The sequence below is a fragment of the Mixophyes fleayi genome, chromosome 5, assembly GCF_038048845.1.
Source record: "Mixophyes fleayi isolate aMixFle1 chromosome 5, aMixFle1.hap1, whole genome shotgun sequence".
Lineage (NCBI taxonomy): Eukaryota > Metazoa > Chordata > Amphibia > Anura > Limnodynastidae > Mixophyes > Mixophyes fleayi.
The window spans coordinates 158905129-158977217 of record NC_134406.1 but is presented as its reverse complement, the minus strand read 5'-3'; positions in this window follow the sequence as shown (position 1 = coordinate 158977217).

The window sequence follows — 72089 nt, the reverse complement described above, 5'->3', positions numbered from 1 at the left end:
CCTCAATCTATCACTGTTTATATCCCTATACCGACAGTTTAGTGGTGATGATGCATTTTATATGGGAACACATTTTTATACACATACACTCAGAGGCCTTTTTTGATACACCTTTATAGCTTCTGATCCATGTTGATATTGTAGTATCATGCAATTGCTGCATATAAGTGGGTTACTGTTACTCACTTCCGGGTACTGGGCAGCGTCCCGGCCGTCGTCATGATGACCGGGACGTCATTTCCTCCAGCGTCGGGACGCTCATTGCCCTCAGCGCCGCGTCCCGGCATCTAGGGCAGCCGTGCGCATGCGCACATCATATGGTTTATAGCCCAGCTGAGCTAGATTACCGGGGTATAGGAGGAATTCTGATTGGTGGACACCTGTTTATTAGGCAGGACGGGACAAGCCCTCCCTGCCGATTATAGTTCCTGCTTGCTGCTGACTAGCCTGCTCTGTTCCTGGTTGCTGTACCTTTTGGATTGATTTCTTGTTGCCGACCTCTTCCCTGATTCCTGACTTCATTTGTTTGCCTGTGCCCTTTTGACCTTTCTGCCTGGACTTCTACGCTGCTGATTTGCCTGTGACCCCTGACCCCGGTCTGTGTACTGGATATTCTGTTTGCTGCCGGCCTGGACCTCACTCTGCTTTTGCTCCTATCCTCTATCTCTGGGTTCTTCCCAGTCAGCGCACAATTCACGACCCTCAGCTGCCTGCGGCCAAGTCTGTCCCTACCACTAGGGGCTCCAGCAAAAACCAGGCTTCTGAGTAGACTCCGGGTTTTGTGTTGCTGGCTGTGGGGGTTACTAACAGTTACATATTCATGTTGGGAATCTCCAGTTCCACCACATCTCAAAGTTGCTCTATAAGATTGATATCTGGTGACTGTGGAGGCCATTGGAATACACTGACTTTATTGTCATGTTTGTGGAACCAACTTGATATGTAGTATGCTTTGAGACAGTGCACATTATCCTGATGAAATAATTAAAATATAGGTGGACGGTGGCTATAAAGGAATGCACATTTTCGCCAACAATGCTTAAATGGTATGGTAAGACAAGAAGGAACCATGGATTCATGTTATTTGCACCAAATTGTGCCTGTACTATTTACATATTGGAGTGGAAATCAATAGTTGTCAGATCAGGTGCCATTTTTACCTTCAGCCTGTGTCCACTGTAGCTTCAGTTTCCTGTTCTTAGCTGACAGGAGTGGAACCCAGTGTTGTCTTCAGTTGCTGCAGCCCATCCACTTCAAAGTTTGACTTGCTGTGCATTCAAATATGCTCTTCTGCATACCACTGTGTGGAGCACGTTTTATCCCATTATTTATTTGCATTAACAAGCAGGTGTACGGTTGTACCAAATAAAATGGCTACTAAGTGTACATAATAATGTTATTAAACACAATCAAATGTAAGTCACTTTGCCAATGTGTATGCGCCCAATTTTGGACAAAACAACTTGTATAAAGAATTCTTCTCCACACTAGATAAAGTGTGTAGAGAACTGACCCTTAAAGGTGAAGACTTCAAAGCTGTGCCGGACCCCCTCTAAAAGAGATCTAGCACGTCAAATACCAGGACTCCTTAAACCCTTAATAAACACATGAAAGAGTTGGGTATTTTTGAAAACTGGCTTGCTCTTTACCCTACCAATGTTGGGGTTCCCAGTATGAAGACCAGGGAGAGTAGTTGTGAATGCAGAGTGTCTTTATTTTGAACACAGGTAATAACTAAATGCAGTCTATGGTAATACAGCTTTTGCAAGTCCATAGGCACAACAGGTAATGCTGGTAAAATATATTGCAGACAGGAACAAAACACTTGGTAATGCTGGTAAGATATATCGAAGACAGGAGCAAGGCAATTGGTAACGCTGGTAAGATATATTGCCTATAGGAACAAGGCACTTGGTAATTCTGGCAGGAGATATTGCAGTATGCACAGAGGAACAGTCTGCATGAGAACTGTAGGTTTACTGTCTTGCTGTCTTTTAGCAGAGACTGGACGATACATTGAAGGAGCCGACAGGAGGAAGGTCAGATAAGCCAAGGGCAGATGACGAAAGATCCACAACAGTACCAGGGAGTAAACAGGAAGGTCAAATGAAGCTGGTGTCTGGGTCACAAGAAAAGGTGCAAAATGATGGAACAAACCGGAGTCAGATATCAGGGAAGTATCAGAGAGAGACCAGCAGCAGAGACATTTAAACTGGCACAGTTTGCTGGAACAGGAAGTATTATGAAAGCCAGACACAGGTGATTAATCAGGGCAGTGAGATTAACTCCTGCATGTGAGCATAAAATGAGTATAAAATCAGCACTTATGGTGGCACAGAGCTACTGCAGGCATGATTCAAAATAAGGCCAGTTTAACATAGCCCATCACTTTAAGGAGCAGATTCTAGAATCTCCACAGACTCAAATTTCAGGCTATTTTCGTCTTTTTCTTTTTATGATAACTCCTAGAAGACACAATTGAGATGCTTTCCATAGGAGTGCAGACAGGACCAAGTTCTTGAAGAGCATAAAAAGACAAAAGATTGTCAACTGGACGGAGTCTTAACACACAATTAGACCTCTATTGCCAACAAAAGTCTTATTAAAAAAAGAGACATGCTCATGATCAGCAACACCATCTCCAAACTATTGCAGGATTCCAAGATACAAATCCCTGGTCATATCCCTCCTTAGTCACAGCCACATTTAGCCTTCTTGAAAGCCCAGGTAGAAGAGTTTTTGGAGGCTAAATTAAACCTTACTAAAAGTCCCACAATTTCAGTCGACAGTTACCAAGACCATGAAGACCTTGGGCTTCTACTCGCTGGGCAAGCACTCCACACCATGATGTCTTGAAGTAAAAGCAGCAATTTTGGAAAAAAATGCTTTCTCATTTGCTGACTTAAAAACACAGATATTGTGTGATGTCTAGCTCACCTGCACCATATAAGTCTGCCTTTAGTCTACTATTTTTTTATAGGGATTTCAAGAGTTGGTGCTAGGAGATAGAGTGTGGAGGATGGTATATTTTGTTGCAACTGTGATTTGGTGAGTAGATTTTGATTACAGAGTTATGAGTCTTGTTCATTTGTATAGTATAGCTTATTTTTGCAGTTTGTTCAAGTTATTTGTCCTTGTGGTTTTCACTATTATTGTTAAGTGTCTTATTTGTTTGTTTTGTACTTATGAATGTTTCTTTTATTTCTGATATCTCAGTGTTTTGCATATCTTGTGTGTGTTAGTTTGTAAGATGGCTAGTGTGAAGAGAGACGCTGAGGATATTAGGGATAGTGCGGAGGAGGTTGAGGTTGGGGATCCTAGCTGGTAGAGCTGGAGGGAAGTCGCAAGGAGACTGCCCCCTCAGGCAAGACAAAGTTGGGCGCATGATGAAATATATGCCCTCATCACTAGCATTGTGCCTGTATATGACCAGATTCTGGGCAGCAAAGCTGCCAAAACATCTGTGCCTCATGAAAGACAAATGTGGGAGTGTGTACAGATTTAAATGTTGTTTGTATAGTTAGGAGCAGTGTGGAAAAGAGAAAATAGGCGAGAAGAGGACAGAAGCACTGGCAACAGAAGAGGGTCCATTTATGGTTATGGAGTACACCTCACAATTAAGAGTTGAACCAAATAATGCCATCTGAAATCCTGCACAAGGACCACGTGCAGGACGGTGGTAGTCACTTCAGCGGCTCCACAAAATCCTACATCAGTATCCCTGATAGGACAAGTCCAATTTTGATGTTTCCTACCTTCAGCTCACTTCGACAGCTTGCTATACCTCCTGCAAACAATTACGGCCAATGAACATGCCGCCATGTCAAAATGACGTAATCTTAAACTGCGAAGGTGGTCATTTAAGGTAGCGCTGCGTGTACAATGTAGAATAAACATTGGTGGCATCAAGGAGTGCGTATTTGATGTTATTTTGCTTACAATTGATCTTTTCCTGAATGCTACATTTCTTTGATGTGACATAAGCGAAATTTGTTGTTGTAGTTCTGTTACAAAGATATGTTTAGACTTCACAAAAGTGTTATTTTGAAAAGATTGTATGAAATATTGTCCCATATTTCCATCTTTCATTTCTTCTGAACACAGTTACTAGATCACAAGAGGATGATGGCGAAGTAGCAGGTGAGTCTCGCTAAAAAAACAAAACATTAATGCTGTTTTACTTACCTCTTTCATCCACAAGCTTCAACATACACAAGCAGCAGATACTCACAAATTACCTTACTTAACAATGCTGATTTGAAGGTCCTTCCCTCCAGATGATCCTCATTTGCAATTACAAACAACAAGTGCAGAAGATGGGATAGCACTATTTGCTTCATCTTGATGCAGGCACCTGCTGTGTTATGAAGCAATTAGCAGAATCTTATATAAGAAAGTGGGGGGAAGGGGAGCGCTCTCAAATAAATACTGCAGCACCTCTAAAAATAAACTTGGTATAATTTAACGAAGGAGGGCGCAAAAATGATTTACACAGACTAATGATGTAATGTTTGATTAAGTTTATAGCTCTTTCCAGATAATTAAAAGTTGCCAAATCGATTAGGAAATTCCAAAAAAACCATCAGCATAAAGGAGAAAAAAACGATCTTACCCTATATGACCCTGATCACTGGTCCCGGGACTCGATCCAATTTATTTTCTTCCTTAACTCTCACAGTCAGCACTGGATGGACTTGTTGTGAGATTTAAAGTTACTCCAGACGCAATCCGGACAGGTTGTTGTGGTAAAATCCTATTATTATTTTCAGCGTTCTGATAGCCAAAACGTCCCGCCGTAGTCTGCATTACATCATCCTGCCTGCTGTGTGCGGCGGGACGTTTTGGCTATCAGAACGCTGAAAATAATAATAGTGATCAGGGTCATATAGGGTAAGATCGTTTTTTTCTCCTTTATGCTGATGGTTTTTTTGGAATTTCCTAATCGATTTGGCAACTTTTAATTATCTGGAAAGAGCTATAAACTTAATCAAACATTACATCATTAGTCTGTGTAAATCATTTTTGCGCCCTCCTTCGTTAAATTATAGCAGAATCTTATAGTGGAGGATGGGCCAATAATAGGGTGGAAAAGCATGACGCATTTTATCCAGGAAAGCCACTTAATTTAAGGATATACTAGGGGTTGGGAATGGTACTCTGCTGTCTAGACGTAGTCCAGAAGGTTAAAAAAATGTAATCACCCTGCCATTTCAGGGTAGTATGCAAGTCTACAGTAATCATATACATATGCCAATGTTTCTCACTTCAGGACCACCATACCTTTGTTTTCTAAAGACAAAATGGAGATGCAGAAGTCCTCAGCACATCCCCAGGAGTCATCCTCCATTTTTGTGGGCAACACCATGCTTGTGGAAGACACGCAATCTAAGCCAGAGGCAATGCCACCACCTCAGCCATCCCTCCAAAATGCATACTGCCCTGAAGGAATTTCGTAATCTACAAGCTAATTTCATGTTTGAACAAAGGGAACCAATGTGCAACATATCTAATCATATGCGCAAACATTTGTAAAATGTGTATGTATCCCAGGATACATGAATGAGTATTTCAAAATCCTTGGCACAGATGGATATTCAAATGGTTGAGATGACATCTACCATTAACAATTTCTCCTATGCTATACGGGAGTTTATTTCACAAATTTGTACAGCTGTTCGACCAGCTACAAGAAATATTCTTACATAATTGCTCAGGTACCCCTAAACTTGTATTCTAATTAAAGAAGCACACCACCTATTTTTGCCCCAAAACCCCACTCCCCTAGAAATGTGTGTACCAGGGGTGGCCATAGGAGAGCAGTGTTTAGGGATATCCTATGAAGAGGGTCCTGCAAAAAAAATAATTGATTAACATTCGGACAACAAACAGAAAAATAATCCCTTACATAAATAAATGCATATTGATAAATATTTTCAGTGTGTGTTTTTTCTTCAACTAAGCATAGAAGTGTTTCTGCCTTTCTCGGTTTACACTAGTTATCAACATTATTTTAATGGTTGGTGTGTTAATTAAATGCTTTTATGCAATTATAACATGTATCAACTGATATACCATTAGTGTGGAATGCTGTAAGGTTGTTTAAGTCATGGATGAGTATAGGTGGCAATTTAATGTTCATTATACTACCAGGATTTTGGTAACACAGGTTTAGGCTACAGAGTACTGCCACAGTACATGACAATGTTCTAAATATTGGGAAATAACAAGGTGAGTAGTTGAAGTAAGAAGGGGGTACACACATATAAATATACTGAATTACCTTTTCCTATTATAACTTGCATGCAAGGTAGTTCTGTATGAGTCTCTTTCAGACCTGCTTACCCCTCTGTATTCTCTACATGAAGAGATGGTAATTGGATCTCTGCTTCCTCATTGTATGTTTCAATGGTGTCTAACCATGGTCTATCTTGAAGTAACGCAATATTGTGCAGCAAACAGCAAGTTTTCAGAATATCTGCCACCTTTGCAGGGGTATAGTTGAGCACCCATTTTGCGTTGTCAAGATGCCTCAACTAGTCTTTAATAGTCCAAAGATGTGTTCTATCCCATTCTGAGTGGCTATGTGTGCCTCCTTATATTTGTGATGAGCAGGAGTCTGTGGATTCAACCGAGGTGTCAGTAACCAGGAGATACACCCATATCCTGAGTCACCTGAAATGACACAAAGACAGACATGAAAACATCAGTCAATTTATATTGCATTCAGTATATGTGAAACACAGAGCAAAGTAAATAAATTAAAAACATATCTAGTAGTCACCCCTCTGTCATTTCTCTGCTCTGGAAGAGAGACGACTGGCACAGAATGTAAGCATCATTGCATGACCAAAGAAAGACTGTCACCACACTAGTCATTTTCATGTTTACATCACAGACTAACTGCACATTGGGGAATGGTAATGATGTCTGTTGACAAAAAACCTCTGCCCTCAAGTGATGTGCTCTCAGTCCAATATGAACACAATTAATGGCTCCTAGGACATTAGGTATCTCCAAGACCCAATAAAAGTTAACCTAAAGTCATGCCACTCAGACTCCTGGCAGGGAATGCATATACATGTTCACCACCATTATCTTAGTCCACTTAATACATGGCTTAAGTGTGTGGAAAATGCTGCGCAATCCTAAACACTTTCGAGCTCACAGACTGGAAAGAGCATGTGGAGATAAAGATTAGGGCACATAAATGGAGAGAGAGGACAGGAAATAAATCAATAATGGTTGCCAAGATTTTTAAAAAATGTCCTAAGAAACTTTACTGCTCAGTATGTGAATCTAGGCATGTTACATCCTGTGCACACTCTGCAACTTTCATGTCTTAACCTACGGGGTCCAGACATTGCCATTTTAAATTAACATTAATGTAGGGTGCACTGATGTCAAACTGAAGTGCCAGACAGCTGGGTCTTTGGAATGACTGGCTGTCAGCATGCCGCTGCCATCAGAAATCTGGATCTTCTGTTTTCAGGTAAGTCTGTCTATATTGTATTCGTTTTTTGGTCAAATCAAAATTTATTTGTAAGTGTCAAGCGTGTCGGGGTTCTCGTCACCGTTAAGACCACAATCCTCATGAAAATATGGTCATTATTTAATCTTTATTACATTTTAAAGCTTACAAAGTAGTGAATATTGCATATTTTATATAGAATAGCAGGAACAGTACAATACATTTGATCTACATTGGAAGAAATAGGGCATGTCCAAAGGCAATTACATTAGTTAGAAGTCTTTAAAAGCAGAGACTGACCCTAGCAACTATAATAAAGTTTTGTGTGTGAAATGACACTTGTTTAAAAGTTCGATAGATTATCGATGCACTGGTGAAAACAGGAAGCTAAGAGGAGTCAGGGACAGCTTTTCAATATAGGTAAAATATAAACTTTCTTAAATTTTTTCTGAACACCAAATGCATTTTAAAACACTGCCAGAGACTGGTGTAAAGGTAGAGAGTTCTAGAGATGAGATAAATCTCTAGAAGATTCCATAAGCCCAGAAATATGTAACAATAGTGGTTAGCGAGCATCTAAATAGTAAATGAAAAGGACAGACTGCTGAAAGAAAGGCATATTGCCAAATTTATTCACATGGCATTTTGCATAAGTGAAAACAGCAATATATAGTGATTGGATTTAGGTATGTTATTGTCCAATATTACACCTAGTAACTTAGTTTGAAATGTGAGTGTGATGACAGAATTGTTAACAATGATGCAGAAGGGGGGAAATATAACCAACAGATAGGGTAAATATATCAAGCTGAGAGTTTCCAGCAGTTTTGAATAGTGGATATGCTGCATATAGCAACCAATCAGATTCTAGATATAATTTTGTAGAATGTACTAAATGGAATAACTACAATCTGATTGGTTGCTATAGGCAACATTTCCACTTTCAAACCCATCGGAAGCTCTCAGGTTGAGATATTTACTCCTAAGTGTGGGATTGAAAATGTATTGACTACCATCAATGCCCAATATATTTCTTCCCACTTCAAAGAGAAGATTAAAACAAATTGACATTAAATTGTACTCTCTTGCCAAACAACAACCTTTTTTTTTTTAAAAAAATAATTTTTCAACATACCAACAGTAATGTCATTAAAGCAGAAAACAGAAAGGGAACAAGAAAAGGGGGAAGCATCAGGAAAAAAGAATAAGTTCCACAATGTGTTGTTCGCCACAAAACAATCAAAAGAAATGTAAAGTTATAACAAAATACTGACATTGTAATTAAGCAAGGAAACGTTGTCAAGGCTAGGTGTCCAGTATAGTAGATACTCCAATTAGATTATTTGACAAAAAAGCTTTTCATTTACAGGTGTGCACATGGTGAAGATACGGATATGAGTGGTTTGTCTTTCATTTGTGTTCTGGACTTCCCGGCCCCCTATGGCCAATGAGTGGTCATTGTTCCCCCACATGTTGAGATTCATTGGTTGGGTAAGAGGTGTTTGTGTTGGCCGGATCTTATGGCCATGATGATCTCAGAGGTTGGGAATTGAGGCCCTCCCGACATACTTGTTGTATTTCTTGGAGGGAAAGATTTTATTAAGAGCGGATCCATCAAGTTGCTGTTCAAAATCATGTAGGGTTTTAGAGGGATCAAGAATAGAGGGCCAGCAGTACGTTGTGGTGGTTGCATATATCCCTAGGATCTGCTGTGGAGTTAGATTAGTGAATCCATTATGAGGTGGATTCTGCAAAAACCGAACAGGCCTACTGGCACTTTGATTGAGGAGCTTTGGGGGAGTGATAATTAAATACCCCTTATTTGTTCAGTCACTATGGGGTTCACCTTCCAGATAAGTGGTTCTGGCTTTTCATTGATTAGATTTAATGAAATTAGGGGGTTTAGTTAGGTCACTTGGTGGCAGGCTATGTGTCTGTTAAAGAAACACAACTTTGGCAGGAAAGCATTCCAGTCAGTAGCTAATACAGGATGCTTTGATTAACTGGCAACAGGTTTCTTCCCCCTTCATTGTAATGATGCCAGGATAAGCACTGCCCACTAAATTAAAGGAAGAAATGTTTGGCTTTAGTGGATTCTGGGCCAGTTTGCCATCCATTTGTTTTGGTTTAGTATTTGTCTGTTTAGATGAATTTGCATTTTGCTTTCTCCGCCACTCTTATAATTATAAGTAAAGCTGTGACCTTTTTGTCAAATTTATATTGGTGTCCTTGTATTTATTTGATTATTAGACTGATAAGTTTAACATGAGATGAGAGGTTTATTGTGCATTGGATAGAGGCATCAACTTTATGGAGTTTAAGGTGTATATTTATCAATCGACGGTTTGCTGTCATTATTGAAAACAGCAATTTTATTAAAGGCAAAGCCCATACAATTTCCTGTTATTACAATTGCCTTATTAAATATTGATGGCAAACAACCGAGAACTTGCATTTTTACATAACCGCCAATTTATAAATTTACCCCTAAGTGTTCATCCTACAAAGTGTAAGAAAGTACACTAAACAACTCAGTTGAATAAACACTGAACAGCTTTTGAAGACATCCAATTTAATCTTCATCTACTACAACCTGACCCTGCATTTTCCTCTAACTGTACTGAATATAGCAACTAGGCTTTTTTTTTTTAATTTCCATTTCTCTTAAATACAATGTTTACAAAAATGTTTAACAAACTTTTCTTTGATTTTGTTACTATCCTTTCTTTGCATTATCTTATCTGACTTTATTACTCTTTACCCTCACTGAAACACATACATTTGTCCACATTGCCTCATAGCTACACCACTACCCTTTGATTAACACTCATAATTTTTTTTCCCTATTTGCATTCATTAACTGTCACATCCTCAATCTGTTGCCAGAAAGTAAAAGGTAACAAATTTACAATCATCTTATTATAGCTCTATCAGTTTGCTTATATGATCTGTGATGTATCACAAAATCCAGGTCCCCATTACATTCCCATTCTTGTATATCTTGTTTAAAACACTACAGAAATCCAGCAAACCTCAAACACATCAGCTGTCTCACATCTCTTCCAAAATCCTTTAAATGTGCAATTTGAAATGCAAGCTCTGTTTATAACAAACTTAACTACATACACAACCTATTCATCTCAAACATCCTCAATCATTTGGCATTAACAGAAACACAGTCAGACACTGCCTCAACTACAGCTCGTTCTCATGGTGGTCTCCATTTCACCCATACCTCCAGACCTGGAAGCAGACAGGGAGGTGAGTTTGGACTTATTCTTTCTCTACATTGCTCATTTATAGTTCTACCAAATGTCCCATCACTTACTGACACATCTTTTGAAGTACATGCTATTTGGATTTTTAATCCAGTCTCTGTGATCTATCACCCACCTGGACCACACCAACAGTTTTTTGAACATTTCTCTTATCCACTGGCATTCCCACTATCATCATGGGTGATTTCAACATCCCCATTGATAAAACACATTCTTCTTGTGCCTCCAAATATTTCTCTCTAACTTCTTCCATTCTTTACTCCCTTGATCACGGCCTTGATATTGTTTTTTCAAGATTATTCTCAACTTCTGATTTCCTTCACCTTCCTTTCCCCCTCTCAGATCATCACAAATCAGCTACAAGCTATCTGCCAGTACTTTAACCTCTCTGTTGTCAAACTTTACCAAGCCTTCTCCTACCCACAGAACTATAATCTCTATTAATTCTCAACAGCTTTCCACCTCTCTGCAATACCTTTTATACCCAAATCTACGTTTTCCTTACCTGATACGGCAGTATCATACTTTCACCAAAGCCTAGCAATAACCCTTGGTCAAGTGGCTCCAATATTTCTCACACTATGTGTCAACCTCAATAATAGCTGTGGTGAAGTAAAGTAACACGACATCATCATCATCATCATCACCATTTATTTATATACCCCACCACTAATTCCGCAGCGCTATACAGAGAACTCACTCACATCAGTCCCTGCCCCACTGGGGCTTACAGTCTAAATTCCCTAACATACACACACAGAGAGACACACAGACTAAGGTCAATTTGTTAGCAGCCAATTAACCTACCAGTATGTTTTTGGAGTTTCGGAGGAAACCGGAGAACTCGGAGGAAACCCACGCAAACACGGGGAGAACATACAAACTCCTCACAGATAAGGCCATGGTCGGGAATTGAACTCATGACCCCAGTGCTGTAAGGCAGAAGTGCTAACCACTTAGCCACCGTGCTGCCATCATCAAAAATCTCTTGCAAAGTAGAATGTTATTGGTGTAAATCTCATACTGCTATCACTCCTATTCTATGGACTATGCCAAAGAAACATACTTCCAATCTCTCATCTCTCCACAGGCTTTTATCCCCAAATGCCTTTTTATCACATTTAAATATCTTCTCAAACACTCTGACTACTTTTAGTGCCCAACATTTTGCTTCCTACTTTGAGAACAAGATTTACAAGATCCAACATGAAATGATATCCTCTACCTTAATAACCAGCTCAATTTCTTCTCGGCGCCCTTTAGCTCTCTAAAATGAAGGTGAAGGGCCTGATTCATATAAATAAATGATGATGAGGATGATGATTAAGGCACACAAAACAAATGTAAATTATATATTTTTTTCCAATGCGCGCAAGTCTGTATTCAACAGGGGCTGGATCTGAAGAAATGTCTATTGTTGAATATGGTTCTAAGTAAGCTCTGGTCCAACAGACAATACGATGCAGGATACATCCAATACATATGGATAATATAAAATGCCAAATAAATACACAGAAAAAAAATTCAACTAATGTCACCTGTTAATAATATAGTCATTAATGACAAAACATTAAAATATAAGGTTTCTTTTTCATTTTTTTTTTATTAAATACATTTATTAGGATGTTATGAAAGTCTACTGTACATAAAATGCAGTTTTATAGTTGCTCCTGTGTACAAACACTTGTTTTAGCTTGCATATGTGACCGTCATCACTAGTAGCTGGTTCAAGTGATGCGACAGAAAAACTTGTACTTTTGAGATGCCAAAAACTTGAATGGAATGTTGCTGCATACACTTGGGCTTGGCATGCTCTTACTGTACACTAACTATGAGCAGATGCTCAATCCCCTCACCGTTCTGCCCAAGAAATATTAGACTGTAGTTAGGGTCCATTGCACTTGAAGATGAATTGTATATTTATGTGTTCACTGCAGGCACGAGCTGGGAGAGGGATGGCCGGGGGGCACACAGACGGCCGCATACCCTGTCATGTGATGCGGCCGCCTGTGCGCTGACGCGGCCGCATCTCATGTCATCAGATGCGTCCGCGGGTAAAAAGGAGATATATTGTATCCGGGGGGCGGCCGGCCGGCCTACCCCCCGCACCTGATAGCAGTCTGACAGAGCGGCCTGGGGGGGCGCTGCCCCCCTGCCCCCCGGGCCAGCCCGCCCCCGGTTCACTGGCATATAGTTCAGTTCTGGGCATGTGCAAAGCGATTTTACACAAAATATGGTGCATATCAGCGTTTACGTTCCTTAATGCATCAGGCCAAAGCTATTTACTCTCATCTTCTACTCTACAACCTGTCCTCTTGATCCTATGCGTTACAAATCTGTCACTACCAGGAGGTGCTCATCCCAACCTTAATTTAAATATGTAATCACTCTCTCTACTGGTATTTCTCTCTAAGCCAAAACAATCTCTGAAATTATTGTCCCATCTCTCTGCTCTCATACTCCTCCAATCTTCTTGTGGGAATTTCCTACACTCGCCTCATATGATTTCTTTCTTTATACAACCTTTTCGACCCTCTTCAATCGGGTTTTTGTCCCTAATACTCCACAATGACTGCACAGACTCTCCCAATAATTGGATCACTGCTAAATATAAAGTATTATTCCGTGTTTTTTTATTCGGCAACTTTGCAGGGAAAATTTAAAATGCATTTACCCCAATCTCTCACTATATGTTTTGACCTGCATTACTGAATATCTTTCTGCCATTTCATCTTAGATGCCCTCTCGTCACCTCAAACTCAATCTTTCAAAAACAGCTAATAATATTTCCACCAATCAACAATAGTTACTTACCTGACATTTCTGTTGACAACATGACAATAAATCCTACCCCACAAGCTTGCTGCCTAGGTGTGATCCTTGACGCAGTACTATTCTTTGTTCCCCACATCCAATCTATATGTAAATACTGTTACATGCTTCTAAGAAACATTTCCAGATTATGCGCATATCTCACACAATATACTGCAAAAACTTTAATTCATCCGTCCATCTCCCGCATTGACTATTTCAATACCATCCGTACTGATCTTCTTTGAACCAGACTCTCAAGCCTACAATAAATTTTGCCTGTAGTGGCTAGATTATGTTTTCTTTCAATTTATTCTTACACTGCTCCACTCTGTTAGTCTCCACATTGGTTGCTTGTTTTTTAGTGAATTCAATATAAAATATTTATATTTACATACAAAACCATTAACAAAACTGCATCAACCTACGTCTCTTCACTTGTCTCAAAATATCTCCTAACTTTTCACTTCCAATCTGCACAAGATCTATGTCTCTCATTCACACTGATTACCTGCTCCCATTTATGGTTACTTTTTTCAGGCTGCACCCACTTTGTAGAAATCCCTTATTCGCACAATAAGACTTTCCTCTAGTCTTCAAAACTTCAAGTGTTCTCTGAAAACCCACCCCTACAGGAAAGCTTATCAAATGCTTCAACCAACCTCTTAACCCCCTAGGGTACCCAAATACCACCCCTTTACACAGTTGACCCACAATGACAAATACCCTCTGACCGACTGAACAACATTGCTTTAATATGTACTACTTAACCTCTTGTATCAAATTCCCATTGTCCTATAGGTTGTAAGCTTGTGAGCAGGGTACTCTTACCTCTCTGCCTGTCTTGTTTTATTACTGAGTTTTTCCTAATTGTAAAGTGCTACAGAATAAATGTTGATGATGATGATGATGATGATAATAATGTTATTTGTGATGTATTTATTTGTTTACTGTATATTATGTACAGATATTTGTATATACACTTGCGCTAACAGTAAAATCCATGTTTAATATTTAAATATAAATATACACATTCTTCGTAATTTTGTCTTTTTGTTCTATCATACAGAAAATTGTAATGCTTGATTTTTGAAAAAAATAAACATGAAAGATATTTATTAGTTTGCCCTGATATTGTACTTGCATCACTACAATTTTATTTCCTTAGTGCAGTAATGTTAAAATATAATGATAATATTCTTTAGGTTACTGACAAAAACTTTACATGATTGCAGTGTTTAATATACTGTGAATTGATCAGCGTTTACATTTCCTATAATTGTTTTTCATCATACATAATAAAACTTAAAAATGTAAGACATTTAGTTGCTTCTTTTTTGTTTTTGTAGGGGTATTTTTACTTATCACTAATGCAAAATGTGCTAGTGCTGTATGTTTTCAAGTATTACAACAAACTAGGTTTTCTAAATTACCACCAGAGGGAGATAGAAGCCAACATTTAGAAAGGTGATGTTATGCAGCAAAATAAAAATCCACTTATATATTCTATTTTTGTTATATGCTTGTAAAAAATGTATAATATAATGATACTTTTTGATACTGATAAAATAATATAAAATCAACACAATTAATATAAATATAAATACATAAAAACATTTTTTAAACCTCGTTGTCTTGTTCAGTGTCTTCAATTCTGTTTTTATAATATTCTAATGACTGTAAAAAGGCTATTATTTATTTCATGGGTCTATTAGAAAATTACAGCCTTACTTAATTAGAATTCTGTCTAAGAGAATTACAAAAATTATGCAAATCACATAATTATATTGATTTATAAATATTATTGCATATTTCAAGATTAATGTGTTATACATTATTTCTAAATCTAAATTTACATTCTGCTTTGGACCAGTTATTTTGTCATAAGAGCAAACTATTATACTATTATTTCTACAATGAAATTAGAGATGCTCGGGCTGGGTTCTTCGAGAACCGAGCCCACCTGAACTTCGCAGATCTGAGTACAGAGCCAGGACTGCTTGGTACTTTTGCGTGCCATCGGAGTGAAAACGAGGCAAAATGTCATCATTGCGTTGTCGGATCTTGTGAGTTTTGGATTCTATAAGTACCACCCTCCACGGAGATCCGACGCCATTTCACAGAGAGACACAGAAGGGGTAGAACAATTCTTGGCAGTCTCTAATGCAGTTGGGAAATGTCGTATCTAAAACAGAAAGAGGATGGGTGGCAGTTTTCTTAAAAGTTTACAGTAACATTCTACTGAGTCATAGCTCATGCAGAAACAGGATAGGTCCAAGTGTTGATGCCAGTCTACAGTCTATGTGCCATTGCTCCATTGCTAATTGTCATTGCTGAAATAGAAATAATAGGGCTGTCAGTGTTCTTCATTATCTACAGTCACATTGTACTGTGTTATTATAGCTCACACAGAAACAGGAGAGGCGGCAGTGTATAGTGCTGAAACAAATATTGTAATAAATGGGCTGTCGGTGTTCTTAAAAGTCTACACTGACATTCTAATGTGCCATAGCTCATACAGAAACAGGATGGGTGGCAGTGTTCTTGTCACTCTCCGGTCTCAGTCATAATGATACTAATCCCTCCACATTGTGTGCTAAAGGCTATGTTCAAGTGCATACTGGTTTTAAGTCAGTGAAGCCAAATTGTAAAAAAAATGCTTTTACCTTTTTAAAGAAAAAAACACCTCTCTAATAAAGTTGAAAGTTTACTGTAGAAAAACATAAAATTGCCAAAATGCCATTCTACCCAAAATATTAACAAGCATATTAGCATCAGCTAGCTATCTTCTCTCCAGCACCTGCAATCTACACTGTCATCATCCTCACTCTCATCAGTTTGTACTTCATCCTCACACAATACTAATTCATCCCCGCTGGAATCCCCCATTACGGAAGTCTCTGTACTTTGATGTAATTGTCGGTAGTGGCCTTCCCCGTGGAATTTGTAGTTCATTTTAAGACAGAGCTGTCACGATTTTTGGGCAATACTTTTACACCAGACCAAATGTCAAAATGTTGTGCTGACTCATCTGCATCACCACTGGGTGTCTTGGGAAAGCTAAGTTTTTTCCTAGCAGTAGTTGCCAAAGAAACTGAGGGAGGATGAGTCATTGTGTCATGTACCACTTGAGCTGTCATCTTGCTGACCAGGAGCTCATTGCATCTCTTGAGATCTGGGTCAGCTGGAAAGAAAGAGAAGACATAGCTCTTAAACATAGGATAGTGCACATTTGCCAATATGTAGTGATACGATTTCCAGAACTTGTTAACTCTTCGATCCTGGCGAAGCAATTAAAGTACTTCATCTACAAGTCCGACATACCTAGCATAATTTCTTTGTTTCATCTCCTCCTTCAATTTTTTAAGGTGCTTTTTCAAAAGTCTAATTAAAGGAATCTCTTTGCTCAAGCAATCAGTGTCTGAACTTACTTCACGGGTGACTACTTCAAATCGTTTCAGCACCTTGCACAACACGGAAAGTATTCTGTGCTGGACTACTAAACAATACAGAACCAAAACCAAAACATGAGAGGGAGGTTTTGCCAAAACCAAAACACGAACTTAATACAGATCCAAAACCAAAACCAAAACACAGGGGTCAGTGAACATTGTAAATGAAATTAACATTTAACATTTACTGAATTACATTATTCCACAGTATTAATACTAAATTTATGCTTTAAATAACATAGTTGCATCATTATTTTAAACATTTTTAGTCAATCATACACCACACTTATTATTAGTTGTTGTTATTATTATATTTATAATTGAAAATTGCATGCACTTCATTATGTGGTTATTTATCAAAACATTTTAATAAAGGGCCTTTGACATATTGGCTATTCATGGCTTTGACAGAAGATTGCCCTTATTGGAGATTGTAATTCAACCTTTATCAATTGAAACATTACTGGTCTGATTCATTAAGGAAAGTAAAGCAAAAAAAAAGTGGTAACTTTGTACCTGGGCAAAACCATGTTACATTGGATGAGGGGGATATAAAATGTGAGGACTGATGTATAGTTGGGGTTGGACTTGTCCTAGATCAACTTTAAATGTCAGTGTAAAAATAAAGCTATCATGTATTTGTGTGCTGCATGAAAAAGTATTTAACTTAAGTGCAAAATAATAAACTAATTTGCACCCCTTGCATTGTATCATGCTTTGTCCAGGAGAAAATGTATTCCTTTTTTTACCTTACTTTCCCTATATGTTAATATTTCTCCTTAACACATTTTGAATAAATGACTGGTCCTTTTTTAGAACACTAACTCAGACACATAAGTTATTGGTTCATAGGTAACAACAATAATGGCATAATACAAGGAGTTATTGGAAATAACTTCTGCAAGGATAATTTGTTCTGGGGCTAGGCCATGAGCAGCTCCCTTTCATTTTTTGCCTTTATAAATTATTCTGAGATATTGTGTATCATGCTTTGTTATATTTGTATACATTACTTTTTTATACCATGCACATAAGTTCAGGAGGTAACAATTTGTATTTTATTTTATTTTGAATCACTTACAGGTTGAGTTGTTCATTGCAATCAAAAGATAAACACTATTGTAGGCCATTGACAAATATTATCTTTCAACATGATATTTTGGAGTTAACAATGTTGCTTCCAGGGCAACCTTTGAAAGCATAAAAACAATCCCAAATCATGTTTACCAAGCAAAAAAGAAACAAAGAACAGTATACACACTGTACAAAAATAACATATTCACATGAACAGCATAGAACAGTACTGTCCTCTTCAAAGAATATCCTTACTTTATGGAACCTACATAATGAAGGCCGAAATAGCAAGGAGGGTCTAGTATGGGAAAAGAGAGAGATGTGCGCAGAGCTCCCTGTTTTTGTTTTGATCTTGGGCAAAAATCTTCATGTCTTTTGGTTTTGGATCTGGATTACATTAAAAATTGTGAAAAACAAGTAAAATCATGTCCTTTTGAGCTGTTTTTGTTCCTACACGAGTATTTAAATAATTAACATTAATTTATAGTCATTTAGAGTCTGTTTTCTAATGTCTTCTTCAAAACTGTCAAAATTTTCCCAAATATTGCCCAAAGGCTGCAGCAAGCTGGCTGGTTATAGTCAGTGACAGAGGAGTAGCACAAATGCATGTCAGTTTAATAAAATATAAAATCCTTATGAAGCATAGTGGCACAGCAGTGTGCATATTGAGTGAATTCCACCTCATTGCTACCTCTTTTTCTTTCTCTTTTTGGTAGCATGGCAGATCATTTTTTTTTAAGCTGCTGCAATGATCTACATGCAGCGGCTGAATGCCAAAAATGGGCAGAAAATGTATGGGCCATAGACAGTGTCTCCTGCACTGACATATTATTTTTTTTAAAAATTCAGAACCACCAAGTTTTGTGTGCAAAGCATGGAACATGTTGAAATTCACCCAGTCGTAATATCACACTGGGCCTTATGTAGAGTTGAATGCAATTTACACTGAAATATTAAGTGTAAATGGAATCTCGTAATTTACACAGTATTCCAAATCCTTATGGGCCGGTGTGCATTATACACTTGTGTCTAAGTGACTGCGGCATTGTAAAGCAGATAAATGAATACTAAATTAATGTAAAAAGAACAAAATATATGCTCCCCCCTAAACAGCACTAGGGTTGGTTAAGCTGTTTGGGAGGGGGTGCACACCTTTTCTTTAAATTTAATTATTTTTTTACTTCTTTTTTTTTAAATACAGGTCTGTTGCACCAGGAGATAGCAGCGGCAAAATATACGTCTTCTAGAAAGCTATCAGTGACTACTTTTAACTCAGAATAGCATGTAAAGTGCGTGAACATGCATTTAGGTTGCTAGGGTCACCCATTACCTTCCCCGTTCCACCTCTCTAAGTGCAAAGATGTCCAAGGGAGAGATCAATCTCAGTCAGAGAGTAAACTGAGATGGACCTTTTTCCAAAAGTGCTTTTTGCGGCCAACTCTACATGAGGCCCACTATATTCACTCCATTATCGGCAATGAGGAATCCTGGGGAGAGTCTCAGTCTGTGAACCATTTTGCTATGACATTCCTAAGTTTTTCAAAAAGGTTGACACCAGTATGCTTCTTAGTGAAGCCGGCAAAACAAAAAAGCTTGCCTTTGTTTGACTTTGTCAGCTCACCCAAAAGCAAAACATTTTCTTTAACAAACCAATTGTATTAATTATGGCATTCATGTGGTGTGGTGGCAGCTACAAGTATATCCAACCTCAAATAACTTTACTCTTGGTGTCAATCATAGATCAGTCTATAGAACTGTACTCCCAGTACTAGTACTGTCAGTAGTAATAACTTTTCAACCTCTATTAGTAAAAAAAGGCATTGTGGTAAGCAAATGTTAGAAAGGGCAATCCAAATCTAAACAATAAAAATAAAACACGCTAGTTAGTGCGCTCTAACACAATTCTGTTTCAACACCGATCCAGGTGTAAAAGTAAGAAAGTACTTGATATTGTCCGTAGCTGATGTTCTTTCATACACAGCACACACACGAACAGTGTCAGCACTAGCAGTCACTAGTCTGCGAGTCTTCCCCTTCAACAGCCGGTCTCTCCAATCAATTCCTAAAGTATCAAACAGATGGGGGCGCTTCCATAGTGCATTATTCAAGTAAAAATATTTTATTAAACACAGAATATACACGTACCAGATGGACAAAAAGTCAAGCATTGAACCAGCAATCAAATTACTCCTCTATTAGCGGACATCATAAATGAACCTGGATCCACAACCACCTCTACGCATTTCATCTAAACAGACTTCATCAGGAGGGGTGGATCTTCATCCAGGTGAAAAACCCTTTACAGTGTTATACAGATTCATTCACAGCTGAACTTCCTTGATCGCTAGATCGATCACCAGTATATTTAACAAAAAATATATATAAATGTTCATGCACAAATACATATAAAACATATATAAAAGATGTATAAAAAGTGAAACATGCTTACAATAAAGCACATAGAGAATCTATACCAACAACCACATATCATACAGTAATCGGACAGACCTTCAATGTACAAGCTAAAGAAACAGTATAATTTCACAACCTTCATTTAACCCCACAGGAGCAAAGGTATTTAAAGTGTAAACCCAAAAGGTTTCTCTTTGAGACAATTTTAGTAATCGATCTCCTCCCCTAATATTCAATTCAACATGTTCTATTGCTATACAGGGGTATACAGGGATCCAAGGCTGCAAGGATATTGAACATTGGATTATTTTTAATGCTTTTATCAAGTTATCATTCTTGTAATAAAGAATGTGTGTTTATTTTTTAGCTAATAAAGTAGATGAATTTAAACATGCCTGGGATAGACATAAAGCTCTTTTAGATATGAAAAAAAGTTAAGGATCAAGTAGGGTCTTGTGACTAAAAAGTGCAGGCTAAAAAGAAAATGTGTGTCATATCTACTGTCAAATTCTATGTTTATATTTGTCAGGAAATATCTTAGAAAAAATAATCCAATACTTAAATACAATACTTGGTTAATGTAATGTTTGGAATGTTAGTTATTTTTATTTTTCTTCACATTCATCAGTAACTTTTCCTTGATCCTTTCAGCAAGAGCTAATTTTTTCTTTGAGATTGACAAACATTCTTTGGATTTGTAAAGTATCAAACAGATGGGGGCGATTCCATAGTGCATTAGCCAAGTAAAAATATTTTATTAAAAACAGAATATACACATAACAGATGGACAAAGTGTCAAGCATTGAACCAGCAATCGAATGACTCCTCTATCATACAGTAATTTTTCTTTAATTACGGCAAACTTCATACTCTCTTGGTATGAATATCAAAACACATACATTATTATCTTATGAGTATTAAAAGTCACTCACGTAATCAGTGTGGCCCTATTAAACATTCAGACCTGCAGCTAAAACCAAATGCCTTCATCAATTGTTTGTTTAAACACCATCTACCCATATTGTCTAGACAGAAAGTAGGGTATGTAATTTATATCTGGGAAAGGGGGCATGACAAAAGCCATAAACACACATTGCAATCATGGGGCAGGACAACATTTTTTTAAAGTTAGTATTTGTATTATACTTTGTCCATTTTTAGACTCCTCCATTTTTTTTTTAATAGCAGGTTCAGTCTTTTTATGGTCATTACTAAAACCTGAAATCAAATTATACCCCAAATGAGTATTGACCTGACTATTGGGTTATCCAATATTAAAAATGATTAAGAAATACTAGTAGATAATAAGATGAATATGAACTCAATGTTGCCAGACAACTGAAGCAAATGCTAATAAAATCCTTAGATATCAATTTCTACAGCGCTCAAATGCCAAACTGTGACGTAAACACACATCACAAAAAATGACCTTCTGTACAGCAAAAAAGACCAATGATTTAGTTTTCTACTATATCATCTAATTACTTTCCATAATCATATACTACTTATTGTCCACAGTAAACCCACATATACCACACATCACTTTGATTATCTACATATAAATTGCTAGTCTAGCGATAAATACTGATAGTAACAGTGTTCCAATTATTGTACACAGATGTTTAGTCTGTGACCTCTCACTGTCAATGATGAATCCAGTATTGTGAAAATAAATGGATAACAGTACCGTTATAAGTTCAGCCTTGTGATTGACGTTGTTATTATAGATTGTATTCCTTCGATGATTAGAAGTCTTATACCAATTGGTCAGAACTTCCCTCCTGGGATTCAGATATGACACCTGATATAACGTGGATGTGTAACCTCCAGCGGGACTCAGGACCAATGCTGTATCGTTTTCCGGTGCTTGTATATCTCAGGATTCCGGCTGCTAGACTCCTAAATCCAGCATTTGCAGGTGCATTCTGATAGATAACAAGTGCAAGCAGCAAGGAACAGGTTGTTCCTTGCTGCTTGCACTTGTTATTTATCAGAATGCACCTGCAAATGCTGGATTTAGGAGTCTAGCAGCCGGAATCCCGAGATCTACCTCAATACTTCTACGCAATGACCTATTGGGCATTACAGAGCACACTGATGTGGACACGTGGGATTGAGAGCACCGCCAGTGAGGGGAGCTTGTAACTTCGCAACATCAAGCTGAGAAGTGGACAGACGCAACCTCACGGGAGATTTAATATACAAGCACCGGAAAACGATACAGCGTTGGTCCTGAGTCCCGCTGGAGGTTACACATCCACGTTATATCAGGTGTCATATCTGAATCCCGGGAGGGAAGTTCTGACCAATTGGTATAAGACTTCTAATCATCGGAGAAATACAATCTATAATAACAAGAACAATCACAAGGCTGAACTTATAACGGTACTGTTATCCATTTATTTTCACAATACTGGATTCATCATTGACAGTGAGAGGTCACAGACTAAACATCTGTGTACAATAATTGGAACACTGTTACTATCAGTATTTATCGCTAGACTAGCAATTTATATGTAGATAATCATAGTGATGTGTGGTATATGTGGGTTTACTGTGGACAATAAGTAGTATATGATTATGGAAAGTAATTCGATGATATAGCAGAACACTAAATCATTGGTCTTTTTTGCTGTACAGAAGGTCATTTTTTGTGATGTGTGTTTACGTCACACTTTGGCATTTGAGCGCTATAGAAATTGATATCTAGATATAATATTGAAGATTTGGGGGAGTCTGCTCTACAAGCTGCTTATGTTAGAGTGGTTGTGTTTACTAGATTTGAGCGCTTATCCATAATATAATCTATAATAAAATCCTTAGATGCATAAAAGGGGATAGTTGCATATAATTTAACTGTAGTTTTATTGCCGTATATGTCATTTATCAAACCATACATTGAATATAGGGTACAGTGTTGGGCACCTGCCTGTAATGAGAAACAAGGAGAACTGTATAATCAAACTTTTCCATTTATTTATTAGATATTACATCATTCGCATTTAATTCACATTTATTACATAATTAGCATTTAATAATAATTACACCATCAATACATCATAGGCTTGAGTCATTAAGGAATGAAAGTAAGGCAAGAAAGGAGTACATTTTCTCTTAAATAAATCATGTTACAATGCAAGGGGTGCAAATTAGTGTATTATTTTGCACATAAGCTAAATCCTGGATGCTTTTTTATGAAGCACACAAATACCTAATAGCTTTATGTTTACACTGAAATGTAATGGAGATCTAGAACATGCCCTACCACAATTATAAATCTGTCATCATGATTTAAAATTACCTTACTCTCCAATGCAACTTGGTTTTGCCAAAGAGCAAAGTTGCTTCTTTTTTTTTTGCTTTACTTTCGTTAATGAATCAGGCCCCATATGTCTTACAACATATTGGACTTGATGGACTTTTTTTCAACCTTGCTAACATTGTATGTAAGTAAGCATGTAATTAAGTATGTTAGTATATATTTAGGTATGTATGTATCTGTATGTATTAATGTCTTTACCACCATGTGCAATGTGAGCTAATGTATGTAATAATGCCCAAAAAACATTTAGCTACAAGTTCTCTGCTGATGGACAATGTACAAATCAGACTATTAAATGAGACAACCTTCCAATTCTGACTGAAGTAACCAAACAATCCAAAGTCTGTAACTACACCCAAATGCCTTCCTACCCAATTATTTTAATTTCATAAAAAAAGAAGCATGGCAAACTTGAATAAGGTTGTTTAGGCTGTATCCGAGTTTAGCAGTGAAGAGGGGAATCGAAATCAAATTTCCTCCTATGAAACTCTCATTGTCTGATTATCAAACATGGAACAGAGGTTTTATTAGTTGGTTGTATAGTTGAATATTTATTTAACACTTTGCAGGTCTACTCAGACAATGTCATTGTTAAGTGCGTATTGTCGCTAACCAATAACGATTGTCGAATCTCAAATTGTGTTTCCAACGCACAAAGATTTATTCTCTTAAAGTAGCAAAATATATTCAAGTGAAATAATAATAAGTACAGCCGTTACTTATCGCAGGCGCTCTGGATCCAGTGTACAGTCATTCAATCCTGAAGTCTGGGGACAAGATGTCTGAACACTAGATGAGAAGCTGCTGCTTATATGCACACAGGAATACAGTAAAACAATGAAGATGGTATAGCTTGCTTCTATTGGTCCAGGTTTCAGAAAGGTCCAAGGGCTTGTCAATCATTGGCTAGTTCATTCTAAAGAATCCAAAGGAGGGGGTCATCTCTCCAGGGGGTATGCTCTGCTCTTCCCGCCAAGATTCCTTAGTCTTAAGTAGTTCATAATTCCCTATCATTCATAACTTGTGTATGCACTCTGCGATTCCTTCGCAGAGTGAACTGAACAGTAGAATATGATAAGAGGTTTATTATGATACCACACATGATATGATTCCTTCATCCTGTTCCATATATTTCACTAATGTGCCTATAACTTATAATATAAAACATAAATACTACTATATTTCGACATAAATGACTATGTGTCGCAACTACCATTAATGTGTACTATTTTACAAGTGTGCATGTTTGTGCGATTGTATGTAAAAGACTAAATGCTGTTGTGCCACGTGTTCCAGCTGCGTACGCCCTTTCACACCGTAGCGTGCCCTTTTACGCCTTAGCGTACCGTACGCATCTTTTTAGACAAAGACAACCAAGTTTGCTTGATTTTAATTGAAATGACCTTATCCAATTTGCTGACTTCGACATCATGTATTTGTTTAAATGTTTTAATGTACTCTTTTCTTCAACAATATGAAGATGGGAATTTAGAGCTTCACTTGAGTTAACGTGTTTATTTTTATTGACAACACATCAGTAGCCACTCCTTTTAACTGTATAAAGTAAGTACATCTTTCAGTATTTCCTTTTATATCTCTGAAATACATTTTTTCACCTAAACAGTTCAGCATCTGTGATTCAAATTCTTGTAATTTTGTCTGATTCTGCCAGAAAAATGTCTTTCTTTTAAACATGTTTTTCACTCAAAAAATACAGCAGTAGCTATGATTCAGGTTAAATCACAGATTATAGCAATATACTGCTGAATCTACCTAATAAATAACACCCACTGGAGAATTAAGTCTATTATAGTGTATAAAACATAAAGAAGAGAGCAAGCATCAGTGAATGTCACATGTTTATAGCATTATAAAATCCTTAGAAAGCTCATTTTTCCTGGGTTGTGCTAGAAGAAAACATCCATAGATGCACTCTGTGACTGTGGCTCATAATAGCCCAAAAAAACTAATAAAATCATGTATGCACTGCGTCTTGCTAATTTATCTTTTCCTTTTATTACTAATAGGATTTACACCCTCAGTACAATGTACTTATCGCTGTAAAATAGGCAATAAATACTTTTCATTATTAGCGAGATTGCATATCTAAGGTTTTTTTTAAATATATAGTTGTAAAACCTCATTGACTTGTACAAAACACATTTGTTTTGTGATTATCACTATTAGCAACATTAGCAACGTGGTATAGAAGTACATAGCAAACTTATTGTAATATCAACCAGTGCATTTGTTAAAATGTGTCAAGTGGAAAATGGGTATTTTTTTGCTGCATCCGAAAAGGAGTCAAATATTTTAAATCTTCAGTCATCCACACAGCAAGAAATTAATTGTTTAAATTGTTACATTTATTAAATGTGGTATTTGATTTGTAATTGTCGCAAAAATGTAATTGAGGACATGGTCACTAAAATATTTTAAACATATAGAGTTGAGGGTTCTGTCTGGCTCTTATTACATATGTTGTCTCCTAGACTGGTGTGATTGGAGAGTAAATGTGTCACTATCTAGGGTGCCCCATATTATCACTCTACAGATTATGATAAGACCAACTGTGCCTTTTGAGCTTTTTATAGACCATTTCTTCTTGAGTACCAAATATATTAGATATTATAATGAAGCTTTAAAATTACTACAATATGTAGACCAATTGGCTTCCCCAGCCACATCAATTATGCTCCCCCAGCCATATCATGCTCCACTGACCATTTTTATGTACCTTTGCTGCTGATAGTGTTGAGGACATCTGTCATGGTGGATGTTTCCTTAAGAGTGTTTGCGTGGGTTTCCTCCGGATGCTCAAGTTTCCTCCGACACTCCAAACAAAATATACTGGTAGGTTAATTGGCTGCTAACAAATTGACCTTAGTCGTTGTGTCTTTCTGTGTGTGTGTGTGTGTGTGTGTGTTAGGTAGTTGAGACTGTAATCCCCAATAGGGCAGGGACTGATGTGAGTGAGTTCCCGTACAGCGCTGCGGAATTAGTGGCGCTATATTAATAAATGATAATGATGATGATGATGATGGCAGCAAACCTTTCTCTCTCCTGCTCACAGATCCTATGACAAGTCAGTTTACAGCAAAGGAGAAAACTGACTTTCAATATTTTATTATTTATTTATTAGCAGTTATTTAAATTATGTCTACATTTTAGGCATTGTTTTCCAGAGAAAATGTAATCACCCCCTGCCCCAGTTGAGCTTGCAATCTATATTCTCTACCACTCATAAACAAACAAATACAGGTTAGTTTCATTAGAAGCCAAGTAACCTATCAGAATGTCTTTGGAATGTCCAGAGGAGACTTCTGTAAAAATGGGAGAACATACTGACTCCCCACAGTTAGATTACTGATTGGAATCAAACTCATGACAATAGTACAGTGAGACAAAAAATGCTAACCACCATGATACCCAAACCCATAAGGCAAAATGTAATTTGCAGAGCATCCAGGCAGTGACATCATGTTGGATAGTGTGGCAATATCAAGAATGAGCAGAGTGTAGGTGCATATTGCTTATATATTGTGCCCAATAAAACAACACCATATCTGAATACAACTCACCATAGGATATCAGTTAATTTCACAATAGCAGTTGTTGACAGTTCTATTAAACTGTACTTGTGAATTGGACTTACTTGGCCACTTGTTTGCCTTAACCCATGACTTATTTTCTACTGCACAGATGCAGTAGAAAATGGATCAGAAGTTAGAACTTTCCATAGTTTCCATTGAGCTGTTGTCAACCATTCCCAGATTCATCTGGTGGGCCCTTTGGTGCATGACATGTGCATTGAAGTCTCAGCAGTCAGTGACAGTTTTCCCTTCTGCAGTAGAAGTAGAAATAGTTACTAGGAAGCATATAGACAAGCAGAGGTATAGTTAGCTACTACTACCACTAATGTCACTGAATTCAGTGGACACAGGAGAAGTCAGCGAACCACCCCTTAGGTGGCCAACGCAACAGGAATACCTACAATAATGGATCTCTTATACTCTATTCTATAGCAGGATTATTTGCCCATCTACATTTCCTCCTCTAGCTCAGACAAGTCATGCCATGAAATGTCCGGTGATATGTCACTAGCAAGAGAGATGTGAACGTTTTCAAACTGACTCATATCTAAAAGAAGTCATGGCACTAAATGAACTGTCTTCCTCTGGAAAAGATTAGAGAGCTCTTCAGAACTTTAGCTGGTGCACAAATGTGAGACTCAAGGCACACAACAGCCTCAGATAAAGCAACAGCAAGTCATGTACAGGTATTATAATTTGTACATGTAAATGCAGCAGCACAAGATACTATTGTTGCTGCAGATTTACCTGATTCTGTACATAGTTATCATTCACAGAACTGACAAAAGAGAGAAGCAAAAATGGCTCTGGATGTCAACTAGATCCAAGGAATATATTTGCTTATAGCTACTAGATTAATCTCTAATATTAAACAAATATGTAATTTGAATACCTTTACAAGGAATGGTGTTTTCAGAGCAAAAATTGATCTTTATTGTTGATACTTCTGTTTTCACACTTTTCACATCTTGTGTTTACATTTGTTGGCATTAAATAATCTTGACCAAGGTGTATTAATGAAGAATTCTTGATTCATATGTTAACAACTTGAATTTTAAGCTAATTTTTATTGTTTATTGAGTGTGTATCTCTGCTATAAATGTGGGAGTTTGGAATCGACACGTTGAGTAGTCTTGTTTGCAGCAGTCTAGCCTTATCCAATCTGCACCTAGGGAAGGAACAAGAGTTATAAGCCCAGATGCCCCTTTTAACTTTTAACAACCCATTTCATATATACATTAGCATTACCATTAATTTCTTCATTTACCCTGAGATTTGCTTGTCATTTTGTAACACCTTTATTTAAAGGTTAAATTCACATACCATATTGCACTGTAGGGGGTAACTAAAAATGTCCAGACTGATTTAGAGTTGAAAGCAACACACTTCATTGTTCAGCTCTCAGACTGTAAATAAAGAAAGCTATTTATTTTGCATATTTTACTCCTCAAAAAAGTCTGCAGAATTGTACTCTTCCTTAAATAAAATGACATTACACATAAAATACTATAGTTTTTAAATATTTTTAGCCCCCATGTAAAATCCAAGCTGCTTCATGCATAAAATAAAAATAAAACATTCACAGGTTGCTTTTAATAAAATGAGTTCTGACAGTAAATTAAATACATCAATGAACCTAATTAAAATAACTAAATGAGGTACTTTTGCCATATTAAAGAAGTAAATTGTAGTCATAATGCAGAGAAGAATCAAGTAAATGATTAAAAAATAAATAGAAAACAATATGCTGTAATATATGCAGGATGGGATTTACAGACTTCCTGTACTTGTGATTGGCAAGTTATTACAACAAATAGGACATGATAACTTCTATGCAGTAAGCCTGTAGATGTCCGGTGTGCAGTGGGAAATTATGATTTATGAAGCTGATATGACCTTCAGTAAACTTAAACTAGCGTGTTTTGTCACCATGATATTTTACATTCTTTCATTGTGGAGGTTAATGCCTCTGAATTAGGGGCTGATGCTGTTCTTTCTCAGCATTTTAGAACACCAAAACAACTTCAGTCATGTGCCTATTTCTACAGTAAATGTACACATGCTGAAAAATTACAGGAAATCCTAACTGCCAAATAGACATTTAAAGACTGGTAACATATTATATATTGATTAGAGAAGCTGAAAATATTTTGAATCAGCTAAAATATTAATTACAGACATGTTATATGGTCCTTGTTTTTATCAATAATCAGTTTGAATATCACCAATACATAATAGGAATAAAAAAATGAACTCTGATGCTCTGTCATTTTTTTGTACGCACTTCCCATTTTGTCTGCTGATCAAATAATTGCTTTTATGTGGCTAAAACTTTCCATTCAAATTCATCAAGACTAGATAGAGATTCTGTCAGACAAACCTAAACACATGGATTAATCAACCAAAGTCCACGTGTCCATAATAGAAGAAATCTAGGAATCAAAACTGTCTAGATTTGAATAAGACTATTCAGAGTAGTTTGGTGACCTAACAATAAAAAAATGAATAAGGGCATATTGTGAGGTATGCACTAGAAGCAAATCTTTTAACTTTTCTCTATTTTGTATACTTCAACTTATGTCAAATTCTAAAAAAATTGCTCAACACCGTTTGAATTGTTGATTACCTTTATCACCAGCATTCACTGTTATTTGGGTGGTTTCAATCTCTTCAGTAAGACTTTATTCTCTTCCCCCTCCTTCCTTATTGCTAAAATTTAGCCAAGATGTTTTCAGATTACATTCAAGTATCAGGAAATTCCCTCCCCCCAACATTGTTTCTTCAATTCCAAATTTTGTAGAGCATTTTGCAAAATATTGGGAAATTAGTTAATCTTGCTATACTCAAAGCAAGGGCCAAAGTGATAGGACTAATCGATCGTTGAAACAATTTTTAAGATGTCACATATATGATCATCAATCTGATTGGTCCAAAATACTTAGTATGGAGAAGCGTTAATTCATGACAATTGGTATTATTCCTCTACTGGAGCCTGGATTTAATTTTCTGTATGGTAAACATCCTTTACTATTCTGAAGAACTTTGTCAGTGTCTCACAAATTTATAGGATATTCAGAGTAGAAAAAAAACTATGCAAAATAGGTAACAAAGTTTGGCTGTCAATTTAAAAAAACATTTCACTTCACCTTCTTTTAAATAAGTTAGGTTCTAAATTCATTGGTCGGTGCAAAAATCTTAAAGTAATAAATCCCATTACATATCATATTGAATTATCAAATTCCCAAACTCTGGATCACTAATACTTTTGATAGCTCTCACTTAAAGAAAGTCTGCAAGGGAAAAAACTGTTCTTCTTCTTTGCCATTTCCTATTCTGGTAGAGAGATTACAAGATTATGATCAACATAAGATTTTGGACATTTTGCAAAATCTACAGTATTTCATTCATTGGAAAGTATATTGTCCTGAGAAGAGATCATGGATGTCTCCTAAACATGTACTGTACATGTGGAATGCTTAAAATAAATCTATTAAAAATGTCAAAGGGGCGTGGCTGGCAAGCCAACATGGCCAGATGCGTTTGAGTAGAGCTCTGGTTGGTGAATTAGAAGGAGACCCAATACGGGACGTCCAGAAAGAGTGTAAGGTGATCCAGCAAAAGGTATCGAGTCCACAACACTCAGGGACACAGATACTGCCAGTGAATTGTGCTAGTGCAGTCTGGACTCCTTGTCAGCAGTCGGCTCTTTCCCCGGAGAAGATTTTGGCGCCACTGAGGTGCTTACACAGCAAATAAGCTATTTCAGTCTTGTACACTGATCATGTATACTGCAAACAAACCATCTGTGACTCTATCACAATACACTTACCGCCAGAGACCTGCTGTTTGGAGACGAATAGTGGCTTAATAACTTTTGGCATGAACGGCGCTAGGCGGCAGAGTGGGGAGAGGGGAGAGCAGAGCGGAGCAGATTCCAGGAATAAAAAAAATTAATCTGAGCTACGCAGAACATAAATCATCAATTCTGCTTCTGAGGATTTCCTGGCAACCACTTGATTCAGAGGTACAGGGTTCAAGGTTGTGTAAATGTGGGCTTGACGATCATAACACCATTGTCTGCACAAAATAGCAAAAATACAGTATATTGCAGAAAAAGTATATGGTACACCTTACAAAAGGGTGGCATATTTGGAGGCTGGTGTACTTTCTCAGGAAGGTATTTCTGTTTACTTACATTCTGGACATTTTTCCTCACAGTCCCCATATTCTTTAGCAACAGATTGATATTTTGGTAATGAACGCCATCTATTGGTTGATGAAAATATTGCAATACAAGCTTGCCTGTGTTCAGAAAATATATATTTTCATTCACAAATAATCAGTCTTGATTTTTCAACTTCTCAACAAAATATATACAGAAGTAAACCACCCACCTTCACGTAAATAATTCTTGAGATGTAATATTCAAATACAATCTGGAGGGATTAATACCCAATCTGTCTAATGTTAAATAGGACTAATCTAATTTTATCTGCTTGAAGTTCTGATCTTTGACCTTCTTTGATCATAATGGATAAATTTGTTAACCCATCCACTGGTGTTAAACCACAATGCACTGAAACTGATTGTAAGAGAGGAGCAAGGAATGCCGGTCAGAACAGCAAAACAAGCGATAAAGATTAAAATGACACTTCAATTACTGTGAATGCCAACCCACCTTCTCCACCTTGATCTAACTCTACATCAATAGATGCACATGCCCCAGCTCTTTCTTATGAAGCTGTTGTGCGTGCCATCAATTAGACGATGGAGCCATTAATGCAACAACAGGTGAATACTCTTACATCAGCCATACAAAAGCTTAAAGGCCAGGTATCACAGACCACCAAACAAGTTCAAATAAATGAGTCACGCATTGGAGAAAATATGCATGAAATTGAGTGTCAGAAGACTCTGACAGCCTCCTTACTCAAGACTCAAAAGCAAATACTAAACAAGTTGAGGACCTGGAGAATAGATCCAGGAAAAATAATCTACGTCTTGTAGGTCTACCCCAATCAGTTAAAGGCCCAGCTCTTCTATCATTCATCTCTAAAGAACTACCACAGATTTTGTGGATAAATGAAGAATTTGCAAATGCTGAAATTGAATGTGTACATAGATTGGGACCACCAAGAGAGAATTTAAAAAAACTCCCTTGCACGGTCATTTTAAGATGCTTCAACTATACACACAAGAATGCTCTCTGATTGGCCTCAAAGTCACTAGGCCCAATAAACTGGGAAGGTAATCGTTTACTGCTTTTCCAAGATTACTCGGCAGAAGTTACTAGAGCGAGAAAGGAGTTCTCCACAGTTTGTGCAGCATTAATAAAGAAGGGGGAAAAATTTGCTTTTTTGTATCCTGCACGCATGAGGATCTTTGATGGCTGAGATTATAAAGGCTTTATGACTCTGGGTGATGCACAAGCTTTCTTATCAGAAATGGAGGTTGAAGCTGAGACAGCAGGTCAAAGAGACTGACTATATTCTAGACTTATCATAGCTGCACACCAGCTTGCCAATATTCTGAGAAAATGCAGTATTTGGTGCTCACGTAAATATATATTTATATAATAATTTTCTGCGCTAAACCTAAATAGTGAAATAATGATGATTGTCCTAATGTGGTAAAATTGTCTTTATCAACTGGTATTAGGTAATGCATAGTGGATTACAGGACATGAAAAACATAAACAATGGTGCAAATATACATTATGGGTACATCATAACATTACTCACGTAAATATGACTCTCGGATCTTATTTGTGTATATTCGCATAAATGCTCTTCTAGTGTCAGTCAATGGAATTGTACAAGATAGTGTGTTGTGCGGGCATAGCTTGAATGCACAGATTTGACGCTAGAGAGTTTCAGGGTCATTGGGGTATCTGTGACTAAACCCTAATCAGAGTATATATTGACCAAAAATGCCGGGGTATCGATATTGATATGGATGTTTATTGTCAGGTAATTACACCTTGCAAGTTAAGATGTTCTGCGGGCATATTTTGGCCTGTTTATACAGGTTTGACCTGGGAGATGTTCAAGGTTATTTAGATTCTGGTTGCTAAAACCTTGCCAGAGAATGTTCTGATTAATACTGCCAGGGTGTTGATATTCATACTGTTGTATTATCGCCCATCTGGATTAGTTTTCGCCCTGGTGTTGTTGTTATTTTTTTTGTATACCTTTTTCATTGTAATATTGTAATATTGTAATAATGTAATATACTACTATAATAGTAATACTGTATCTTCCCACAAGCAGAGTGGGCTTCCTCCCTCCTTCACTAAGTTCACTCTCTAATTTCTATGTTTATTTTATTTATTTTCTTCCTTTTGTTGATTCTGCATCACTCTGACATGTTAATTCTTTACATCCGTATAAGTACGGGTGTTACAGTGGTTATGGCGATCCACATTTGTTCTATGTATTAACATTGTTTTTGTCCTTGTCCCCATATTCCCTTAATGATAGCTGTCTCTCCTTCTAATGTAAAAAATTATCAGATCAAACCTCAAACTGGAGTATGGGGGAAGGAGGAGGTGTTTATGTATGAGTTATTTGGTAACATGTGCTATGTCGTTTTGATGGTCCTTTTCTCTAAAAGTTATTACTTAGAGGATAATGATACTATTCACATGTATAATACAAAAACAAGTTAAGTTAAATGGCGGCGTTAAAATTTTGCTCATGGAACGTTGGAGGTATTAACTCGCCTATTAAACGGAAAAAGCTGCTGACATATCTAAATAAGTCTAAAGCAGATATAGCTTTGCTGCAAGAGACACATTTGACTGATGCAGAACATGACAAACTGTCTATGTTAGGGCTTAAAATTTTGGTATATGCTTCATACAATAAGAAACCAAGAGCGGTAGTGATTCTAATTAGGAAAAACCTCCAAGCGGATATCGATCATGAGATAACCAACAAAGATGGGAGATTTGTTGTGTTGGTAGCCACCATTGAAGGCACTAAGTATGTAATATTTAATGTTTAAGCCCCAAATACACAGACTAAGCCATTTTTCTTAAAACTGATTAATAAGCTTTATACATATTCAGATTTACTCCTTATAGTCGGTTAGGATTTCAACATGGTGGCTTCCAGACATCTGGATAGATCAGCTTCACTGGGACAAAAGAGGCCCGGTAGTCAAGTTGGCATATAGTACATTTCAGATCAATTGGGCTTGTTAGATGTTTGGAGAGCTAGACACCCAACTAACCTAGAATATACATGTTTATCGTAAGCTCACAATACATTTTCCCGCATAGACTATTTTTTGATCTCCCATCGCTTAGCCAATAAAACCTTATCAACTCGCATTGAAGCAATAGGCCTTTCTAACCATGCCATGATTTGGATTCAAATAGAAAGACAGGCCCCATTGGGAAAACACAAGCAATGGAGATTTCCAGCTAAGCTTTCTAACTCAAAAATATTCCAGGATATGGTAAAACTAACATGGGATGGATATGTACATAATAACAAACAACATGCTAATGATCCTATGTTATTTTGGCAAACTGCCAAGGTAGTTCTGAGGGGGGAGATTATTTTGCATATGACAAAATATAATAAAGACATACTTTGAGGCTCAGCGTGAACTGACAGAGTCCTTTGAGTTATATAAAAGTCGCCCCCCCCAGAAAACAAAAATAAATATAAACAAAAATAAATACATTTTGACCAGGTCATACAGCAGCAATATACATGCCAGGAAATGGCAAGTAAATTTAACTTCTATAAATTTGGCAATAAATCAAGTAAAATTCTCTCAAACTTACTAAATGGAACTAGACTAAATAGTAATATTAAATCAGTACAATTACATGATGGAACTGTTAGAGATCGAGGGTCAGAAATTATAGAAATTTTGAGATTCTTTTACTCTAAACTTTATTCTCAGAGCACTCTTGATACAAGTGCTCGGGATTTGGTTTGGGAAAAAATTTCTTTACCTCAATTGACAAAAATGCAAGCAGATACCCTAATTCAGCCCTTATCCTCTGAGAATGTTCTAAAGGCGATTAGGTAACTGAAACCTTTTAAATCCCCAAGCCCGGACGAGTTTAGTGGATAATTTTACAAAATTCTTCAAGACAGAATTGTAATTCTATTGACAGATTTCTTTGATTCTCTTGGACAATAAAATTTCAATGCATTTCAATAGTGCCATTGTTAAGGTACTCCCTAAACCTGGACGAGACTTAAGATTGCCAGGATCGTATAGACCCATTTCACTACTGGATGTAGATTACAAATTATTCACTAAAATATTGGCAGAGCGACTCAAAATCCTGATGCCAAATCTAATCCACAATGATCAAACAGGCTTTAAATGGGGCGACACTCGGTAACCAATGTTAGAAAGATCCTAACTATCCTCCATGCTTTGGAGGGGTCGGAGAGAGAAGACCCAGTCCTGTTACTTTCTCTAGATGCCGAAAAGGCGTTTGACCTTGTAACATGGGATCATTTGTTCAAAACTCTTTATAAGTTTGGATTCCCTGCTCAATACATTAACCTGCAGGGTTATCCACAGGTCACAGCTGCTGGGATTGGCTGTGAAGTATGAGTGAGATGGAGATGGGAGTAGAGAGCTGTCATCCCCTCATGGCTTTCCCTCCTGCTTTTTTGGAGACTAAAAGTCTCACACAGTTCCAGGGAGAAAAATAACTGCTCCAACTAGTTGCTGATTGAATTAATCCTGGTTAAGTAAGATAGCCTCCCTGTTTGAACCCCTTCCAGTCATTTGTGATGTCAGAGGGGCCCCAGCTGCTTTCAGCTTCCTGTCTGTAAGAGGGGGCTGATGCCTTGATAAGGGAACAGTACATCTACCATGTTGTAATCCAATATGATGTTCAGATGAATACATGTAACCCACCTGGCTTTATGTAAGAATAATATGGTTAACTTAAGTCCATCTTACAGGTTTTTGAACACACTTAGATTCTGTAACAAATGAGGTTAATAAATTAAAGCAACCCAAAGTTCAACTAAGCACAATCAACTTTCATTCTAAGTGCTTAAAATGACAGATGGGGAAAATGATGGCTGTGAGACTCATCGTGCCACACAGGGTATAATGAATAATCCATTTTTTACGTCTCAGTCCACGCTGAACCATGCTAAAATTAAGTACTTAGGAATTCATATTCCAGCTAAGCTCCAAAATCTGTATGGCGCCAATTACCCACCTATTATTAAGAAAATTACAACACTCTTAGCCAAATGGCACGATCTTCCACTCTCCCTTCTAGGACACAATGAGGTTATTAAAAGTATCATCTTTCCAAAGCTATCTTTTCCAATACAAATGCTTCCTATAGGTTAAAATAAGCTAAACACACATGTATGTACAAAGTTATTTTCGAAATTTATCTGGCTTTCTAAAAAACCTTGCATAGCAAGAAGCAAACTGATTCTCGGAAAACCACAGGGAGGAATTGGCTTACCAGATATAAATTCATTAACGCGTGCGGCTCTATTTCGGTATATCATTGACTGGCTTTTTCAACGTAGCTGTTACACTGATAAAAATTTGGAAAATGCTGTGTTCTACCCATACTCCCCAGCTGCACTACTGCATTTACCTAAATCCTTGATACCACCACAGCTCGATAAAAGTATTCTTTTTAGAGATACATATAAAGAATGGGTTCATATTAATAAAAAATATAGTAGAGAGTTTAGGGCTACCGGGTTCCTTCCAATCTGGGGTAATCCAGCCTTCCAGCCTAGTTTGAAAAATATCAATTTCCTTGCATGGCGGGATAGAGGGATAATGACGATAAAGGACATATTTGATCCGGTGGCAGGCTTTATACTTTTGAGCAATTAAGGGAAAAATCAGGTATACCAAACTCTCCGTTTTTTATGTATCTCCAGCTTAGGCACTACGCAAGCTCAATCCTAGACCCAAGAAATTTTACAGGAAACCTGGGTGGTTTGGAAAGTCTATTTACTTTTCTGAAAGCTACTAAGTTTAAAATTATATATATATATATATATATATATATATATATATATATATATATATATGCAGATCTGATATTTACACAACTTACAACCCCCTGGAAACACACGATGGGGGCATGGCAAAGAGGTATTATCAGTATAAGTGAACCAATTACTTTAACTTGCCATTTTGAATCCATTTGGAAGTCACTATCTACTGTTCGTCTATAGGAAGTACATTTAAAGGTGATCCATAGAGCATATATTCCACAGACAAGATGTTGTTTTATTGTTGAAGGGGAGACAGGTCCAAAATGCAAATCTCAAAGAGCGGATTAGTCACACAATTTTTGGGGCTGCAAGAAGGTCAAGAAATATTGGTATAAGATTGTTAACTTTATTAATTATACTTTCAAGACACAGGTTACATTAGCCCCAGAACCTCTTTTGCTGGCTGATTTTAGCATTTGGAAATATTTCTTACCGTCCTCCGATATCTTGGCAGCTCTGATTGTAATTGTTACAGTAGCAAAGAAGCTGATTCTGCAATGTTGGACATCACTAGTGCCCCGACTCCAGGAATGCTCAAAATGGAGATTTTAGATATTGTGTATCTGGACAGGATAGCCACTCTCCCAGATATAGAGGGCTGAGGTTCCAGAAAAAATGGGGTATATATATTGAATCGTTGGAGCCCTCGGTCCAACAGAACATCTTTAAACTATTTGAATATAGTACCTGGTATTTACTTGGACAACTAAGGTAAAATTTAGTTTGATAAATGAGACAGATCCAAACTAGTTGAAATCCAAAACCTAAAATTCTGAAATCTTAAATTTGAATTTATTTGACTTCTAAAATGCTGGGAGGATAAGCCCATAATTCGATAATTCGACCCTCCTGAAGCCCCTAAGGACACAGATTACTGCTAGATAGATAAAGGTTTGATCTATATCGTTTACCTTATTTCTTATTAACTAAAAGACAGCTACTCCACCCCTCCCCCCCCTCATCCCCTCCCCTGTTTCTATGTTTCCTCAAGAATGTATTTTTTTTTTTCTCTTCTCAGCTTGTTCATCAGTTGATAATGGTCCTTATCAAACAGTTGCATCCATAGGTGAATACGTATAAGGATGTTTACAATGCTTTTGTATAGTTCAAACAGTTTAATTATTTGATCAAGGTTTTTATTTGATGTTGAAATCTGATACCAAACTGTTCTGAAAATCCTAACTGTATTGTAACTCATTAGAGTATGTAAGGGCTGTTTCATATAATGTACTTGTCATTTTTGTTCTTCTGCATTCAAAAACTTAAGAAAAACTAATAAAAAGATTAAAAAAAAATGTCATCAAAAGCCTAAACAGAATGGTCTAAGTATAAAAGAAAGTATCTAATTCAATGCACCAGGATGATAATAGAATCATTAAGAGAGTCTTGTATAGAAATTATCCTCTAAACTCACATCACTTGAAAGCCTTAAACAATCAGATAGTAGAGAGGAAAATCAACATTTTTCCTACCACTTTTCATGTATCTGTTTGGTTGAGAACTTCAACTATTGAGGCATGGGTGTAACAGTCCATTGCCAGCAAGATGGGAGCAATTATAAATCTCACTACAGCATAATGTTTTAAATGTATTTTACTTTTAGGTTTTATTTATTTAAGTTTTATAGAGATACACAACCCCATCTGATTAAATTGCATAACAGGGACTGGTGTTTCAGTGGTCCCAGTATGTGAATAATAATTTATGAAGAATCACACTACTTAAAGAGGGGTTTTAAGTTGGTTTGCTTTTAGTATGCAGTGTCTATCTCTGGGACAATGCAGCTTAACAAATGGAGTGTGATGGAGGGAATATATATCAGTAAACCCACTCTGTGATAAAATGTGATGACTGTATTTCATCTTAATAAGAATATGTATCTGAAGATTATGCATATATGTGTCTGAAGATGCTCCGGAAGGAATTTGTATCTGGACATGATGCTATAAGGTAGAATGCTATGCATATAGGATAGTATATAAATAACAGAATAAATCTTACCAGTTATTCATAAGGATCTTGGATAACATACCTGTGTAGCATGCTTATAAGTTTTGCTAAACGTGTTGGCAGTGGAGGGCTGTCAAACTTTAGCCTGGGGGAGGCAAGACTTAGCAGTCTATTTGAAAGGGAAAAAATGCAGGTTGCCCAGTGACCCAGCCCAAGGTAGTCCACTATGGGACCAGCCCCGGGGGGCAGATGCCCCCCTGCCCCCCAACCAAGCCTGCTCCTGCATGTTGGCTTTCTCAGTGGGCCTGGTTAGAAAGCTTACATAGATGATTTTCATAATGTGTTTATCTGCCACCCTGCAGCTAATTAGAATACTAAGTGGTATTCTTTTTAATATAATTTATATTAAACTGTAAAATGTAATTTTTAGTGTGCTATGGATCAATTCCAATCAAATTAAACTCCTGAATCACAAAATTGTACTGTGTTCCAAATATGAAGAATCATGTTGCTTATTTTCAGTCCATAATTTCAGCATCCACGTTTAATGTTTATTAATTTAATATCATACAGTCAAGTCCATAAATATTGGGACATCGACACAATTCTCATATTTTGGGCTCTACACACCACCACAATGGATTTGAAATGAAACAAACAAGATGTGCTTTAACTGCAGACATTCAGCTTTAATTTGAGGGTATTTACATCCAAATCAGATGAACAGTGTAGGAATTACAACGGTTTCTATATGTGCCTCCCACTTTTTAAGGGACCAAAAGTAATGGGACAAACTAAACAATCATACATTAAACTTTCACTTTTTAATACTTTGTTGCAAATCCTTTGCAGTCAATTACTGCCTGAAGTCTGGAACACATAGACATCACCAAACGCTGAGTTTCAACCCTGGTGATGTTCTGCTAGGCCTCTACAGCAAATGTCTTCAGTTCCTACTTGTTCTTGGGGCATTTTCCCTTCGGTTTTGTCTTCATCAAGTGAAATGCATGCTCAATCGGATTCAGGTCAGGTGATTGACTTGGCCATTGCATAACATTCCACTTGTTAGCCTTAAAAAACTCTTTGGTTGCTTTTGCAGTATGCTTCGGGTCATTGTCCATCTGCACTGTGAAGCGCCGTCCAATGAGTTCTGAAGCATTTGACTGAATATGAGCAGATAATATTGCCCGAAACACTTCAGAATTCATCCTGCTGCTTTTGTCAGCAGTCACATCATCAATAAATACAAGGGAACCAGTTCCATTGACAGCCATACATGCCCACGCCTTGACACTACCACCACCATGCTTCACTGATGAGGTGGTATGTTTTGGATCATGAGCAGTTCCTTTCTTTCTCCATACTCTTCTCTTCCCATCGCTCTGGTACAAGTTGATCTTTGTCTCATCTGTCCATAGGATGTTGTTCCAGAACTGTAATGGCTTTTTTAGATGTTGTTTGCCAAACTCTAATCTGGTCTTCCTGTTTTTGTGGCTCACAAATGGTTTACATCTTGTGGTGAACCCTCTATATTCATCCTTGTGAAGTCTTCTCTTGATTGTTGACTCTGACACATATACACCTACCTCCTGGAGAGTGTTCTTGATTTGGCCAACTGTTGTGAAGGGGTTTTTCTTCACCAGGGAAAGAATTCTTCTGTCATCCACCACAGTTGTTTTCCGTGGTCTTCCGGGTCTTTTGGTGTTGCTGAGCTCTCCGGTGCATTCTTTCTTTTTAAGAATGTTACAAACAGTTGATTTGGCCACACCTAATGTGTTTGCTATCTCTCTGATGGGTTTGTTTTGATTTTTCAGCCTAATGATGGCTTGCTCACTGATAGTGACAGCTCTCTGGATCTCATATTGAGAGTCGACAGCAACAGATTCCAAAGGCAAATGTCACACCTAGAATCAACTCCAGACTTTTTACCTGCTTAATTGATGATGAAATAACGAGGAAATAGCCCACACATGTCCATGAAATAGCTTTTGAGTCGATTGTCCCATTTCTTTTGGTCCCTTAAAAAGTGGGAGGCACATATAGAAACCGTTGTAATTCATACACCGTTCGCCTGATTTGAATGTAAATACCCTCAAATTAAAGCTGAAAGTCTGCAGTTAAAGCACATCTTGTTTGTTTCATTTCAAATCCAGTGTAGGGGTGTATAGAGCCTAAAATATGAGAATTGTGTTGATGTCCCAATATTTATGGACTTGACTGTATATTATCTATGTTGAGTAAATGACACAACAGCTCTAGCAAATTATATTTTGACATCTGGTTTTAAATCCTCTGTATTTCCATTATTACAGATTGTAATACAGTTGATATGAGTCATGAGATAAGTGCATTGTGACTGTTACCAGATACAGAATTGTTTAATTAAAATACATCATAGATGGTATTGAGATTATTTTAATCACAGCTGATTGTTTATATATTTGATAGGGATGGTAGATGTGTTAAGATATAGTTTATGTGCTTAATTGTGTCAAATAGGGAATTAGTTAAATAATAAAGTCTGATTTACAATAAATGGAAGGTTATTAGAAATAGTTGTAACAGATTAGTTCAGAAAACACGGGTGGATGCAATTACCTTTAATTAGACATAAAATCATCTGTGTAAATAAGAAATCAGTTTGTCCATTGCAATCAGTTATCGCCAAGAGGTCACTGATAACTGCATTAGAGATCCCAAGCAAAAGGCTATTTAAACATCAAAGCCTAACCCAAAAGAAAATTGATGAGTAGACATCTTGTGTTTTATGACACCATTTTTCCTCGTCACCTTGAGGTGAAATTGTTTCAGACACTCTGTACAATAACTTAGGCAAGATTATATTGAATTTATTTACACATCAAATGCACCCTTTATTTCTCGTTACCTTGTGGAAAAATTGTTTTAAGGACAATCTGGAAATTAACTCAGGCTAGATTGCATTATACTATGGGAAAATTCCAGTGAGGTAGGAATATAACTATAAGGTCAGAACAAAGGAAGTTAGTTTATCATCATCGTCATCATCATCATTTATTTGTATAACGCCCCTAATTCTGCAGCGCTGTACAGAGAACTCATTCACATCAGTCCCTGCCCCATTGAAGCTTACAGTCTAAATTTCCTAAAATAGACACACAGAGAGACTAGGGTCAATTTAGAGAGAAGCCAATTAACCTACCAGCATGTTTTTGTAGTGTGGGAAGAAACCGGAGCACCCAGAGGAAACCCTCACAAACACCGGGAGAACATACAAACTCCACACAGATAAGGCCATGGTCGGGAATTGAACTCATGACCCCAGTGCTGTGAGGCAGAAGTGCTAACCACTAGGCTACTGTGCTAGTTTAGAAAGTTCAGTTGAAGATGAAGTTGTTTACAATTTAGAAGTTAAGTAAAGTGCAGGAGGAGATTGAGTTAAGTCAGTTGGAGTCAGAAGATAGAAGGATCCTATGACATCAAAAAGCCGATAGCTATGTTATTTTAACTTATATATTCTTGCAAGGATACAATATATGTATTTTTAATATTTGTAAAATGGTCTTGTGTTTGTGTTATGTAACTAGTTAAGGAAGCATAAATAATCAGAAGACTTATCATTGTGTTTTTCTTATATTGTATTTTTTTTAACCTTAGATTAAATTTATTAGTAAGATAGAGCTATAAAACTATATATCTTCTATATATAAATGTATATAAAAGAAGAAGTTTGTTTGTATTCAAATATCTTCGAGATCCCTGCCCTGTGTCACTCACCGGACTGTGAGTGCTTCTTCCCGGACTATTAGGAACCGTGGACGTCCTCTATCCTGAGGGACTGCGCATGCGCAGCCCTTTCCAAACCTTCAGTGTATGTTCCTTTAACTTAATTGGCAGATCAGGCAACCTCCCTATATTAAGCACCTGTGGTCAACACCACGTTGCCTGATCTTGGAGTCTCATTCCCCATGAGTCTCTGAAGGTGTTCCTGTGTTTCCTCGTTTATTCAGCCCAGCTGATTCCTGTGGTTTCCAAACCACTTCTACCTCTGTGGTTTCCAAACCACTTCTACTACTGTGGTTCCCATACCACTTCTACCATCTACTGTATCATCGTGACTGTGAGCTGATTCCTATCCGCTGCCTCCGTGCACTACAGTCTTCTAATCACTTCAACTCTACCATGTATCATTGGGACTGTTAGCTGATGCCTATCCGCTGCCTCCGTGCATTACAGGCTTCAACCACATCCACTCACCTGTTCATGATTGTGACTGCCAGCTGATTCCTATCCGCTGCCTCCGTGCACTACAGGCTTCAACCTGCAACTCGTCTGTGTTTCATCATCGTGACTGTTTGGCTGATTCCTATCCGCTGCCTCCGTGCACTACAGTCTTCAACCTGCAACCCGTCTGTGTTTCATCGTGACTGTTTAGCTGATTCCTATCCGCTGCCTCTGTGCGCTTCAGTCTTCAGTCCTTGTCTACTCTACCGTGTTTCCTTGAGTCTGCTGCCACTATTGCTACCCGCTACTCTCCGTGATCATCTGTTCCAGTTCAACTCTGCTCCGGTGTCCCATCGTTACTGCACCTGCTGGTTGCTATTGGTTACCTCCGTGTTCCCGCAGAGACCCGCTGCTGTTACTTCTCAGCGCTACTCATCCATCTACTGCTGATCCGCTCTCCACGCCTTCCTGTGTTATCCTGCTGGCCTCCTGCCCTTCAGGTATCTCTGCACTCCTGTCTGACTGCCTTCTCCTGAACCACGGTATGCATACTTCCCATTGACTGTGCTGTGTATTGCATACCTTGCTGGACTGTGTTGGTTCTCCTCTGGAGTGTACTATCTGCTGACTCTACTGCCATCATTGACTGTGTTATCTTATGCCGGATTACTTCAAGAGACTTTCTATATTGGCAGTGTTGTTCAGTCATTTATACATTTATATTGTGCATATTACTGTGGATCAAAGTCAAGGTGCCCGTGTATATATTGTGTTGCAGTCTCTCCCCGTGCACCTCCTCACATATATATTCAGTAGTACAACTTGCTAGTGGCAGACCACTGACTCCTGTTTACAGTTTCACCTGTTCCAGTATCCTCTCACATAGCAGTGGTACAACTTGCTAACGCAGACCACTGACTCCCCGGATACCTCCACTTGGATTCCATTCCTTCACTCAGACAGCGGTACAACTTGCTATCCGCAGACCGCTGACTCTCATCACCTCCTCGTTTCTGTTGGACATTCCTCCTCACTATAGCAGTGGTACAACTTGCTATCGCAGACCACTGACTACCTTCACGTGTCCTTTGTCCATACAGTTCCTCGTGTATTACTACCTCCATATTGCCAGTGCTGCTAGTCATAGACTTTCCTGAGCATCTCATCATCTGCTTTTCCTGTTCCGTGATCACCCTGCTACCAGAGTACCATATTACCACCTATACTGCTCTGGTAAGCCTATCACCTGGTGATCCCTGGGTAAAGACTCCTAGTGCCCGTGACAGTAAGATCAGGCCATGACAGACCCAGATACGGAACCTACTGCTAAAGAGATGCTGCAGCATCTGGTCAGCCGTGTGGAGCAACAGGATGCTCGCCAACAGCTGTTACTTCAATGTTACCAATCGTTAACCTCCCAAGGAACATCTGGACAGACTGTTACAGCTAGTATTGAAGCTCCTGTGCTTTCCTCCGTTTCCCCAGTGCCATCCCAGGTGTCTACAGCTCCTACGCTTCACCTGCCTACTCCGTCAAAATATGACGGGGACCCCAAAACTTGTAGAGGTTTCCTTAACCAATGTTCAGTCCATTTTGAACTCCAACCTCAAAATTTTTCTACCCATCGTTCCAGAGTGGCCTATCTTATCTCATTGTTTTCTGGACAAGCCCTGGCTTGGGCCTCCCCTCTGTGGGAGAGAAACGATCCAATTCTACAAGATAGTGCCAAATTCATTTCCACGTTCCGAAGTGTGTTCGATGAACCAGGTCGTGTGACCTCCGCTGCTTCCAGCATTCTTCGTTTGCGACAAGGCTCCCATACAGTAGGACAGTATGTCATTCAATTTAGGATCTTAGCCTCTGAACTTCAGTGGAACACTGAAGCATTAGTTGCCGCCTTCTGGCAGGGGCTCTCCGATAAAATTAAAGATGCACTGACTACCCAAGAGCTTCCTTCGTCACTAGAAGATTTGATCTCTCTTTGCCATCGTGTAGACATGAGATTTCGTGAAAGAGAATCTGAGAAAACAACTTCTGCTAAAGCTCCTCTTCGTTTAAACCCTCAATTTCGTCCAGTTTCACCTTCTGTGATTCCCATGGAGATAGGACGTTCCAAATTATCTTTAGAAGAGAGGAAACGAAGAGTAAAGAATAGACTCTGTATCTATTGTGCTGATTCCACACATATGCTCAGTTCTTGCCCTAAGAAATCGGGAAATGCCAGGCCCTAACTAGTTCTGGAGAGGTGAAGTTAGGGTCCCTGGAGTCCTCTCCATTGTCTATGAAATCTAAAGTCTGCGCTTTCGATGTTACGATTTCCTTTGCTACCAAATCCTTTGAGTCACAGGCATTGATTGATTCCGGAGCAGCAGGAAATTTCATTTCTAAATCACTAGTGAATCAATGGTCCCTACCAGTGATCACTTTAAAAACACCCATTACTGTGACGGCTATAGATGGATCACGTCTCATCAATGGTCTCATCACCCAGAGTACGTCTCCAGTAACCCTTCAGATTGGTGTACTACACCATGAAGAAATTTCGTTTTTAATTCTTCCTGTTACGACAAGTCCGATTGTCTTAGGCCTTCCATGGCTTCAATGTCACTCTCCCCAGATTGACTGGCGCACCCCTCAAGTTACGTCTTGGGGGCCTGAATGTCACCATCGTTGTCTCTCTCAAGTTATTCCTCTTAAAGTACAGCAATCTTCCATCTCATCTTCCTCCCCGGGACTCCCTCCTCAGTATGCTTCATTTGCCGATGTGTTTGATAAAGCTCAGTCTGAACGTCTTCCTCCTCATCGTTCTTGGGATTGTCCGATCGACCTTCTACCTGGCAAGACTCCTCCCAGGGGTCGGGTCTATCCTCTCTCGTTACCTGAAACTCAAGCCACATCTGAGTACATACAGGAGAATCTCCAGCGTGGGTTCATTCGACCTTCCACCTCTCCCGCTGGAGCTGGGTTCTTCTTCGTCAAAAAGAAGGATGGATCATTACGCCCTTGTATAGATTTTCGTGGACTCAACGCCATTACTATCAAGAATCGGTATCCCATTCCGCTGATCACTGAGCTATTTGATCGCATCAAGGGAGCTCGGATATTTACTAAGTTGGATCTTCGTGGTGCCTACAATTTAATTAGAATCCGTTCCGGTGACGAATGGAAGACCGCGTTTAACACCAGAGATGGGCATTACGAATATTTAGTAATGCCCTTCGGGCTGTGTAATGCCCCCGCGGTTTTCCAGGGTTTCATCAATGAGATCTTTCGGGACTTATTATATGTATGTGTCGTTGTCTACCTGGACGACATATTGATCTTCTCACAGGACCTGCCTTCTCATCACCAACATGTGGCAGAGGTCCTCTCCAGACTACGGAAAAACTCGTTGTTCTGTAAATTGGAAAAATGTTCATTCGAGTTACCCCAGATTCCATTCTTGGGGTATATAGTTTCCGGAGTTGGCCTGAAGATGGATCCAGACAAAGTAAATGCTGTACTACATTGGCCTCAGCCAACTACTCTTCGTGCCATCCAGCGTTTTTTAGGTTTTGCCAATTACTATAGACGCTTCATTCAAGACTTCTCATCCATTGCATCTCCCATTGTGGCCTTAACTCGGAAAGGGGCTAATGCTAAGCAATGGTCATCTGAGGCTCTCCAAGCCTTTCAAATCCTCAAAGAGTCCTTTTCGTCTGCTCCCATTCTGCGACAACCTGATGTGACACTCCCCTTCTTCCTAGAAGTAGATGCCTCTAATGTGGGCTTAGGAGCTATTCTCTCCCAACGCTCGGAGCAACAAAAATTACATCCTTGTGCCTTCTACTCTCGGGGTCTTCTGCCCGCAGAGAAAAACTATACTATTGGGGACAAGGAGTTGCTGGCCATCAAAGCTGCATTAGAGGAATGGAGATACTTGTTGGAAGGAGCTCGCCATCCGGTGACGATCTTCACGGATCATAAGAACTTGTCATATTTGCAATCTGCTCAATGCTTGAACCCTCGTCAAGCAAGATGGTCTCTTTTCTTTTCCCGTTTTGAATTAATTATAACCTTCAAACCAGCTGCTAAGAACAAGAAAGCTGACGCTCTATCTCGAGCTTTTGTGACGTCCTCTGATGTAGAAGAGGTTCCCAACCATGCTATTCTAGATCCCAAATGTATTTCTCTGGCTGCTTCATCCACCAAAATGCTACCATTTGGGAAGACCCTCGTGCCTCCTACTCTGAGGAGGAAAATCCTTTCGTGGTTCCATGCCTCTCGTTTTTCTGGACACGCCGGTGAACATAAGACCTTTGAGATTCTCTCTCGTAGTTACTGGTGGCCTTCAATGAGGAGAGACGTCAAAGAGTTTATTGCTTCCTGTGATTTATGTTCTCAGTTCAAATCCTCCCGCAGAACTCCAGCAGGGTTGCTGCGACCACTACCCATTCCGTCCAAGCCTTGGACCCATATTAGTATGGATTTCGTTACTGATTTGCCACCAAGTAAGAATCACAATACTATTTGGGTAGTGGTAGACAGATTTTCGAAGATGGCTCATTTCGTCCCTCTGTCCGGTTTACCTTCCTCGTCTACTCTGGCTGAACATTTCATTAAAGAAATCTTCCGCATCCATGGATGTCCGTCTGAGATTGTGTCAGATAGAGGAGTACAATTCGTTTCCAGATTCTGGCGGGCCCTTTGTAAAACCTTGGGCATACGATTAGCACTCTCATCGTCTTACCATCCGCAATCTAACGGACAAACGGAACGAGTCAATCAAGATCTTGAGACTTTTATTAGGATGTTCTCTTCAGCCAACCAAGACAACTGGGTAGAATTGCTCCCTTGGGCTGAATTCGCCCATAACAACATGTACCATGAGTCATCATCCAAAACTCCATTCTTTGTGGTCTACGGTCACCATCCGTCTTTTCCGGAATTTCCTGCCCTCCCGCCCACCCAAGTTCCTGCTGTGGAGACTGCTTGTCAGACCTTCAAAAATATCTGGTCTCAGGTCAAAACCTGTTTAAAGAAGACATCTAACAAATATAAGTCTTTCGCAGATAAGAAGAGGCGGGCTATTCCACCACTAAAAATTGGAGATCGTGTCTGGTTATCTACCAAAAATATTCGTTTGAAGGTTCCATCTATGAAATTCGCCCCTCGTTTTATTGGTCCATATAGGATCATTCAAGTTATCAATCCAGTATGTGTTAAACTTCTTCTTCCTAAGAATCTTCGGATCTCCAATGCCTTCCATGTGTCCTTGCTCAAACCTCTCATCATCAACCGTTTCTCGACTCCTTCCTCAGCACCGCAGCCAGTTCAAGTTCATCAGGAGGAGGATTTCGAGATTACTGAGGTATTGGATGCAAAAATTTCGCGAGGAGTCCTCCGTTTCCTCGTTCATTGGAAGGGCTTTGGTCCTGAAGAGCGTTCATGGATCAAAGCTGAAGATCTTAATGCTCCTGCCCTTCTGAAGAAGTTTTATTCCAAAAATCCGGACAAGCCCGGTTCCAGGCGTTCTGTGCCCACCTTTAAAAGGGGGGGTACTGTCACTCACCGGACTGTGAGTGCTTCTTCCCGGACTATTAGGAACCGTGGACGTCCTCTATCCTGAGGGACTGCGCATGCGCAGCCCTTTCCAAACCTTCAGTGTATGTTCCTTTAACTTAATTGGCAGATCAGGCAACCTCCCTATATTAAGCACCTGTGGTCAACACCACGTTGCCTGATCTTGGAGTCTCATTCCCCATGAGTCTCTGAAGGTGTTCCTGTGTTTCCTCGTTTATTCAGCCCAGCTGATTCCTGTGGTTTCCAAACCACTTCTACCTCTGTGGTTTCCAAACCACTTCTACTACTGTGGTTCCCATACCACTTCTACCATCTACTGTATCATCGTGACTGTGAGCTGATTCCTATCCGCTGCCTCCGTGCACTACAGTCTTCTAATCACTTCAACTCTACCATGTATCATTGGGACTGTTAGCTGATGCCTATCCGCTGCCTCCGTGCATTACAGGCTTCAACCACATCCACTCACCTGTTCATGATTGTGACTGCCAGCTGATTCCTATCCGCTGCCTCCGTGCACTACAGGCTTCAACCTGCAACTCGTCTGTGTTTCATCATCGTGACTGTTTGGCTGATTCCTATCCGCTGCCTCCGTGCACTACAGTCTTCAACCTGCAACCCGTCTGTGTTTCATCGTGACTGTTTAGCTGATTCCTATCCGCTGCCTCTGTGCGCTTCAGTCTTCAGTCCTTGTCTACTCTACCGTGTTTCCTTGAGTCTGCTGCCACTATTGCTACCCGCTACTCTCCGTGATCATCTGTTCCAGTTCAACTCTGCTCCGGTGTCCCATCGTTACTGCACCTGCTGGTTGCTATTGGTTACCTCCGTGTTCCCGCAGAGACCCGCTGCTGTTACTTCTCAGCGCTACTCATCCATCTACTGCTGATCCGCTCTCCACGCCTTCCTGTGTTATCCTGCTGGCCTCCTGCCCTTCAGGTATCTCTGCACTCCTGTCTGACTGCCTTCTCCTGAACCACGGTATGCATACTTCCCATTGACTGTGCTGTGTATTGCATACCTTGCTGGACTGTGTTGGTTCTCCTCTGGAGTGTACTATCTGCTGACTCTACTGCCATCATTGACTGTGTTATCTTATGCCGGATTACTTCAAGAGACTTTCTATATTGGCAGTGTTGTTCAGTCATTTATACATTTATATTGTGCATATTACTGTGGATCAAAGTCAAGGTGCCCGTGTATATATTGTGTTGCAGTCTCTCCCCGTGCACCTCCTCACATATATATTCAGTAGTACAACTTGCTAGTGGCAGACCACTGACTCCTGTTTACAGTTTCACCTGTTCCAGTATCCTCTCACATAGCAGTGGTACAACTTGCTAACGCAGACCACTGACTCCCCGGATACCTCCACTTGGATTCCATTCCTTCACTCAGACAGCGGTACAACTTGCTATCCGCAGACCGCTGACTCTCATCACCTCCTCGTTTCTGTTGGACATTCCTCCTCACTATAGCAGTGGTACAACTTGCTATCGCAGACCACTGACTACCTTCACGTGTCCTTTGTCCATACAGTTCCTCGTGTATTACTACCTCCATATTGCCAGTGCTGCTAGTCATAGACTTTCCTGAGCATCTCATCATCTGCTTTTCCTGTTCCGTGATCACCCTGCTACCAGAGTACCATATTACCACCTATACTGCTCTGGTAAGCCTATCACCTGGTGATCCCTGGGTAAAGACTCCTAGTGCCCGTGACACCCTGTTTGCAATGAACAAAACGTTAGTTGGGCCAGTTGGATTCTGGCCAGGTTTTAGGAGGGTTTGGTTCCCAGTCAGACCTCCCGTTGGTGTACACTGGGCGAAATTTTGACCCGGGGAGTCTGTTCTGGGCCTTCCACTGGATAGATTTGATTTGTATATAACAAAAAAGATGGATCACAAGGTGCTAGATATATGTCACACAAAATTCAATAGTCCCAATAGATGTCTTCTTAATTCTCTCTCCTTCTTCCTCACCGTTTCACAATTGTCAATTATGGACCAACAAAAAAGGAAAATATATAATGGTGAAGAATATCAAAGAGGAGATTTTCTCTATCAATCAATAGGGTCTCTCACCAAGTGGGGGGATTTTCACCCAAACTCAATTCCCAGTGCAATAAATATTAATTAAATTACCAAGGGTTCTATTAGCCCCCAATGGTATCATGCTTACATCGATCATGAATAATATGAGCCTTGTAACATCTCTCTTGAGCAAATTCCCACAGCAACTCTTCTTATACTTTTCAATCTCCCTCTTGCCAGAATAGGTCACACTCAAAAAACAAAAGCTTGATCTAGATACATTACCTTAAACTGAAATTATTAAAAACCAATTAAAATAATAAACAAGTGTAGCAATTGCTTCCTACCAAATGTTGCCGAAGATACAGCATATATATATATATATATATATATATATATATATATATATATATATGGGTGAACAATGACGTGGAAGTCCCAAACTCCAATATGTGCAGCTCTCAAAACAATCCAACGGCAGGAATACAGTAATTTTTTTTAACAGCTGATAACCAACACATTTCGGTCCCTGCACTTGGATCTTTATCAAGGTGTATCTCTTTCCTTCCCGAAGGTGGCTATTTATAATTCTAAACCACCAATCACAACACAGATCTATGTCCACACATCAAACAAATTAGAAACAGATCTTAACATACTTCTAATAGATAGTAAAAAATAATTCCATAATTGCATTCACAATAATAATACATAATCGCATATATAAACGTTAATAAGAACGGGTTACCATAGTATCTCTTTATGCGAAAATATTCCCGCTAAAAACTCCTAAGTTATAGAACTTTACATGATGTTTACCTTATTCCTCTTTAACAGTTTCTCCTCCCTCCTGCATACGGTGATCAATGTTTTTTTCAAATCTCATAATCTCTCTCCACTTCTGTTCTATCGGATCATATGAGCACAGTTAATTACTTTTTTCTACAATTTTTTAATCAAGGAGGGAAACCTTGCTAATTTATTGCAGCTTTACCAGTTGAGCGCAGAACTACCCAACAATTTCACATGAACACATACGTATAAATGTGTTTATATACATTTGTGATTGGTCTAGTTAGTAATTTCACCCTTCTTATGAGCCAACCGTAAGCCTCATATAATATATTTGAAGATGAGAAAGAGAAAAAGAAAGAGAAAGACTTAAATGGGAGATAGAATAAAAATATCAGATTCCTTAACATGATACATTAATTTTTACTCATGATCCTTAAGCTTACTGCTGTCTGTTATTTATAATCTGATGTAGATCACGTCACAGTAATAATATGTTTAATACTTTTAAGTACTTTTAGTTAGCTTGCAAATTCAATCTTGCATGAGCTCTGCGAGTAGGAGAGTAAACGATAACAATGAAATAAAATGCTCACTCCTTTCAAAAGATTTATATATGCTACTAGGACTAAAATTCTTTTTTTAGTTTACGGGTGCCCAATTTACATATTATTTACTTCTCAACTTGAAAAGCTAAAAGGATATTTCTATTATTTTACAGTATATAACCACATGAAAAATGTTTTGGTCACTATCAACATGTTTGTATTTACGTGTCATGAGGGAGGCAAATATTCAATTAGGAAAATGCTAAATATTGTAATCATCCAGATACTCAGTTGTATCTTCAATGCCAGAGCACCATTAGTAGACCCACTGTAGCCAAACATGACATTGTTATCTAACACAATTTGAAATTCTATACAAATGCACATGTTGTTAAACTAAGTAACAAATAATATGTTAAATTTAGGATATATTTGCTGTATGTTCAGGGCCATTGGGTCATCTCAAAGATGTTGCCTCATTTTAAAACATCATCGGCCTGATTCAGAATGAACCGCAAGCGTAAAATTAAATTAAGATAGAAAAAATAGCGCACATGTGTCCACTGAATTAAGAGTTAAAGAGTTCAGGTCTAAACAGACATGTCCCTCAGACACTTTTTTCCAACTTGTAAACATGTACAAAGCCCTTTTATTTTATATGTTACAAATGAAACAACTTCCAGACATGCAGACAACAAATTATTTTTTTATCTTTGCTACAACATGCTCGACAAATTCCAATCTATAACTGAGTTACTACTAAAACCTCAAAGTTTCTACTAATCATTCACAAATCTCTACTTTCAATTAGTTTGCTAGTTTGGGTGTTCATTATGGTACGCTACTTACACCTGCCTCTGCCCTCGCCCACAAATAAAAACATTTTTTCAGTCATATCTAAAACTGAGTCCCTGTCTGAAGCAAAATTACTTGAATATGTCCTTATTGTACACTGCCTTTGTTAGAACACGCCTTCCTTCCTGGTCAAACCTCTCCAGGTGCAGAGTTGTAGGTGTCCAAAATGTAGCAAGTTTTTATAACCATTGTTTCCCTTTCTAGGCATGCACAGTGCAAAATAACTCAAAGATATGCTACGCAAATGAGCTTACGTCTCACTCTGAATCAGGCCCTATGTAACAGACATAATTGCATTCATGAATATTAACATATTGATTTATTAACATTGACCTACTATTATGTACATGTAAATATAACAAGTTGAGGGGGAATGGTTTAAATGTAGAGCCAAGCAGGTGCATGTGGCCCAAGCTCTGTGAACAATTAAAACTACTTACTAAATCAACCAATTTTAACACTAAAAGGCTCACTGCCCCTATCCCTGGGAGATAGCCACTTGGACCACTTCATCTCAGTCTGCACAGGGCCTACCCCCCACAGATACATGTGGCCCTGGAACAGCATGGAAACTATGGGAAATGCTCTATGTATCAGGTCCTCTAGTAGAATATAGAAGAACATTTTATTCCTAGCAGATACTAGGTCAAATCCTTGCTGGCTGTGGTTGGCTTTGTGTCCCATCTTCCACCTGTTCTCCAGCTCGGGAACACCACCACTGATATTCCAGCATCCTCCCACTCTATCAGCATTGGAATCTCTGGAAAATATGCTGCCTGCCTCTGGCCACTTCAACACCTCCGAGAGCATGGACCTTTGGCTTTCATATTGTCTGTTGGCCCAGACATAAATGTTTATCAGGTGGAGTCCCTTGCAAGAGGAGAGCCAAGGTTCAGGAATGCACGTAAATCCATGTGTAAAGAAACAGTTAACTGTTATAGGTGCCTGGAGGGGATTGACTTGAATGGTCAAAGATTACCAAGATTTATCCTGGAAAGCCTTCCAACAAAGGTGCTCATTTTGCCCATTAACAGAGGTGCAACACAATGTTAAGTGATCTACCCTTAAAAAGAACAAAGACCTAGACAACTTTTGTTAAATGTTAGAGCTTGAGAAAATCTCCCTCCTAGACTGGCTTTTAACTTGACCCTCTGGGTGTACCAAATTTGAAGAAGTGGAACACTGCCAGACGTTTTCATCAAACCTTTTCACTCCTCTATCACTTGGTGTGATCCTTTTCATAACAAATGTTGATGTGTATTATCTAGAATATATGTTTATAATATTCTATGTTTCAATATTACAATATTACATGCACTGTTTATTCTTATTGGAGTTAAATATAGATATACATGCCATTCTTTAATGTGAGTCATTTAAGTCTCCCAAATCTTCTTTTCTCTTAAGCTTAATATTTCTACACTATATATTTTACAATGTTTCCTCATAAAATGTAAACAAAAAATAATATAAGGTATTGCATTCATTTTAACTAATAACTATTTCCAATGTAAGGATCACTATATATTACGTAAAACATTGGCACAGACATGGAAACCAGGATTTCCCCAAGTTAAGCTATTCTTTTAAACCAATTGGAATGACCTCAGGGTGAACCTGGTGACCTGACATAGATATATTGATGATGTGTTTTTTATTTGGAGGGGAAAGAAATATTAATTTATTCAATTGTGTGACCATCTCAATAACAATACATTCCATATCTATCTCACTTTTGACTACAGCTCTGCTTCAGTCATATTCTTGGATATAACTATATACATTAAAGAGAAAACCCTGCATGAAAAAAATTAAAGACACTCTATTGACTCTAACACATATATTCAATATGACAGCAATCAACATGTGAATTAGCTAAAGACTATTCCCTTACGCCAAATAAAGAGACCTAAGAGAAAACTGTACAGATTTTTTTTTTAAATAATATCTTTTTTTAACCCAATTAAAGCTTAGAGACAAGCCCTATAATTTAATATTAATGAAAGGTGTAATTTTATGATTTGACCTCAACAGTACATCTGAATAGTAGGCACGAACAGAACAGCAGGGTTAATGAAAAGATGGATGATCTTGAGTATTGAAATTGGAGAAACAACCTCCGGTATATAAGAATACTGAAACAGATCACAGATCAAGCATTGTTTTCTTATCTTAACCAAAATATAATTAAAGGTTTACACATACAAGGAGAAATATATCTTTCACAAATAGAGAGAGCTAATTTTTTGGTTCAGGAAAGGAAAGGGAATGCTTCTAAATCGCACCCAGTAATACGCTAATTGTTTAACAATAAATATCTAATTTTTTAACTCCAATTGTTTAACAATAAATATCTCATTTTTATCATGACTATACATTCCATTTAGCGCCAAGGATCTTCTCTCTTCTTCGCACCCAGTAGTAGCCCAATTTCTAGACTTTAAAGCCAAGGAAATTATTCTAACTGCATATAGATGCTCAAACAGCTGATTATTGAAGTCAATTATAATCTTTCAGAATTATTCTGCTATGCTTACAAAAAATGTAAGGCATTTACACCAATCTGTAAATATTTGGTGGATAATAACAAACACTTTGCACTCTTGTATCCTGCAAAATTAAGGATACATTAAATTATGGATAATGACAGAACAAATATTTTTTATGATCCATCAGTAGCTAGGCATCATATACACATCTTTATTTCATCAATAGGTTTACATGTAGCTACTTCTGGGGTATTATTGCAATTCCATCACAAAATTATTAATTACTGTTTAATATTTAGATTTATTTTTTTCAATAGAAAAGTATCACTATCACTACTGATGAGGTACTAATTTACTTTTTACTTAATTAACTCTCTCTCTTGTTTATAAGACACAGTTATACTCAGTGATCCCCTGTTACTCTGTAGCTCACTCTCAAATTAATTTGGACAGGAAAATGTTTGAGAGAAAAAAATATGTATGTTATTTTTGTCCTTTTCATTGAGTCAATTGTGGAGGTGTATGGAGGGCATCTTTAGATTCCTCTTGGAATGGCATCTATCTGTTTGTAGGGATGACGCTGTCAAAGTAATAGTTAACAAAACCTTATATTACCAATTAGTTTAATAGAATGAACCAATGAATCTAATTTTATGTGCCTGTGCTTTTAAGAGGAAAAGTACTGATATTTATTTTATATATTACACAGCAGAAGTCGAGACACACACATCTTGTAAATTTCCATTATTTCACAGTTACCAGAAAAAGCCAAGAACATTGTTGCTTAAAAAAAAGTTGAGATGACCCATCCAAGAGCCCTTCCAAGGACATGTCATGTTTTAAGGAGGATTAATGATATGATGGGCCAGAAGATTTGGTTTGGCAAATGATAATGTTTATGGCAATGATAGAGACTTAGAGACTTAGAGTGCCAGCAGTGATGTAGGCTGGGAAGGTGTGTTTTAAAGTAATAATGAGTAACATTTTCTATAAAAGAATTACTTAATCAAATATAGATTGTCAATTGGCATTTGAGACCCTGGGCGTATGTCTGCTTCGTCCAGTATGGCTGTATCTATGCATAATATCTTTTTAATAAAAAATAGAAATATTATATTTTGGAAACCTGCTCATCTTATTTATTATTTAAAGAGAATAAGAGAAAAATCTTATACAAGGCCAACTAATTATTTACTGATATGGTCTGGAGAGTATTCCACCAAGCAGGTTAGCTATGCAGCATTCAACCACCAGTCACACATCTGTATCCCTTCCTACACCTAATTCTAGCTTCTTGGGATGTAGGACTTCTTAATTCTCTGATTAAATTAAAGAAAATAATGGCATATCTTAAAAGAAATAAAAAAATATTTTGCATATTTGCAGGAAAACCATTGGAGAAATACAGACGACTTTACTTTTACAGGGGGACAGTATCTCTGCACCATTTGGTGCCAAATCTAGAGGGGCTGCAATAGTCATAGGTAAATATTTATAATAAACTATTTTAAGTATGACTATGGATGCAGAGAGAAGATATATAGTTGTTGATATCTAAATTCATGACACTAGATGTAATTAAATTAATATCTATGCCCCAAGTACTGTACAATTAGAATTATTTCAGCAATTATCATCAATAACATTACAAAGGCATATACTCAATAACATTTTGAGTTGAGACTTTAATATAGGAGATGACCCTAGCATAGATAGATCTAAGATACCACATAGACTTTGACCTATTGAACAAGGCCATATCTTTAAGCTGATCATAGATTTTTCTCAATGATTCACAATATATTAGTGGCTAGGTCATTGATCCATGAAACAAGAATCAAGGACATTTTGGATGATGCTTTGATTACAACTTTGATATAGTTTAAGATTCCCAATGCATTTATACCATTCAGAACAATTTCGACAATATCTTAAGCAAAAGTGGTCTGATTGGTCTGGATGATAACATTGATCATTAGGAAGAATCCATTTTGTTTCAGGAAGCATGGTTGTTAATTATAGTGCTTATGTTTCATACCTAAGTGATGATTTGTAGCATAAATTTAGGGAATCCTAATATTTATTGGAAAGTTTTTAACATTTAAACAGCTAAATCGCAGATAGATTTTGCTAACAATAAATTTTTCCGCTGGGGCACTCAGGCTGTTAAAATGTTAGCTAATATGGGCAGGTAAAATAAAAGCAAAGTTCATATTGCATTCAATCTAATGACTCTTCTACACTAAAAACTAGATACAAGTACATAGCAGCAGTTTTTAAGAAATATTATTCTCTATTATATCAAGGTAACTGCCCCGATACTCAAAAAAATAACATACTTTTTATGTAGAATGGGGATGAAACCATAAACTACCGTTGGTGTCACGGGCACTAGGAGTCTTGCCCAGGAATTCACCAGATGACTGGGCTTACCAGAGTAGTGAAGCTCACACAACGGTCCTCTGGTAGCGGGGTGACTAGCGGAACAAATATCACAGCAGATGGAGAGAGAATGCCAATAAATAATAGGAAAGTCAGTGACTTGCAGCAATCTTTGGTCAATAAATCAGCGACTAGCTGATATAATGGAAAGGCAGATTTGAACACGGAGATCAGGATGGACGTGAGTAGATGCAGGGAGGTAGCAGGGAAGTCAGTGGTCTGCGTACAGCATGTTGTACCACTGCTTATGGTGAGATGACTTGTCCAGGTGCAGGTAGGTAGGTAGCGGGGAAGTCAGTGGTCTGCGTATAGCAAGTTGTACCACTGCTTATGGTGAGAAGATTTGTTCAGGTGCAAGTAGGTAACGGGGAAGTCAGTGGTCTGCGTATAGCAAGTTGTACCACTGCTTAATAGGTGAGGATGTGTACAAGTGTTGATGAGTGGAAGCATATAAAGATAATAGGATGCAGACACTGAGAGCACAGAGGAACTTGATCCCAATAGGTATGCAGCGTATCCAACACAGTCTATATAACGGTATGTGTGGCGCTGCTTGGTAGCGACTTGCTCAGCACAGATATGCAGGCCAATAATGGATAGTCAATTACAGTTATGTATACAATGACTGAGTAGTACGGTAATTCCAAACAGGTATGCAGCGTAACAATAACAGTCTATAGCGGGTATGGATACCGCTGCTGAGCGTGGAAACTTGTCCTAGCGGATGTGCAGAGTAAACGTAGAAAGTCAATAACAGATAGGCATACCGCTATTCAGTAGAACAGTCTGTCCACAGGGAGATGCAGGAACTGCAGAGACGCTGGACGGCAGAGACGAGTGTAGGAACCACAGGTGAGTAGATCCGGTAATCAGAGTCCAGCTGAGGACACAAGCAGGAAACAGGAGACTGTAGCAGGTATGGAAACCAGCGATGAGTAGCACAGGGAATCCACAGTGACTGAAGACACTAGTAGTACACAGGAGACAGTAGCGGGTATGGAAACCAGCGATGAGTAGATCAGGAATCAGCATGAAACTGAAGACACTAGTAGAACACAGGGAACACCTTCAGAGACTCACAGGGAATGAGACTCCAAGATCAGGCAATGAGGTAATGCACACAAGTGCCTTAAATAGGGAGTTGCCTGATCAACCAATTTGGATTAAAAGCAACAGTCACAAGAGTTCTTGGGAGCTGCGCATGTGCAAACCATCAGGATGGCGGACGGCCGCGGTTTAGGATAGGTGCAGGCAGGAAGGCTAGGGAGCCACGCACCAGCGCAGAGGCACTCACGGTCCGATGAGTGACAGTTGGCTATTAGAGAATTATGAGTAAAAGGTGAAAAGTATTGTAAATGGAAAAAACGAGTAAAGTAAAATAAACAAGTAAACTAAAGATTGATTTCAATTATAATTTAAAAAGAACTAAGAGTGGAGAAATACATGAAAAGATAATTAAGTCAACAAAACTTCTTAAATCAACAAAAATAATGTCACTGGTATTTTTCCATCATTATTCAAGCATGTAGTTATTGCTCCTATTCTGATAAAAACTTATTATTCCACAAACACTGTTTTCCAAACAGACAAAGGAACAGCGCTAAGATACAATCAGGAGTCAGTTTATAATAAAAAAATGTCAAAAACAAGGGCAGAAATAAAATCAATGTATTTATTAATAGCACATAAATAGATTATGTCCAATTTGAAACATGGAGATTAAATCTCCTATAAGCAATAGCATAAGGAGAAGAAAACTCCTAAAAGACACGGAACCATTTATACTCATATGAAGCGGTTGAAACAATGATCCGTTGGTGGGGGGAGCTATAAGAAATAAAAAATAAAAAAAATCAATACTCACGTGACCGCAGCGCCGCGTCCCTCCTCTCTTGTCTTCTCCATTCACACTGACTGTTGGGCGTGACGTCATCAAGCCACGCCCGACAGTCAGTCAGTGAGGAGCGCCGCAGCCAGACAAGACCAAGGCAGAAGAAGGAAGAGAAGACAGAAGATAAGAAAAGAAAGAAGCTGACAAAAGGTAAGGAAAGAAACTGAGAGGCAAGGGGAGGAAACAGAGGGACAGTACTATAAAGAAGGGTCATAGAGGCACAGAGGAAAACAGGGACAGAGAGGCATAGAAGAAAACAGGGGCAGAGAGGCACAGAGGAAAACAGGGGCAGAGAGGCACAGAGGAAAAAAAGGTGCAAAGAGGCACAGAGGAAAAAAAGGTGCAAAGAGGCACAGAGAAAAAAAAAGGGGCAAAGAGGCACAGAATAAAAAAAAGGGGCAGAGAGGCACAAAGTTAAAAAAAGGGGGAGAGAGGCACAGAAAAAGGGGGGAAAGCAGCATGGAGGGCGCAGTGTAGTTGTGATGAAGGGGCACAGTAATGTGTGTGTGACGGCACAGGGGGCTTGTTGCAATGTAGTATGTGTGCGGTTGGTGGTGGCTAATTAATGGGTGCTATTTTGTTTGTAGGGTGATGGTGAGGAAATTTAATAGTGGGGATTATTAATTTAAGATGGGGTGATTTGGGCGCTATTGAATGTTGGGGTGAGTTTGGGGAGAATGAGGTCTATTTATTAACTGTGACTATGAATTATTTAATGGCAGTGATGGTTGCAGGAAATAGGTATTGCTAGGCTGTTTGCATGATGGGAAATAGGTTTATTTATTAAATGTGAATACTATTATTTTGATGTTGGGGCTGGAGAAGGGCCTAATTATTAATTGTGGGTGCTATTGATTTAACGCTACGTCTGACTGTAATTTTCTAAATGTAGCCATTTTTTTTCCCAAATAGGTCCTCCAACATTCCAAGATCCAGACAAGCCACAACTAAAGAAACCAGCAGCCACAGGTGGAGAAAGTGAGAAGAACAGGTAGGACAGAGCAGCATAGTGTGTGAAATGTTTTTATTCTAGTAGGGACAATGCCAGTGTTTGGTGAGTGTTTGGTGAGCCCAGTGAGCGCAGGCCAAGACTGAACTCTTTGTGTACACACTGCATTCTTTCTATACTACACTGTGGTGCTAGATGTCTTAAAAGTCAGGAGTGCTGGGACATATGTCACGCTCTGGTGAAATCAGGACCTAGTGATTTTGATGTGCTAGCCACGACCCAACGGCGCATTGGCACGCCCCCAAATGTATAACCACACCCCCGAAAATTTTTGCACCGCCGTTAGGCTAGCCATGCCCCAACGGCGCATTGACACGCCCCTGAATGTATGACCACACCCCTGAACTTTTTTGGGCTTACTTACTATGAGGGGGGGCCCCATGAATTTATTGTACCCGGGCCCTGAATTCCTCTTGGCAGCCCTGCTCATGATCCCCTACTGTTTCAGATTATCTTTCAACTCCTATGCTTTTGAGAGGCTAGCCTACACTTGCCACACCCACTACCTTTCCTCACACAACCAGTCAGGCTCTTGTTCCCAACACTGCACAGATACTGCACTGACTATGGTGTTTAATGATATGATCATTCCAATTCTTTTGTACCTCACTGCTGTAGTCTACACAGATGACCACTCACTTCTTATACAAACACTATATTCCCTAGTCATTCAAGAAGATGTCCTATTGTTTTATTCATACCACTAATCAAAACACCCCCTCAGTATTAATTCTTGTGGATTTATCCTCTATAAATCCACTATCAGAGTACCAAAGGCTCAGTCTTAGGCTTTTCCCTAAGTAACAGAATATTCAGATCTCTCACCATATGTGTTTTCCAACATTACTGACTTTCTATCTCATCTTAGATGTCCTCTCAATAACTTGAACGCTATGATTCAATACCTGAGATGATAATATTCCCAACAGTCAACAGAATTTACAGACTTCATATCTTGATTTCTGTTAACAACAAATGTTGAGCAATCAAGATGGTCAAAATGTATATAATCATTCAATAACTTTCTAATGTTTAGCTTAACAGAGGCAAGAGACTGTCAAAAGATACATGTAAAATATGTGCAAAATATTGTAATAAATTATGTTTTCTCTCTGTTAACAATAAATTAATTTGGAATTTCTACAGTCCCAAAGTACTAGAAAAAGGATACAAAAAAGAACCAGGAAGATGTTGTTGAAATAGTGACAAATCCTTAAGGAAGCTACAAGTCCTTGTATGATCCTAAAGTATCTTTCATATTCGGAAAAGGAGGTAATATCCACTTGGCAAATAAAACCAAAATTACATGATCAATTTGGTGGAATTTGGGGAGGAATGTTGCAGCATTGCATGGTTGAGCAGATAGGGTCCTTATATATCCCCATTCAAACCCTTATGGTGGGGAAAGCTGTCAGTGTGCATTGCACCACTTATTAGGCAGACATCTATGTGTGGAATGCAGTCTGAAAAATATGGAAGAGGAAGGCAAAGATCCACATGCTCTAATATAGTACATTGGGACAGTTTTACAGATCAAAGAGGAGAAGGGTAGTAGTTGGAGTAGGTATTGGATTGTGTCAATTGGCCTAAAATTCTTTGAGCAACTAAGCAATGAATTTGAGGTTCCAAGAGTCATGATTTATTGCTTCCTTCAGTTCTGGCATGCCTTGAGTGTATAATTTTGGAGTTAGATGCCTATGCTTGCTAATGCTATGCTGAAATAACGCCTCCAGAAAAACAGGGTTCACAAAAATTTGATTTTATTTTATATGCATAAATGTTGCCTCAGGAAAATATGGGCCAATTATCAGATGAAAATTGCTTGATTACATTGGGTTATGCACGAAGAGCCACCTTTTGTACTAAATTCCAAAATTCTCTCTCTCTCTCTCTCTCTCTCTCTTTATATATATATATATATATATATATATATATATATATATACACATGTGTCAGGGTATACCTCACACCTCTTAGATTACATACATGTGAAAGGTGCACTGTTCCAGTCTGCAACAATGTGGAAGTGACACGACTGTTTGGGCTTTTTTGAGGGTATACTAGCTTGCAGAGCTGTTGGAATGTCATAATGGAAGGGAATGCAGAACGGGTGTAGTTGTTCCTCTGCTATCCCTCAAGGTATACTGATTGGATTATCATTTTCTATTTTATAATTGTTTAAGTAAATCCTAATATATGATTAATTTGTTGTTTGTGGCCAATGTCATTATAATGAGAACCTATATAGCTACATAAAGTTCCAGTTTCTGTAAATGGTTTGCATTTGTTAAATATACTCATATGCAAACCCATGGAGGGTTTTCTTCTGCCTGTACCCCGCCTCCTAGCCTGGGGCGCTGTATTCTTGAGGTGGTTAGACCCTGCCACCGGGAGCAGCCACTTTTTCAGCTTGTGTGCAGATAATTTCTGTCTGCACTGTTCACAGTCCTCTCTCCCCTGCTGTGTCCCTCCACCCTTTTATCTCCCATTGCCTGCATGTCCTCTGTGTGCAGCAGGAGGACACAACACACAGCACTAGATGAAGAGGGGAAGTGTGTAAATGTGTGAATGTGTGTGTGTGGGGGGGATATCTCATGTACTTTTAATGTATGTGGTGACAGTAGTGCATGCAGCATTGCCCGTATATATAATGGGGATAGGAAAAGTTGGAGAGCAGCCAAGCACTGTCTAAAATTATAGCCACCCATGTATGCTGGCCATGCCTGCTTGCATGGCGTGGACCCCCTCTTTACAAATCCTGTGTTTGCCCCTGAACTATGGGACATGGGAAATTTGATTATACCAGCATGAATGCTGTACAATAAGGATATGGGGTCCTCAGGGAGGAAGTGGCTTGGCTGCCCTTCTTTAGGAGACTAGTCCTTTAAACTCTGTATAGTTATGCTTATGTTTAATCATTTGTATTACTTTGCAATGTGATAAGTGTACTATGATTAGAGAGTAAGCTTTAAGAAGATAATTGTCACGGGCACTAGGAGTCTTTACCCAGGGATCACCAGGTGATAGGCTTACCAGAGCAGTATAGGTGGTAATATGGTACTCTGGTAGCAGGGTGATCACGGAACAGGAAATAGCAGATGATGAGATGCTCAGGAAAGTCTATGACTAGCAGCACTGGCAATATGGAGGTAGTAATACACGAGGAACTGTATGGACAAAGGACACGTGAAGGTAGTCAGAGGTCTGCGGTAGCAAGTTGTACCACTGCTATAGTGAGGAGGAATGTCCAACAGAAACGAGGAGGTGATGAGAGTCAGCGGTCTGCGGATAGCAAGTTGTACCGCTGTCAGAGTGAAGGAATGGAATCCAAGTGGAGGTATCCGGGGAGTCAGTGGTCTGCGTTAGCAAGATGTACCACTGCTATGTGAGAGGATACTGGAACAGGTGAAACTGTAAACAGGAGTCAGTGGTCTGCCACTAGCAAGTTGTACTACTGAATATATATGTGAGGAGGTGCACGGGGAGAGACTGCAACACAATATATACACGGGCACCTTGACTTTGATCCACAGTAATATGCACAATATAAATGTATAAATGACTGAACAACACTGCCAATATAGAAAGTCTCTTGAAGTAATCCGGCATAAGATAACACAGTCAATGATGGCAGTAGAGTCAGCAGATAGTACACTCCAGAGGAGAACCAACACAGTCCAGCAAGGTATGCAATACACAGCACAGTCAATGGGAAGTATGCATACCGTGGTTCAGGAGAAGGCAGTCAGACAGGAGTGCAGAGATACCTGAAGGGCAGGAGGCCAGCAGGATACAAGTCCCTGGATGGGTGAAGCAGGGGTCTAGCAGGTGCAGCGCACAGGTAGGTAGACCAGCAGGGAACACAGGAAGGCGTGGAGAGCGGATCAGCAGTAGATGGATGAGTAGCGCTGAGAAGTAACAGCAGCGGGTCTCTGCGGGAACACGGAGGTAACCAATAGCAACCAGCAGGTGCAGTAACGATGGGACACCGGAGCAGAGTTGAACTGGAACAGATGATCACGGAGAGTAGCGGGTAGCAATAGTGGCAGCAGACTCAAGGAAACACGGTAGAGTAGACAAGGGCTGAAGACTGAAGCGCACAGAGGCAGCGGATAGGAATCAGCTAAACAGTCACGATGAAACACAGACGGGTTGCAGGTTGAAGACTGTAGTGCACGGAGGCAGCGGATAGGAATCAGCCAAACAGTCACGATGATGAAACACAGACGAGTTGCAGGTTGAAGCCTGTAGTGCACGGAGGCAGCGGATAGGAATCAGCTGGCAGTCACAAACATGAACAGGTGAGTGGATGTGGTTGAAGCCTGTAATGCACGGAGGCAGCGGATAGGCATCAGCTAACAGTCCCAATGATACATGGTAGAGTTGAAGTGATTAGAAGACTGTAGTGCACGGAGGCAGCGGATAGGAATCAGCTCACAGTCACGATGATACAGTAGATGGTAGAAGTGGTATGGGAACCACAGTAGCAGAAGTGGTTTGGAAACCACAGAGGTAGAAGTGGTTTGGAAACCACAGGAATCAGCAGGGCTGAATAAACAAGGAAACACAGGAACACCTTCAGAGACTCATGGGGAATGAGACTCCAAGATCAGGCAACGTGGTGTTGACCACAGGTGCTTAATATAGGGAGGTTGCCTGATCTGCCAATTAAGTTAAAGGAACATACACTGAAGGTTTGGAAAGGGCTGCGCATGCGCAGTCCCTCAGGATAGAGGACGTCCACGGTTCCTAATAGTCCGGGAAGAAGCACTCACCGTCCGGTGAGTGACAGTACCCCCCCTTTTAAAGGTGGGCACAGAACGCCTGGAACCGGGCTTGTCCGGATTTTTGGAATAAAACTTCTTCAGAAGGGCAGGAGCATTAAGATCTTCAGCTTTGATCCATGAACGCTCTTCAGGACCAAAGCCCTTCCAATGAACGAGGAAACGGAGGACTCCTCGCGAAATTTTTGCATCCAATACCTCAGTAATCTCGAAATCCTCCTCCTGATGAACTTGAACTGGCTGCGGTGCTGAGGGAGGAGTCGAGAAACGATTGATAATAAGAGGTTTGAGTAAGGACACATGGAAGGCATTGGAGATCCGAAGATTCTTAGGAAGAAGAAGTTTAACACATACTGGATTGATAACTTGAATGATCCTATATGGACCAATAAAACGAGGGGCGAATTTCATAGATGGAACCTTCAAACGAATATTTTTGGTAGATAACCAGACACGATCTCCAATTTTTAGTGGTGGAATAGCCCGCCTCTTCTTATCTGCGAAAGACTTATATTTGTTAGATGTCTTCTTTAAACAGGTTTTGACCTGAGACCAGATATTTTTGAAGGTCTGACAAGCAGTCTCCACAGCAGGAACTTGGGTGGGCGGGAGGGCAGGAAATTCCGGAAAAGACGGATGGTGACCGTAGACCACAAAGAATGGAGTTTTGGATGATGACTCATGGTACATGTTGTTATGGGCGAATTCAGCCCAAGGGAGCAATTCTACCCAGTTGTCTTGGTTGGCTGAAGAGAACATCCTAATAAAAGTCTCAAGATCTTGATTGACTCGTTCCGTTTGTCCGTTAGATTGCGGATGGTAAGACGATGAGAGTGCTAATCGTATGCCCAAGGTTTTACAAAGGGCCCGCCAGAATCTGGAAACGAATTGTACTCCTCTATCTGACACAATCTCAGACGGACATCCATGGATGCGGAAGATTTCTTTAATGAAATGTTCAGCCAGAGTAGACGAGGAAGGTAAACCGGACAGAGGGACGAAATGAGCCATCTTCGAAAATCTGTCTACCACTACCCAAATAGTATTGTGATTCTTACTTGGTGGCAAATCAGTAACGAAATCCATACTAATATGGGTCCAAGGCTTGGACGGAATGGGTAGTGGTCGCAGCAACCCTGCTGGAGTTCTGCGGGAGGATTTGAACTGAGAACATAAATCACAGGAAGCAATAAACTCTTTGACGTCTCTCCTCATTGAAGGCCACCAGTAACTACGAGAGAGAATCTCAAAGGTCTTATGTTCACCGGCGTGTCCAGAAAAACGAGAGGCATGGAACCACGAAAGGATTTTCCTCCTCAGAGTAGGAGGCACGAGGGTCTTCCCAAATGGTAGCATTTTGGTGGATGAAGCAGCCAGAGAAATACATTTGGGGTCTAGAATAGCATGGTTGGGAACCTCTTCTACATCAGAGGACGTCACAAAAGCTCGAGATAGAGCGTCAGCTTTCTTGTTCTTAGCAGCTGGTTTGAAGGTTATAATTAATTCAAAACGGGAAAAGAAAAGAGACCATCTTGCTTGACGAGGGTTCAAGCATTGAGCAGATTGCAAATATGACAAGTTCTTATGATCCGTGAAGATCGTCACCGGATGGCGAGCTCCTTCCAACAAGTATCTCCATTCCTCTAATGCAGCTTTGATGGCCAGCAACTCCTTGTCCCCGATAGTATAGTTTTTCTCTGCGGGCAGAAGACCCCGAGAGTAGAAGGCACAAGGATGTAATTTTTGTTGCTCCGAGCGTTGGGAGAGAATAGCTCCTAAGCCCACATTAGAGGCATCTACTTCTAGGAAGAAGGGGAGTGTCACATCAGGTTGTCGCAGAATGGGAGCAGACGAGAAGGACTCTTTGAGGATTTGAAAGGCTTGGAGAGCCTCAGATGACCATTGCTTAGTATTAGCCCCTTTCCGAGTTAAGGCCACAATGGGAGATGCAATGGATGAGAAGTCTTGAATGAAGCGTCTATAGTAATTGGCAAAACCTAAAAAACGCTGGATGGCACGAAGAGTAGTTGGCTGAGGCCAATGTAGTACAGCATTTACTTTGTCTGGATCCATCTTCAGGCCAACTCCGGAAACTATATACCCCAAGAATGGAATCTGGGGTAACTCGAATGAACATTTTTCCAATTTGCAGAACAACGAGTTTTTCCGTAGTCTGGAGAGGACCTCTGCCACATGTTGGTGATGAGAAGGCAGGTCCTGTGAGAAGATCAATATGTCGTCCAGGTAGACAACGACACATACATATAATAAGTCCCGAAAGATCTCATTGATGAAACCCTGGAAAACCGCGGGGGCATTACACAGCCCGAAGGGCATTACTAAATATTCGTAATGCCCATCTCTGGTGTTAAACGCGGTCTTCCATTCGTCACCGGAACGGATTCTAATTAAATTGTAGGCACCACGAAGATCCAACTTAGTAAATATCCGAGCTCCCTTGATGCGATCAAATAGCTCAGTGATCAGCGGAATGGGATACCGATTCTTGATAGTAATGGCGTTGAGTCCACGAAAATCTATACAAGGGCGTAATGATCCATCCTTCTTTTTGACGAAGAAGAACCCAGCTCCAGCGGGAGAGGTGGAAGGTCGAATGAACCCACGCTGGAGATTCTCCTGTATGTACTCAGATGTGGCTTGAGTTTCAGGTAACGAGAGAGGATAGACCCGACCCCTGGGAGGAGTCTTGCCAGGTAGAAGGTCGATCGGACAATCCCAAGAACGATGAGGAGGAAGACGTTCAGACTGAGCTTTATCAAACACATCGGCAAATGAAGCATACTGAGGAGGGAGTCCCGGGGAGGAAGATGAGATGGAAGATTGCTGTACTTTAAGAGGAATAACTTGAGAGAGACAACGATGGTGACATTCAGGCCCCCAAGACGTAACTTGAGGGGTGCGCCAGTCAATCTGGGGAGAGTGACATTGAAGCCATGGAAGGCCTAAGACAATCGGACTTGTCGTAACAGGAAGAATTAAAAACGAAATTTCTTCATGGTGTAGTACACCAATCTGAAGGGTTACTGGAGACGTACTCTGGGTGATGAGACCATTGATGAGACGTGATCCATCTATAGCCGTCACAGTAATGGGTGTTTTTAAAGTGATCACTGGTAGGGACCATTGATTCACTAGTGATTTAGAAATGAAATTTCCTGCTGCTCCGGAATCAATCAATGCCTGTGACTCAAAGGATTTGGTAGCAAAGGAAATCGTAACATCGAAAGCGCAGACTTTAGATTTCATAGACAATGGAGAGGACTCCAGGGACCCTAACTTCACCTCTCCAGAACTAGTTAGGGCCTGGCATTTCCCGATTTCTTAGGGCAAGAACTGAGCATATGTGTGGAATCAGCACAATAGATACAGAGTCTATTCTTTACTCTTCGTTTCCTCTCTTCTAAAGATAATTTGGAACGTCCTATCTCCATGGGAATCACAGAAGGTGAAACTGGACGAAATTGAGGGTTTAAACGAAGAGGTGCTTTAGCAGAAGTTGTTTTCTCAGATTCTCTTTCACGAAATCTCATGTCTACACGATGGCAAAGAGAGATCAAATCTTCTAGTGACGAAGGAAGCTCTTGGGTAGTCAGTGCATCTTTAATTTTATCGGAGAGCCCCTGCCAGAAGGCGGCAACTAATGCTTCAGTGTTCCACTGAAGTTCAGAGGCTAAGATCCTAAATTGAATGACATACTGTCCTACTGTATGGGAGCCTTGTCGCAAACGAAGAATGCTGGAAGCAGCGGAGGTCACACGACCTGGTTCATCGAACACACTTCGGAACGTGGAAATGAATTTGGCACTATCTTGTAGAATTGGATCGTTTCTTTCCCACAGAGGGGAGGCCCAAGCCAGGGCTTGTCCAGAAAACAATGAGATAAGATAGGCCACTCTGGAACGATGGGTAGAAAAATTTTGAGGTTGGAGTTCAAAATGGACTGAACATTGGTTAAGGAAACCTCTACAAGTTTTGGGGTCCCCGTCATATTTTGACGGAGTAGGCAGGTGAAGCGTAGGAGCTGTAGACACCTGGGATGGCACTGGGGAAACGGAGGAAAGCACAGGAGCTTCAATACTAGCTGTAACAGTCTGTCCAGATGTTCCTTGGGAGGTTAACGATTGGTAACATTGAAGTAACAGCTGTTGGCGAGCATCCTGTTGCTCCACACGGCTGACCAGATGCTGCAGCATCTCTTTAGCGGTAGGTTCCGTATCTGGGTCTGTCATGGCCTGATCTTACTGTCACGGGCACTAGGAGTCTTTACCCAGGGATCACCAGGTGATAGGCTTACCAGAGCAGTATAGGTGGTAATATGGTACTCTGGTAGCAGGGTGATCACGGAACAGGAAATAGCAGATGATGAGATGCTCAGGAAAGTCTATGACTAGCAGCACTGGCAATATGGAGGTAGTAATACACGAGGAACTGTATGGACAAAGGACACGTGAAGGTAGTCAGAGGTCTGCGGTAGCAAGTTGTACCACTGCTATAGTGAGGAGGAATGTCCAACAGAAACGAGGAGGTGATGAGAGTCAGCGGTCTGCGGATAGCAAGTTGTACCGCTGTCAGAGTGAAGGAATGGAATCCAAGTGGAGGTATCCGGGGAGTCAGTGGTCTGCGTTAGCAAGATGTACCACTGCTATGTGAGAGGATACTGGAACAGGTGAAACTGTAAACAGGAGTCAGTGGTCTGCCACTAGCAAGTTGTACTACTGAATATATATGTGAGGAGGTGCACGGGGAGAGACTGCAACACAATATATACACGGGCACCTTGACTTTGATCCACAGTAATATGCACAATATAAATGTATAAATGACTGAACAACACTGCCAATATAGAAAGTCTCTTGAAGTAATCCGGCATAAGATAACACAGTCAATGATGGCAGTAGAGTCAGCAGATAGTACACTCCAGAGGAGAACCAACACAGTCCAGCAAGGTATGCAATACACAGCACAGTCAATGGGAAGTATGCATACCGTGGTTCAGGAGAAGGCAGTCAGACAGGAGTGCAGAGATACCTGAAGGGCAGGAGGCCAGCAGGATACAAGTCCCTGGATGGGTGAAGCAGGGGTCTAGCAGGTGCAGCGCACAGGTAGGTAGACCAGCAGGGAACACAGGAAGGCGTGGAGAGCGGATCAGCAGTAGATGGATGAGTAGCGCTGAGAAGTAACAGCAGCGGGTCTCTGCGGGAACACGGAGGTAACCAATAGCAACCAGCAGGTGCAGTAACGATGGGACACCGGAGCAGAGTTGAACTGGAACAGATGATCACGGAGAGTAGCGGGTAGCAATAGTGGCAGCAGACTCAAGGAAACACGGTAGAGTAGACAAGGGCTGAAGACTGAAGCGCACAGAGGCAGCGGATAGGAATCAGCTAAACAGTCACGATGAAACACAGACGGGTTGCAGGTTGAAGACTGTAGTGCACGGAGGCAGCGGATAGGAATCAGCCAAACAGTCACGATGATGAAACACAGACGAGTTGCAGGTTGAAGCCTGTAGTGCACGGAGGCAGCGGATAGGAATCAGCTGGCAGTCACAAACATGAACAGGTGAGTGGATGTGGTTGAAGCCTGTAATGCACGGAGGCAGCGGATAGGCATCAGCTAACAGTCCCAATGATACATGGTAGAGTTGAAGTGATTAGAAGACTGTAGTGCACGGAGGCAGCGGATAGGAATCAGCTCACAGTCACGATGATACAGTAGATGGTAGAAGTGGTATGGGAACCACAGTAGCAGAAGTGGTTTGGAAACCACAGAGGTAGAAGTGGTTTGGAAACCACAGGAATCAGCAGGGCTGAATAAACAAGGAAACACAGGAACACCTTCAGAGACTCATGGGGAATGAGACTCCAAGATCAGGCAACGTGGTGTTGACCACAGGTGCTTAATATAGGGAGGTTGCCTGATCTGCCAATTAAGTTAAAGGAACATACACTGAAGGTTTGGAAAGGGCTGCGCATGCGCAGTCCCTCAGGATAGAGGACGTCCACGGTTCCTAATAGTCCGGGAAGAAGCACTCACCGTCCGGTGAGTGACAATAATATATATCTATCATATGTTCTATGTGA